This window comes from Salmo trutta, chromosome 20, assembly GCF_901001165.1.
Source record: "Salmo trutta chromosome 20, fSalTru1.1, whole genome shotgun sequence".
NCBI classification, from domain to species: Eukaryota; Metazoa; Chordata; class Actinopteri; order Salmoniformes; family Salmonidae; genus Salmo; species Salmo trutta.
The window spans coordinates 22,168,608-22,219,583 of record NC_042976.1 but is presented as its reverse complement, the minus strand read 5'-3'; the positions used below and the strand labels follow the sequence as shown (position 1 = coordinate 22,219,583).

Here is a 50,976-nt window from a genome sequence, read left to right as displayed (position 1 = left end):
GTGACTGGAATAACCAGTCGTGTCCACACCCCGACATGTGCATGTCTAATGGTGTCTAATGACCCAGAGCACATATAGAGTGCACTAGTTTTGCTGACTATCCTGAAATGTATAATGGCCACACATGTTCTGGAAAATTCTCAATAGAATCAAATCAGAGAAGGGAAGAATCAATTTTAGACACAGAATTCTGAGGGAGAACCCAGAAACTTTATTTGCCGACTGCTCACACAACAGGACTGTTGCAAACCTGTTATTTTACACAGACCACACTACTGCCTGGCATACAGCTGTAACCAGGCATTTCAGCTATGCGACAAAGAAAGGCATCTGCAAGAGAAGGCAAATCCACATTTTTGAGGACAGTGAGAAGGATCAGGAAAACAGGTTTCTGACGGTAAACGTACCAGAACGGCACTGTCATGGTCCAGGGCAGTGAGGCTGCACTCAGCTCTTTTGTGCAAGACTTCCCCACCCTAAGGAAGATAGCGGAAACAAGAAAAGACAAGGACAGCACCCCGACCTCTCCCCTCACCTCAGGCACCCCAACAGCAGGAGCCCAGGCCCACACCTACACCCACACAACAGGTCTATCCTCCCCCTGCCTGCCTACCACCACCAGAGCCAAGACCACACTACCATCAGCCTGCTGAGAGACAGGCTGGCTCTGTTAGAGGTATGGGTTACTGAGCTACACCACCTCGAGCCCAGACACAGAGCTACTACAGGACCAGATCAACCAGTGCAGGACACAGCTGAAGAACTCTGTCCAGGAGCTGAGAGAGAGCCTTACCACAGCTCTTGAGGAGGTAAAGGCCACCTTGAGGAGAGAGCTAGTGCAGGTAAAGGAGGAGATGGCAAAGGAGTTTTCAGTTATCAAGAGGGTGCTGCAGCACAGAGAGCAAACTGTAGAGACTCCTAGAGAGAAGCTGCAGCCCCTCACCACCCCTAACAACCCCACTGACCCACCTTCACCCACAACCCCCCCATACCAACAACCCTTTACCCACACCCCCAGTCAACAAGGAGGCTCACATGGGGACACCTACTACAGAGAGAAGCTCTCTGCCCCCCCTTGACACACCCCCACACACCCCTCCTCGTACACAGGCCCTGTGTACCCCAGCCCCAGACCGTAAAACCCACTGATGTGGCCATCCTCATTGACTCAAATGGGAAATTCATCCAAGAGGATAAACTCTTCCCCCACCACAAGGTGTCCAAAATATGGTGTCGAAAAACACAGGATGCACTCCAGATCCTGTCCCAGTCTGACTTTGGCACACCAGTCCACATTATTATTCACAGCAGCACCAACAACCTGCGAGAGGAGCAAGAGAGAGTAGGCAGCTCTGGTCAACAGAGTAGCAGGCCTTTGAGTGGTTCCCCAACTCCCACATCACCATCTCCACTCTGCTGCCCCGCAAAGACTTTCATCCCCATACCATTCAGAAAGTCAATGCTGACATCACCAGAGGGTGTGGCCTACTCCCATCTGTGGCCTACTGCGGCATATCAAGAAGATGATTAAACAACATGATCATTACAGAGATACACCTTGTGCTGGGGACAATAAAAGGCCACTCAAATGAGCAGTTGTCACACAACACAATGCCACAGATGTCTGAAGTTGAGGTAGCATGCAATTGGCATGCTGATTGTAGGAATGTCCACCAGAGCTATTGCCAGAGAATTGAATGTTAATTTCAGTATGTCTAACCGGCCTCAACACCGCAGACCACGTGTAACCACACCAGCCCAGGACCTCCACATCCACTTTCTGCACAAACTGTCTCAGGGAAGCTCACCTGCATGCTCGTCGTCCTCAACAGGGTCTTGACCTGACTGCAGTTTGGCCACCTTCGATGGCCACTGGCACGCTGGAGAAGTGTGCTCTTCACGGATGAATCACAGTTTCAACTGTACAGGGCAGATGGCAGACAGCATGTAGGGCATTGTGTCGGCGAGCGGTTTGCTGATGTGAACAGAGTGCCCCATTGTGGCGGTGGGGTTATGGTGTGGGCCAGCGTAAGCAACGGACAACAAACACAATTGCATTTTATCGATGGCAAGTTGAATGCACAGAGATACTGTGACGAGATCCTGAGGCCCATTGTCGTGCCATTCATCTGCCGCCATCACCTCATGTTTCAGCATGATAATGCAAGGTCCCATGTCGCAAAAATCTGTACACAATTTTTGGAAGTTGAAAATGTCCCAGTTCTGGGATGCTCTGGATCAACATTGTGTTCCAGTTCCTGCCAACATTCAGCAACTTCACACAGCTATTGAAGAGGAGTGGGACAACATTCCACAATCAATGCCCTGATCAACTCTATGCGAAGGAGATGTGTTGTGCTGCATGAGGCAAATGGTGGTCACACCAGATACTGACTGGTTTCCTGGTCCACCCCCTACCTTTTTTTAAATGTATCTGTGACCAACAGATGCATATCTGCATTCCCAGTCATGATAAATCCATAGATTAGGGCCTAATGAATTTATTTCAGTTGATTGATTTCTTTATGTAATTCAGTAAAATCTTTGAAATTGTTGAGTTTATATTTTTGTTCAGTGTATATTACGATTAAAGATAAGTCTTAGTTATAGTCTACAAATGTTTTTATTAAAGCCTCTAGATTTAAGCGCTATAGTAGTACAGTGATAATTTCACCAAAACCTGTAAATACATATTGTCACGTTGTTCGTGCAAGATACACAAATAAACTTAAGAACAAAAACAACAACCCGTGACGAAGAGGTGCAACATACACTAACTCAAAAACAATCTCCCACAAACCCAGGTGGGAAAAACAACTACTTAAGTATGATCTCCAATTAGAGACAACGATGACCAGCTGCCTCTAATCGGAGATCATCCAAAAAACAACAGAAATACAAAAACTAGAACATAACAACATAGAAAACCTAAACTAGAAAAACCGCCTGTCACACCCTGACCTACTCTACCATAGAAAATAACAGCTTTCTATGGTCAGGACGTGACACATATACTGTATAAGAAAAATAATAATATTTCCCTCTTGCATATAAAGCTTATACGGATTCTAAGCTTGGCTATTAACTTGACTTTTCGCTTTACATTGCTAGATAAAGCTAACAAATGTGTACATGCTCAAGTAATACACAATGTTTCTACTTCATAAAACCTCCCCTCATGAGCTTATATTGAAAGAAAGTGTTGGCAGGGTCCAATCCAAATCGAAGAACAGGCATGACTGTAGACTCAAGGAAACCACCTCCTTCCTTCTCAGGTTTGTTGCTCTTCTTGAACTCCTCTATCTCCTGTCTCATTAAGTCAGCCTTCTCCTTGTGGCCCTTCTCCAGCAGATCCTTCTGCTTCTGCATCTTGCACTCCAAGGCCCTGTGGAAGTCCCGTTCCTCTTGCTTCATCTCCTCCTTCATCTTCTCTTCCATCTGCTTCAACTTCTCGTCTTTGCTTCTGCAATCGTCCTCCATGGTGCGCTCCATCTCCAACCGTTTCTCTTCAGCAGCCTTCTTCTCGTGCTCCAGCACAGCTGATCTCTCCTTCTCCTCTGCATGGTCCAAAGGAAGAGTTGAGGAAGGAAAACACTCTAACTTCGAGACTACTCATGTTCTCTTTCATATGGAGGCAACAGACAGCCCCTGATCTTTTCCAAGTTCTGGAGTAGGCCATAACTTTTAGGTTAAACTTTAGCCCGTATACGTACTCTTTCAAACATCCCAGATCTATGTTGACTTCATGCAAGTGCAAGATTATCACATATTTATTGTGAGAAGTCACTCCAACCAGAAACTTGAATGGAGCCAGATAATAACATCTCAATGCTATATTTTGGACTTACCGTGGATCTTTTTCTAATTTTCTGTCAATTTTTTGTCAGCTTGTAGGATGGAATTTTTCTCTAGACTCTTCTCCTTCAGGAACTGCTCAAGAATCTCCTCAGCCTGCAGAAAATACCCCAAAAGGCTACATGTTTCATCATTCGTTGATGGCAATCTGTTTCTGGTATGATGCTGCAGATGGAAGCTAATGTGAATCATAACAGTAACAGAGGTTGATAGAAACAGCAATCCATCTACGGAATAGAAACTAAGTGGATCGGCCTGAAAGATGAGAACAGCTCCAGTGTTTAATATGGATTTTTTGCTGAATGTTTCAGCCCTAGAAAGGATTCTTACCCTAACTCCTTTATCAGGCTCGGCCCAGTATTGTGCCACCATGTTGTCATGGGGATTGCAGTAAAGCTCATATCCCCCAGGTGTGGCGGAGATCCTCTCTTTAATCTTCTGGGCCATCGGAGCAGACAGCTTCTCCAGAAGGGACGCACACTTCTTCTCTGAGGCATCCTCGTTCTGGATGAGAAGGTCAGCGTAGTGCTTCGCAATGGCCACCTGCAGGAGTCAAGACTGTTTTAGGGAAGAATTTGTAAAAAGTGGTCCTTGACAGAGTTAAGAACTAAGGCAGTGTTTGTACCAGGCACAGATCTCAAATGATGACCCTTACCGCCAACGCTTTCAAGAAACCCCATTTTCGTCTCTGAAGGATCGTTTCATGAAAGCCTGCATGGCCTGATGGTCTGAGCGGAGGTGATGAGCTGAAATCTGACCCATGGCCACAGGGAATAAGGCCTTCACCTCCTCCATGCCCCTCTGGTACACCGCCAGGCCCTCATCCACAGCAGCCTGGTTCTCAATTTGAGCCATGGCCAGCACCGCATTCTCCAGACAGGGCACAGAGCCTTTGGCTATGGTCTCCACATAGGTGTTAACCAAGTGGCCGAGCACTGCAATCAGATAGAGGCGGGAAGAAAAATACAAGTGTATACATTTGGTGGTACAATAACATAGGCTACATTTAAAAAAAAATGTATTACACCTTTATTTAACCAGGTAGGCTAGTTGAGAACAAGTTCTAATTTACAACTGCGACCTGGCAAAGATAAAGCAAAGCACTGCGACACAAACAACAACTCAGAGTTACACATGGAATAAACAAGCGTACAGTCAATAACACAATAGAAAAAAAATAAAGTCTATATACACAATGTGTGTAAATGGCATGAGGAGGTAAGGCAAAAAATAGTCCATAGTAGCGAAGTAATTACAATTTAGCAAATTAACACTGGAGTGATAGATTTGCAGATGATGACGTGCAAGTAGAAATACTGGTATGCAAAAGAGCAGAAAAGTAAATAAAAACAATATGGGAATGAGGTAGGTACATTGGATGGGCTATTTACAGATGTGCTATGTATAGCTGCAGCGATCGGTTAGCTGCTCAGATAGCTGATGTTTAAAGCTAGTGAGGGAAATATAAGTCTCCAGCTTCAGCGGTTTTTGCAATTTATTCCAGTCATTGGCAGCAGAGAACTGGAAGGCGGCCAAAGCAGGTGTTGGCTTTGGGGATGACCAGTGAGATATACCTGCTGGAGTGCGTGCTACGAGTAGGTGTTGTTATCGTGACCAGTGAGCTGAGATAAGGCGGAGCTTTACCTAGCAAAGACTTATAGATGACCTGAAGCCAGTGGGTCTGGCAACGAATATGTAGCGAGGGCCAGTGGACGAGAGCATACAGGTCGCGGTGGTGGGTGGTATATGGGGCTTTGGTGACAAAACAGATGGCACTGTGATAGACTGCATCCAGTTTGCAGAGTAGAGTGTTGGAGGCTATTTTTTAAATGACGTCGCCGAAGTCGAGGATCGGTAGGATAGTCAGTTTTACGAGGGTATGTTTGGTGGCGTGAGTGAAGGAGGCTTGGTTGCGAAATAGGAAGACAATTCTAGATTTAATTTTGGATTGGAGATGTTTAATATGAGTCTGGAAGGAGAGTTTACAGTCTAGCCAGACACCTAGGTATTTGTAGATGTCCACATATTCTAAGTCAGAACCGTCCAGAGTAGTGATGCTAGTCGGGCGGGCGGGTGCGGGCAGCGAATGGTTGAAAAGCATGCATTTAGTTTTACTAGCGTTTAAGAGCAGTTGGAGGCCACAAAAGGAGTGTTGTATGGCATTGAAGCTTGTTTGGAGTTTGGTAACACAAAATCCAAAGAAGGGCCAGATGTATACAGAATGGTGTCGTCTACGTAAAGGTGGATCAGGGAATCACCCGCAGCAAGAGTGACATCGTTGATATATACAGAGAAAAGAGTCGGCCCGAGAATTGAACCCTGTGGTACCCCCATAGAAACTGCCAGAGGTACGGATAACAGGCCCTCCGATTTGACACACTGAACTCTGTCTGAGAAGTAGGCCTGTCAGTCATTTGAGAAACCAAGGCTGTTGAGTCTGCCGATAAGAATACTGTGATAGACAGAGTCGAAAGCCTTGGCCAGGTCAATGAATACGGCTGCACAGTACTGGCTTTTATCGATGGCAGTTATGATATAGTTTAGTACCTTGAGCGTGGCTGAGGTGCATCTGTGACCAGCTCGGAAACCGGACTGCACAGCGGAGAAGGTACGGTGAGATTCGAAATGGTCATTGATCAGTTTATTAACTTGGCTTTCAAAGACTTTAGAAAGGCAGCGCAGGATGGATATCGGTCTAGAGTGTCACCCTCTTTGAAGAGGGGGATGACCGCAGCAGCTTTCCAATCTTTAGGGATCTCGGACAATACGAAAGAGAGGTTGAACAGACTGGTAATAGGGGTTGCAACAATGACGGCGGATAATTTTAGAAAGAGAGGTTCCAGATTGTCTAGCCCAGCTGATTTGTACGGGTCCAGGTTTTGCAGCTCTTTCAGAAAATCTGCTGTCTGGATTTGGGTGAAGGAGAAGCTTGGGAGGCTTGGGCAAGTAGCTGTGGGGGGTGCGGAGCTGTTGGCCGGGTTAGTCAGGAGGAAAGCATGGCCAGCCATAGAGAAATGCTTATTGAAACATTCAATACATCTGTGCAGAATCTGCAGATTTTTTACTTACTTCTCCCGGTAACTTTGTGGCCCCCTTTGACAGTTTTTGTACGGCTCTCCTGGAAAATGAAGCAGCAGAAAGTATCTGCAACCTTTCGGAAGCTTCCACAGAGGTCAGCTTCGTCCATGGAATCCAGATGGGGCATGTTGGCAGGAGTTGTAGGGGTGGGGAATACAAAGCACTTGCGCGAGGGGAAGTAGTTCCGGATGCACTCTCGTGGGAGGTTGTACATCAGGTTCTTTTTACCCCCACCTGAATGATAGTCAGCATTCACCATTACAGTTGACATTAGTCTATTTTTAGGACCAGTTTCCCAGACACAGACTAGGCCTTGTCCTGGACACAAAAGTGTGTTCAATGGAGAATCTCGTCTGGAGGCCTAATCTGTGTCTGGGAGACTGGCTCTTAGTTCACCATCCAAACACACAATCATTAACAGATAAGCATATACAGAGATATGCTTAAATTAACTTAAGGCAGAAGACTTTATGACCAATAAACAAACTGGATAAAAAAATTGTGTCACTTGATTTATGAGTCTGTTTGATTATGAGTGTAATCCTACAATACATTTCCATAGGAATGATTTTATAACGTGTAATTTAGCAAGTGTCAGAGCAAATATCAATCTTCTTGTTTTTCAACCTCTTTGTTCTTGTGACAATGATTGTTCCAACTGAATAATTGTTCATGGGGAGTACTATTCTAGTGACATTGTGCACAGTTGATCATTGGGGTGGTGGCTAGTGCTAATGTCACCTTTTCTGAGTTCCAGGGAATGCTCCAGATACTCATCTTCGGTGACGTTTCTACCGTCGATCTCGAGTAGTAGAGTGAAATCTCTGATGGCCCACAAAAAATTCGGAAAGAACAGCACAAACTGGGCGTCCCCTCCTTCCTCGTCATCATGAGAGGATGAAGCTGCACTGGAAGAATTCACCTTGATCCGCTCTGTCAGCTCACTCACATATCTATAGGGCCGGTTGAGGATTGACTGATAAAAGCTACCAAAGTTTTAAAAAATCATGTGCGTCTACATTGACATGTGCCTGCGACAGTTGTACAAGGACTTGCTATACAACAGTTATAGCATACGAGCAGTTTCAGTTTATTTTTGAATGGACTGTGTCCACATGCACTGAGTAACCCCTAAGGGAATTGATCCAACAAAGTACAGTGTGTTGAACATTCTGCAAACACATAATTAATGCTGTCAGTAACACAATATATTGCTCCAGGTCTATAAGGACATTTTGCTCAGCATCCAATAGATACACAAACATACAGCACTTTCACTTTCAATATAAGAGGGAGTTCTAAGAAATGGCCCGGTTGGGAGAAACATCCCCTACCCATGTGATATGTACACCTGTTAAGTCAATAGGAGAGAAAAGGGGGGAGGATTGCCATGGGGAAATTGATATTGGTTTAAAGGATACTGGAGATTCTCCACGGCTTGATTGTCGATGGTCCCTCGACTGTTGTAGACCAGAGTACTGCTTAACAGCAACATGCCTATTGGTGATCTGGCTAAATGAAATGAAATAATAAAAAATGCACTTTATATACACAAAAGCATGTGGACACCCCTTCAAATGACTGGGTTGAGCTATTTAAGTCACACCCGTTGCTGACAGATAAAATCGAGTACACAGCCATGCAATCTTCATAGACAAAGATTGGCAGGAAAATGGCCTTACTGAAGAGCTCAGTGACTTTCCAACAAGTCACATTGTCAAATTTCTGCCCTGCTAGAGCTGCTCCGGTGAACTGTAAGTGCTGTTATTGAGAAGTGGAAACATCTAGGAGCAACAACGCAAAGGCTCAGCCGTGAAGTGGTAGGCCACACAAGCTCACAGAACAGACCGCCGAGTACTGAAACGCATAGAGCTTAAAAATCGCCTGTCCTCGGTTGCAACACTCACTACCGAGTTCCAAACTGCCTTTGGAAGTAATGTCAGCACAAGAACTGTTCGCAGGACGATCATGAATGTGTTTCCATGGCCGAGCAGCCGCACACAAGCCTAAGATCACCATGCGCAATGCCACACGTCGGGTGGAGTGGTGTAAAGCTCACCGCCATTGGACTCTGGAGCAGTGGAAACGCATTCTCTGGAGTTATGAATCACGCTTAACCATCTGGCAGTCCGACGGACAAATCTGGGTTTGACGGATGCCAGGAGAATGCTACCTGCCCGAATGCATAATGCCAAATGTAAAGTTTGGAGGAGGAGGAATAATGGTCTGGGGCTGTTTTTCATGGTTTGGGCTAGGCGCCTTAATTCCAGTGAAGGGAAATCTTAATGCTACAGTATACAATGACATTCTAGGACAATTCTATGCTTCCAACTTTGTGGCAACAGTTTGGGAAATGCCCTTTCCTGTTTCAGCATGACAATGCCCCTGTGCACAAAGCGAGGTCCATATAGAAATGGATTGTCGAGATCAGTGTGGAAGAACTTGACTGGCCTGCACACAGACTTGACCTTAACCCTGTCGAACACCTTTGGGATGAAATGGACCGGCAACTGCGAGCCAGGCCTAATCGCCCAACATCAGTGCCCAACCTCACTATGCTCTTGTGGCTGCATGGAAGCAAGTCCCCGCAGCAATGTTCCAACATCTATTGGAACGCTTTCCCAGAAGAGTGGAGGCTGTTATAGCAGCGAAGGGAGGACCAACTCCATATTAATGCCTATGTGTCCACATACTTTTGGTCATGTAGTGTATGTGTGTTTAGATATTTGTTCACTGTGCTAGATTACTAATGTGAATTTTAACGAGACTGAACGTTGACCTCTCACCTTCTCCACGTCCCCCAGCCCCTCTGTATCTAGCAGCACCAGGGTGTGGTCTCTTTTTTCAGGGTGAGGCACACACCACATCCAGATTCCCTTACTCTTGGATTGAATGGTGGCTCCCAGGGCAAAACCTAAATCAATATTTCAAAGACCATTTTAAGATTTTTTTTTAATATATATATTTATTTTAAAATAATTGACTATTGAGGCACAGATGATGCCCAAACCAGTTTGTGAATTCAGATATGTCTCTCAGCATCAGTCAGTCTCTGTCTCACCTCTTATCTTTCCAGCCAGCTTGTTCATGAGGTAAGACTTGCCGGTGCGGTACAGCCCGACCACCGCCACCACTATGACTTGCTGGTTCAGGCTCATCAGGTACTTGATGGCACCAGGAAGTACATGAAGCTCACAGTCGGCGTTCTCGACAAGGCACATTGGGGAATCCATGGTCAAGTGACTTCACTGGATGATCAGCCTACAGCTCCAACAAATATTCAATCTATAATAAAATGATTAATTAAATATAGTTCAGGTGAATATGATATAGCCTAGGACTTCTGTATAGGCTATGTATTTTTTTTTAAAGATCTGCATAATTAAAATGGCTGAGCCATATGCATATACAATTAAAAGTGAAGTTAAAATATTGTCCAATGTTAGCTTCAATTTCATTATGAAATTCGTCTTCAAACATTAAATTGTTTTCTGGGTATGGAAAAGCAGTTGTCGATTCTAGCCTTCTCACATAATTGACTTCTCCAAAAGCCTGCTCCAAACCAGCTGTAAAATGGCAGGGGGTTGATACACTGTAGAATACCTACAGTGCATTCGGAAAGTAGTCAGACCCCTTTTACCCTCATCAATCTACACACAATACCCCTTAATGACAAAGCAAAAACAGGTTTTTATAAATGTTTGCAAATGTATTACAAATAAAAAAACTCATATCACATTTACATAAGTATTCAGACTTTTTACTCAGTACTTTGTTGAAGCTTCTTTGGCAGCAATTACAGCCTTGAGTCTTCTTGGGTATGACGCTACAAGCTTGGCACTCCTGTATTTGGGGAGTATCTCTCATTCTTCTCTGCAGATCCTCTCAAGCTGAGGTTGGATGAGGAGCGTTACTGAACAGCTATTTTCTCCAGAGATGTTCGATCGGGTTCAAGTCCGGGCTCTTGCTGGGCCACTCAAGGACATTCAGAAACTTGTCCAGAAGCCACCCCTGCGTTTTCTTGGCTGTGTTCTTAGGTTTGTTGTATTGTTGGAAGGTGACCCTTCACCCCAGTCTGAGGTCCTGAGCGCTCTGGAGCAGGTTTTCATCAAGGATCTCTCTGTACTTTGCTCCGTTCATCTTTCCCTCGATCCTGACTAGTCTCCCAGTCCCTGACTCTGAAAAACATCCTCACAGCATGATGCTGCCACCACCACCATGCTTCACCATAGGGATGGTGCCAGGTTTCCTCCAGATGTGACGATTGGCATTCAGGCCAAAGAGTTAAATCTTGGTTTCCTCAGACCAGGGAATCTTGTTTCTCATGCTCTGAGAGTCTTTAGGTGCCTTTTGGGAAATTCCTTGCGGGCTGTCATGTGCCTTTTACTGGGGAGTGGTTTCTTTCTGGCCACTCTACCATAAAGGCCTCATTGGTGGAGTGTTGCAGAGATGGTTGTCCTTCTGGAAGGTTCTCCCATCTCCACAGAGAAACGCTGGGTCTCTGTCAGAGTGACCATCGGTTTCTTCGTCACTTCTCTGACCAAGGCCCTTCTCCCCCGATTGCTCAGTTTGGCCAGGCGGCCAGCTCTAGGAAGAGTCTTGGTGGTTCCAAACTTCTTCCATTTAAGAATGATGGAGGCCACTGTGTTCTTGGGGGCATTCAATGGTGCACAATTTTTTTGGTACCCTTCATCAGATCTGTTCCTCGACACAATCCTGTCTCAGAGCTCCACGGACAATTCCTTGGCTTGGTTTTTGCTCTGACATCAACTGTGGGACCTTATATAGAGAAGTTTGTGTCTTTCCAAATCATGTCCAATCAATTGAAATTACCACAGGTGGACTCCAAACAAGTTGTAGCGACATCTCAAGGATGATCAATGGAAACAAGATGCACCTGAGCTCAATTTCCAGTCTCATAGCAAAGGTTCTGAATACTTCCGTTTTTATTTTTAATACATTTGCAAACATTTCTATAAAAAGCTGTTTTCACTGTCATTATGGGGTATTGTGTGTAGATTAATGAAGAAAACATTTAATTTAATCAATTTTAGAATAAGTATGTGATGTAACTAAATGTGGAAAAAGTCAAGGGGTCTGAATACTTTCCGAATGCACTGTATTCCAAGGGGGGTTTCCACTACTTACCACAAGTCAAAAATGTCTATAATCATAAAAATTCAAAACAATGTTGCTTTTTGGTCTTAATTTAAGGTTAGGCATAATGTTAACAGTGTGGTTAAGGTTAGGATTAGAATAACATTTTAAGTAGGGACATAACTAGTGACACCCATTTGGCTGCAGATACAGAAAGTGAAAGTTGCCTAGACTATTTTTCTTGGCTTATTTTCACCAGTCAAAAAAGAGATGGAATTTACGTATCCGACTTTTTAATGAATTAACAAAATGTTAAATTGTGTGAACGGCGATAATGAGCCAATTATCGGCTATTGTTCTCCGTAGGAATAGTGCTGCCTTCAAGTGCTATTTGGACTTGCTAATTGGTTGTAGTTATGTGTTGGTTATGCACAGGGGAAAGCACGACGTTTATTAAAAAAAAGTCCCTACTCAGCTTCAGTGATACATGACCTGATCTAAGCCGCGTTTAAGTCGTTAGTAAATCGTACATGTCAGAGTTCCTAGTATCTACCAGCACATGAACGCGGCACAAGTATGGAATGTTTTTGATACGTCGTGCTTTCCCAGAAACCTAATTTTAAACATTAGAAAAACTCTTTCAGTTTCAATATAATCACTGATCTCTTTTTTGCCGTCCAAACGCAGACAACAGACTGAACAACAACCGCACTGTACAACGTCGCCGAGGTAAGCCTAAACTCTCTTGCACTGCAAAATGTTAGCTTTTTTACTATATGATATAGGTATTGATTTGCAAGTTGACTGGTTGTAATGTAAGTTGGTGAAACACCAGCCATCACAAGTCAGACTGTTGAATTAACTTTATTTGAACGTACTTTACCTGTTGACTGCTGGTTTTGTCCTTATGTAAGTGGTCATCTGAGACAAAATCCACAGGGACGTTTTATTAGCCCGATTTAAGTATGCTGGTCTGTAGGCCTATGGTTGGTATTTCTGTTTTTATTTTCAACACTGATGTAATTAGTACAGTCATTGGTTCGAAAGTAATCACCCACCTTGGCATTTTTCCTATTTTGTTGCCTTACAACCTGGAATTAAAATAGATTTTTTGGGGGGGGTTTGTATCATTTGATTTACACAACATGCCTACCATTTTGAATTACAGCTGCAAGTCTCTTGGGGTATGTCTCTATAAACTTGGCACATCTAGCCACTGGGATTTTTGCACAGTCTCCAAAGCAAAACTGCTCCAGCTCTTTCAAGTTGGATGGGTTCTGCTGGTGTAGAGCAATATTTAAGTCATACCACAGATTCTCAATTGGATTGAGGTCTGGGCTTTGACAAGGCCATTCCAATAAATGTAAATGTTTCCCCATAAGCCACTCAAGTGTTGCTTTAGCAGTATGCTTAGGGTCATTGTCCTGCTGGAAGGTGAACCTCCATCCCAGTCTCAAATCTCTGGAAGACTGAAACAGGTTTCCCTCAAGTATTTCCATGTATTTAGCGCCATCCATCATTCCTTCAATTCTGACCAGCTTCCCAGTCCCTGCCGATGAAAAACATCCCCACAGCATGATTCTGCCACCACCATAATTCAATGTGGGGATGGTGTTCGGTGAGGAGAGGTTTTGGGTTTGCGCCAGACATAGCGTTTTCCTTGATGGCCAAAAAGCAACATTTTAGTCTCATGTGACCAGAGTACCTTCTTCCATATATTTGGGGAGTCTCCCACATGCATTTTGGTGAACACCAAACATGTCTGTTAATTTTTTTCTTTTAGCAATGGCTTTTTTTCTGGCCACTCTTCCGTAAAGCCCAGCTCTGTGGAATGTATGGCTTAAAGTGGTCCTATGCACACATACTCCAATCTCCGCTGTGGAGCTTTGCTGCTCCTTCAGGGTTATCTTTGGTCTCTTTGTTGCCTCTGATTAATGCCCTCCTTGCCTGGTCTGTGAGTTTTGGTGGGTGGCCCTCTCTTGGCAGGTTTGTTGTGGTGCCATATTATTTCCATTTTTTTTTTTAATGATTTAATGGTGCTCCGTGGGATGTTCAAAGATTCAGATATTTTTTTATAAGCCAACCCTGATCTGTACTTCTCCACAACTTTGTCCCTGACCTGTTTGGAGAGCTCCTTGGTCTTCATGGTACTGCTTGCTTGGTGGTGCCCCTTGCTTACTGGTGTTGCAGACTCTGGGGCCTTTCAGAATAGTTGTGTATATATACTGAGATCATGTGACACTTAGATTACACACGGTGGACTTTATTTAACTAATTATGTGACTTCTGAAGGTAATTGGTTGCACCAGATCTTATTTAGGGGCTTCATAGCAAAGGGGGTGAATACATATGCATGCATCACTTTTCCGTTTATTTTTTTTAAATATTTTTTTTGAAACAAGTTTTTTTTTAAATTTAACTTCACCAATTTGGACTATTTTGTCTATGTCCATTACATGAAATCCAAATAAATAAAAAAACATTTAAATTACAGGTTGTAATGGAACAAAATAGGAAAAATGCCAAGGGGGATTAATACTTTTGCAAGGCACTGTACATGACAAAAATGTGTACAATATGGCCGAGCCTAACCGAACCACAGATGACTGCGAGGAAACGTGCTTCGGTCGACTACTTTTGGTTATGTTCGGCTATTGTTGACATAGTGTGGGTCATGTACTAGTGGTGCGCGGGTCAGCTGTTCGTTCACCCTCACCCGCCGTAATTGCTAATAACCCATTCCCAACCGCCCGACTACATGTGATGAAGTGACAATCTGAAGCCCGCACCCAACCCTAATCTCCAAATATAGAAAATGTGCTATAGGCTACAGTCAAAGACTGCAGAACGATTTTTTTGTCAGAGGTTGCAGGATTTATTTTGCCTGATTTAGGTATGTTTCTGATGATAATTTCCGACATTTTGATAGGCTATTTGTTAGTCAACTTGTCTATAATCAGATACATGTAGCTTCTCTTTTGTCATTATATGTTGCCCTAGATGACTAAATAAACCCTTGCTCAACAGAATAATGTAATAGATCGATTGAATAATTCATTATATCTAGTTGACATCGGTAAAGTTCTCGGTCATCTTTCACGTAGCAAAGACGTTTAGGGACTGGGGAGAAAATACAATAACACAACAAAAAAACGTGAAAGATTTTTTGTTGCAAAATGTCCAAATGACATCTGTTTGACCGGTTGTAAGGAAAAAGAAAGCTCTGAAAACGACCCAACTTGTTTCTGATAAGATGCTTCGATGCGTATTTTATGTTGTTGAAGTACTAACAGATTTTATGATGTTTTTATGATAAAGCCAGCACCTCTACAGATGGTATCTAACTGAGAATTGCCTTCTCTCAAGATGCAGAAATTAATAAATCATATTTATCCAGTCCTGTTCCCAAGTCCAAATTTTGCCTACATTTGGTGTATCATTTTACTGCAAGAAATGCTTAATTCTGCAGGAGTTATTACTACAGCCCTATTCACACGGGACTAGTATTACTAGAAAATGATCTTTCTCTTTTTTTTCAATAATTTGACAGTTATGACGGAAGCCTGGCGTGAAGATATTTCAACAAATCCAGGCGATAACAGGCTACACTGATAACTCGAGTTTGGTTATTGTCATGATGGAGGCCAGGCAGTGAGTAATCCGGTTTAGTTATGTTTAATAATTCAGAAATTGTTTGTATTGAAACGGTCCACAGGGTGAATATTTGTATTCCGTAGAGAGGATGTTATAGATTTGATTTCTCTCAGAAAAGGGGAAATGTAGTGATGTCTGATAGATTTGTCCCTAATTGATTGGTGTCACGTCCTGACCATAGAAGCTGTTATTTTATATGGTAGAGTAGGTCAGGGCGTGACAGGTTTTTTTTCTAGTTTAGATTTTCTATGTTATGTTCTAGTTTTTGTATTTCTATGTTGGGTTTTTTGGGATGATCTCCAATTAGAGGCAGCTGGTCATCGTTGTCTCTAATTGGAGATCATACGTAAGTAGTTGTTTTTCCCACCTGGGTTTGTGGGAGATTGATTTTGTGTAAGTGTATGTTGTAACTCTTCGTCACGGTTTGTTGTTTTGTTTATTTCACTTTATTTGTACGTATTGCATAGTTTCACAGTTTAATAAAGAAAATGTGGAACGATACACACGCTGCGCTTTGGTCCGCTTCTTCATCCTACGACAACCGTGACAACTGGTTATGTGTGTCATCGTCATAACCGAATATGACTAACCAAGCAATGATGACTAGCAGATAATAGCTCTGTGGACTGCATGTTAATTGCCTGATTTTAAATGTCAGTAAAAAAAAATGGTAACATAAGTTTAGTTTTTCTTTAACATCGACAACACACGTAACTGTGTCATCTAGGACATCGGTGTAGACAGCCCTTTGTCCACAGCAACATTGGGATTATTCTGCCCCGAAACGGTTGCTGTATGTACCTCTTTCTTAATAAAAAAAAAAGGATTTTGTTGCTCTTTTCAGAACAGAAAAGTAAGCATGTTTCTTTCATGTCTCTGAACCTCAGTGGTAGTTTTACCTCTTGACTTCTCAAGCTTATTCTCACCAGTTGTGGTGAGGCTGGCTGAGGTGGTGATCAGAGTGAGTGGATGGGAGTTGGCTGGCTCACAGTTGGGACCTGTGTGCTGTCCTCACTGGTAGACTGGGTGACTCCTTTGTTGTTCTGCTGCTGTCTCTCTGGAGTAGGTAACTGAAGGTGTCGCCTGTTTCTCCGCGTGATGGTGTCGTGTGCAGTTTCCACAACGTAGGATCTTGGCTCTGGAGATTTGCTGATGACAACTGGAAGTGTTTTCCATCCTTTCTCTCCATCCAGCTTGACTCTTACTCTGTCCAGGGTGTAATTCTGGTAGGGGGCGTACTGAATGCCTCCTCTTATAGAAGAAATGGTAAGCTTGTTTGGCTTTCTGGTCCTTCTGTTTAACGCTGTCGTAGCTGATGCGTTTTGGTTGGAGTTTCCCATCCAGCACGGGGACCATCGTCCAGATCTGATGTCCTGTAATGAGTTGCGCTGGGCTTGCTCCTGTTGCGCTGATGGGCGTACAGCTTTCTCCGCAGCTCCGTTTGACTGCAAGTAATGGAGACTGGAGGTAGTATGAGTGAAACGTCATTCAGGGGTCGCCACTGCTCGTGTGCCAGTTTTGCATGTTATTTTGGCATTAATACGTGTCACATATCGGTTTGTAAAAAAATATATAATTGATTTATCAAAGCTGCATGCAAACATGTTCTATTTTTTTGCTTTCTTGAGTAATGCAGCTCCAAAATGCAGGTGTTTCAGCCTAGCTCTGCTTTCTGTGGTGGTGAGGCAGCCAGCGTAAAATATGGAGCGTAGGGGTTGGTAATGTTCTCTGGTTGCACCGTGATTGGCTCAGTGTTTTGTTACTTATGGGGACACTACGTCACCGCAAAATCTATGGGGAGAGCTCGAAAATTCAAGCCCCTTGGGTGCTGCCATAGAGTTACATTAGAAGTGCCCATCCAAGAAGGCTCAAGGTCATTGGCCACAGGTAAAATGACGTCAAATCACGTTATATCTACCGTAGCTTTGATAGGAGTGATCATGTCAACATCATACTTTCAAAATCTTAGCTAGCAAGCTAGCAGTCATCATCATGAATTAAGTTGACAATCTACTGGCAAATCCTTTTCATATGAAGAGAAATTATGGATAAAACGTATCGATGCTCATCGGCCAGTGGACATAAACATTACACAACAAGTTGAAAATCGCAAATTCAACAATGGAAGGATGGGCTAACTGCAGGAGTTGCAAAGTAATCTACTAGCCTGCTATTCAGTGGAGTAGGTGTGTGGTTGGTGATAATGGCGCCAATGGACATGGCTGCCGTTTTACGATCCCGTAACCAATTGTGCTAATGTGTATGTTTTTTCGCGTTATTTGTAACTTATTTTGTACATAATGTTTCTGCCACCGTGTCTTATGACCGGAAAGAGCTTCTTGATATCAGGGCAGCGATTACTCACCCCGTACTGGAGGAATTCTTCTTCTTCAACGAGTCTGACGGGAAGGATTTACTCCAGACACCCGACAAGGCCATGATCCCTGTCATTCGCAGGGGAAAAGATGGAGATATCATGGACGACGGTCCGGGTGCCTTGTAAGGATCGTCGCTGAGAGGGTAATCTACCTTTACCATCGGTCCTATTAGCCAATGTACAATCAATTGATAATAAAATAGACGCACTATGAGCACGTATATCCTACCAACGGGACATTAAAAACTGTAATATCCTATGTTTCACCGAGTCATGGCTGAACAACAACATGATTAACATACAGCTGGCAGGTTTTAAGCTTTTTCGGCAGGATAGAACAGCGGCCCCTGGTAAGACAAGGGGCGGCGGCCTGTGCATATTTGTAAACAACAGCTGGTGCACGAAATCTAAGGAATTCTCAAGGTTTTGCTAGCCTGAGGTAGAGTATCTCACGATAAGCTGTAGACCACACTATTTTTCAAGAGAGTTTACATCTATATTTTTTGTAGCTGTCTATATACCACCGTAGACCGATGCTGGCACTAAGACCACTCTCAATGAACTGTATACGGCCATAAGCAAACAGGAAAACCCTCATCCAGAGCAGGAAGCACCAGTGACTCGGTCAATAAGAAAGTGGTCAGATGAAGCAGATGCTTAGCTACAGGACTGTTTTGCTGAAATTTTTTCCCGGATTCTTCCGATGGCATTGAGGAGTACACCACATCAGTCACTGGCTTCATCAATTAGTGCATTGATGACGTCGTCCATCAAACAGGCAAACCGTCAATACAGGACTAAGATTGAATTGTACTACACCGGCTCTGACGCTCGTCGGATATGGCAGAGCTTGCAAACTATTACAGATAACAAAGGGAAGCACAGCCATGAGCTGCCCAGTGACACGAACCTACCAGACGAGCTAAATTACTTACTTGACTCGACGCGAGCATAGAACACTGAAACATGCATGAACACTGCCTGGTAGGTTAACTGCTCGGCCTCCGACCGCAAGGCACTACAGAGGGTAGTGCGTACGGCCCAGTACATCACTAGGGCCAAGCTTCCTGCCATCCAGGACCTCTATATCAGGCTGTGTCAGAGGAAGGCCCTAAAAATTGTCAAAGACTCCAGCCACCCTAGTCATAGACTCTTCTCTCTGCTACCGCACGGCAAGCAGTAGCGGAGCGCCATGTCGAGGCCTAAAAGGCTTCTTAACAGCATCTGCCCGCAAGCAAAAAGACTCCTGAACAGCTAATCAAAGAGCTACCCAGACCCCTCTTTTACGCTGCTGCTATTCTCTGTTTATAATCTATGCATAGTCACTTTAACTCTACCTACATGTACATAACCTCAATTACCTCGACTAACCGGTGCCCCCGCACATTGACTCTGTACCGGTACCCCCTGTATATAGCCTCGCTTGTTATTTTACTGCTGCTGTTTAATTATTTGTAACTTTTATTTTCTATTTTTTACTTACTTTTTTTCTTAACTTCTTAAAGCATTGTTGGTTAAGGACTTGTAAGTAAGCATTTCACTGTTGTATTCAGCGCATGTGACAAATAAAATTGGATTTAACTTGATTTGGTCTAAGTCTGGGTTTAATGGTCTATTTTCCAAGCTTAAAAGGATAAACATTCAACATTGGCCATGCTGTCAATCCAGCATGACTTCTGCTGCATTCAAACCAACTGGGAACTGGGAAATCTCAGACTTCAGTGAATTCAAGACAACTGGGAACTCAGGAAAAAACTAGCTCAGACTAGGAAAATACGGTCATCGAACTCGGAATTCCAAGTCGGGAAGTCGGGCCTCTTTCTAGAGCTCCTAGAACGATCACTGACGTCATGATTCAATCTTGATTTTTTTCAGAGTTCCCAGTTGTCTTGAAAGCCCATAAATCCAGAGAATGCCAGACAAAGTTGGATGACAAAATTTACCCATGAAGGACTGCCGCGCTACCTTCCTGTTCGAGTGAGCACAGCACAACAATGTTGTCGTCCCCTTATACCATAGTTTGTACATCGCAATTGTCAGTAGAAACTAGAGGTCAACCGATTAGTCGAAATGGCCGATTTAATTAGGGCCGATTTCAAGTTTTCATAACAATCGGTAATCAGCATTTTTTGACACCGATCATGGCCGATTACATTGCACTCCACGAGGAGACTGCGTGGCAGGCTGACTACCTGTTATGCGAGTGCAGGAAGGATCCAAGTTAAGGTGCTAGCTAGCATTTAATGAATCTTATAAAAAACAATCAATCTTAACATAATCACTATGTAACGGTTGTCGTCGGGAATGGAGGACCAAAACGCAGCAGGAATGTGGATGCTCATCTTGTATTTATTTTCAATAAAGGTGAACACCAAAATAACAAAAGAAGAACTCACGAACAACAAAACAGTCTTGTCACGCTCACACACGCAAAACAAGAAACAATCTCCCACCAACACTAAACCAAACACATACCCATATATAGGACTCCCAATCAGAGGCAACGAGAAAACACCTGCCTCCAATTGAGAGTCCAACCCCAATAAACCAGACATAGAAATACAAAAGACCAGAGACCACATAGAAATACAAACATAGAACATTACCCCAAAACCCAGAAATAATAAATCAAATGCCCTACTAAATAAACCACTACCCCGAACCACATAAAACAAATACCCTCTGCCACGTCCAAGGATTATTGCACTTTTACTTTCTTCTCCAACACTTTGTTTTTGCATTATTTAAACCAAATGACAATTACAACACTGCTGAATGAACACTTATTTTAACTTAATATAATACATCAATAAAATCTATTTAGCCTCAAATAAATAATGAAACATGTTCAATTTGGTTTAAATAATGCAAAAACAAAGTGTTGGAGAAGAAAGTAAAAGTGCAATAATCCTTGTTCAGAACATGAGAACATATGAAAGCTGGTGGTTCCTTTTAACATGAGTCTTCAATATTCCCAGGTAAGAAGTTTTAGGTGCCTGTGTCCACATAAATATAATTGTATTCAAATTCTGGCTTGTAGGAGACTATTGCGTCTTTTTTAGGGTGACTTTGGTCAGATTGATAATCCGTGGATTAGCGATCGTAACAGTCTGATATTTGACAATTCATGGAGCAATATTGTGTCCGTTTCTTGTAAACTTTAAAATGTGATATAGGCTAGTCTCCTGTGTTGAAAGAAACCAAGTAACAATTTAAAATATGTACCTTTTTTTAAGATGAAATAATTATTTTGTGTCACTGTAAACCCAATCTGTTATGATCAGCATTTATTCACTCCACATCACCAGCCCCTGTGGTGCCTTTATCACTTTACATTTAATTGCACAAAAAAAGTTAAGGGACGTTTATGACACACACACACACACACAATCAAAAGTTCTTATGTGTGTCCTTGCCAGTGTTTCTATAGGTCAGCATCATGTCAGGCCAGACAGTATCCATGAAGGAACCAGTATGTCTGATAGAGAACGACAGTGATGGGAAGCTGCGTGTGGTCCGCAGTGCACTGGACATCCTGGACCAGATTGACCAGCATGTGGTAGTGGTGTCGGTGGTCGGGCTGTACCGCACCGGCAAGTCCTACCTCATGAACAAGCTGGCTGGCGAGAAAAAAGGTGAGCACATCCACTAAAGTATTTTTTAATTCATGGTCCGACCAAAGTCCAAACTAAAATATAAACACAACATGTAAAGTGTTGGTCCCATATTTCATGAGCCTAAATAAAAGATCCCTGAAATTTTCCATATACACAAAAAGCTTAATTCTCTGAAATGCTGTGCACAAATTTGCTTACATCTCTGTTAGTGAGCATTCCTCCTTTGCTAAGATAATCCATCCACCTGACAGGTGTGGCATATCAAGAAGCTGATTAAACCATTCACTTTGTGCTGGGACAATAAAAGGCCACTCTAAAATGTACAGTTGTCTCACAACACAATGCCACAGATGTCTTGAGGGAGTGTGCAATTTGCATGCTGACTTCAGGAATGTCCACCGAGCTGTTTCCAGAGAATTGAATGTTCACTTCTCTACCATAAGCAGCCTCCAACGTCGTTTTGGCAGTACGTCCAACCGACCTCACAACGCAGACCACGCGTAACCATGCCAGGCCAGGACCTATATAACCGGCTTCTTCACCTGCGGGATCGTCTGAGACCAGCCACAGGGACAGCAGATGAAACTGATGAACAGATGAAATTTGCTCAACTGAAGAATTTCTACACAAACTGTCAGAAAATGTCTCAAGGAAGCTCACCTGCGTGCTCGTCGTCCTCACCATGGTCTTGACCTGACTGCAGTTCGGCGTCTTAACAGATTTCAGTGGGCAAATGCTCACCTTCGATGGGGTTATGATATGGGCAGGCATAAGCTACTGACAACGAACACAATTGCATTTTATCTATGGCAATTTTAATGCACAGAGATACTGTGACGAGATCGTAAGGTCCATTGTTGTGCCGTTCATCCGCCGCCATCAGCTCATGTTTCAGCATGATAATGCACGGCCCCATGTCGCAAGGATCTGCACACGATTCCTGGAAGCTGAAAATGTCCCAGTTCTTTCATGGCCTGCATAGTCACCAGACTTGTCACTCATTGAGCATGTTTGGGATGCTCTGGATAAATGTGTACGACAGTGTGTTCCAGTTCCCGCCAATATCCAGCGACTTCGCACAGCCATTGAAGAGGAGTGGGACAACATTTCACAGGCCACAATCAACAGCCTGATCAACTCTGTGTGAAGGAGATGTGTTGCGCTGCATGATGCAAATGATGGTCACATCAGATACTGACTGGTTTTCTGATCCACCCCCCTACTTTTTTTTTAAAGGTATCTGTGACCAACATATGCATATGAAATCCATAGATTAAGGCGTAATGAATTTATTTCAATATTCTGATTTCCTTATTTGAACTGTACTCAGTAAAATCTTTGAAATTGTTTCATGTATTTTTGTTCAGTGTACATAACAATATGCAAGGCCTCAACACTTATATGGTTAAGGAATGATTATGTATAAGATAATGATTTCTCATAAAGATAGGGTAATAGAAATGTGAAACAGAAAGTGTTAACTTATGTACTGCATTTGTCATTCAGAGTTAGACAGATATGCTGCACCAAAGTACAGATTTGTTCTGCTCTGACCACATTAGGATTTGATGTTTTTTTCTCTGCAAAATTGGAAATTCGACACATCCTGTTATTGCGTTGTGGAAACTACAGTTTCTCTTTTACACCATAATGTACAACCAGACAGCAGAGCAAATATCAAAAAATAATTTTGTTCGAACCACATAGATGGGTTGTGTAGATCAGGGTGCCGTTTTGCACTGGCTGCTAGTTTCACTTTCAGTCTGTCAGTATGATATACAGTATAATTAGACAAAATGGTTCATCTGAAAACCAGCAGCCTTGAGTAAACACTCTACATCCTGCTGGCTCTTTACTGATTCCATCCTCAGAACCGTTTTTATCCTCTGTCCTCAAGGTTTTGCCCTGGGAGCCACCATCCAGTCCAAAACTAAGGGCATCTGGATGTGGTGTGTGCCTCACCCTGAAAAAAGAGACCACACCCTGGTGCTGCTGGATACAGAGGGGCTGGGGGATGTGGAGAAGGTGGGAGGTCAAAGTTCACTCTCTGTCAAAAACCTTTTATGGCTCAGATTGTTTAGATAACAGAATATAACATTGCTATGGGTAAAATCCCAAAACTGTGTCTAGTACTGATAGCTGATGTCATCATCTGTATATAATGTCTGACTTGTAAATGTATGATATATACACATTGATTCTAAAGAGTATAACAAATAAATAATAATCCATGAGCTTAGTTCAACTGTCATACCCCATCAGAACCCAAAATATAAGCTTGTTTTACTCGAATGTTTGTAAATGTAAATAAACTCTGTATAACATCATGGTTAACTACAATGATGATGTCACGGATGGTGAGTCATTGCACCCTTAGCTCAGTCTATGAATTTGAGTGGTTACATCTCTCCAGGCCCATCCCTCAGATTTGTTTGTCCAAAACTGAGGCAGGGTGGGGCTTGGTTAATGTTTCAATTAAGGATTCCAGCTTTGACCTTTATTTAGGTAGGGAGTCCATAAAACGGCGTATGGAGTAGACATTTAGTTACTGACTTGATTTCACTCTAGTATGAACAGAGTACCAATGTGTTCCTTCTGTTGTGTCTGCAGGGTGATGAGAAGAATGACAACTGGATCTTTTCCCTGGCTGTCCTGCTCAGCAGTACTCTGGTGTACAACAGCATGGGAACCATCGACAACAACGCCCTGGAGAAACTACAGTATCCTTCAGCAGGCCTATAAAGAAATATAGTGTAGTGTTGTATGTCTGGGTTCATTTCATCTCCAACAACCGAACCGACCTCAAAAAGCACTAATCGCTCAGCACTATACTGCATGTTAGTAAATCTGGGTTCATTTTGTCCTCAACACCGCCTTCTACAGCTATGTGACAGAACTGACAGAGCACATCAAGGTGAAGTCCAACCAGCGAGACGGGGAGGAATCTTCAGAGTACCTGCGTTACTTTCCTTCCTTTGTGTGGACAGTCAGAGATTTCACCCTGACCCTGGAGGTTGATGGGAGACCCATCACAGCAAATGAGTACCTGGAGAACGCTCTTAAACTGAGAACAGGTGAAGGGAACACCAGCTAGCACAGCTAACTTAATCTCTTATTCTAAACCATGGTTAGATTGAATTTACCAAAGTTAACAATACTTTTACAAAAGACATGTTGGATATAAAAATATTAAATGCATTTATTTTACAAAAAATGTCAAGGTTAAACATTTAATTTGTTGATTAATGATTGATGTACTTTTCCTTTCATTTACAAAGGTCATAGTAAGAAAGATCAGGCATACAATCTGCCTCGTAGCTGTCTGCGGAACTATTTCTCTCCTCGCTGGTGCTTTGTGTTTGAGAGGCCAGCCAGCGGAGACAAAATGAGACGTATGGAGGAGCTGACCGATGCTGACCTGGAGCCTGCCTTTGTGGAGCAAGCCAAGGAGTTCTGTGACCACGTCTTCAATGAGGCCAAGACCAAGACCCTGAAACAGGGCCTGAAAGTTACCGGCAGACGTGAGTATTACAACACTGATATTGAGGATGGAAAGCACTTATGAAAGTAGGTCATGATGTTTGATAATACAACTAAAGTACTGCTGCTACTATAACCACTTCCTCTATTATTATAATTATGATTACTACAAGTACCATGACCAGTACAACTAACAACACCATTAGTACTTAAATTACTACTAATTCTACTACTTACTTTACTTCTATACAAGCACCACTGACCACCACAGTATCACACCATCACTACCACAACTACCAGATGTGCTGATTTCCTGCCCTCTCCTGCAGTGCTGGGAAACCTGGCAGAGACGTATGTGTCTGCCATCCGGAGCGGGCAGATCCCCTGCCTGGACAATGCTGTGTTGGCGCTGGCCCAAATTGAGAACTCCAGTGCCATCGAGAGGGCCAGGGCCCACTACCAGAAGGGTATGGCTGACTGGGTGGCCTTCCCCACAGAGACCCAAGAGGAGCTGTCTGAAGTGCATGCTGTCATGGAGAAGGAGGCTGTGGCCATATTCATCAACAACTCCTTCAAAGACGAGGACCAGAAGTACCAGTTGGAGCTCATGGTATGGGAATGTAGATTCTATATTCAATGAGTCAATATTAAATTCAATGATGCATGTATTTAACAAGATGAGGATAATTTGTCATTTGGGTGAGCTACCCCTTTATGCTACACTTACATGTACATTTTAGTCATTTAGCAGACACACTTATCCAGAGCGACTTACAGCAGTAATTAGGGTTAAATGCCTTACACAAGGGCACATTGACAGATTATTCACCATTTATTACCTCAACTGAACCAAGACGTTCTGGTACATTCTGAACCAACCTCTTTCTATAGAAAGTGCTTCAAGAGGAGTACGATAAGATCTGTGAGAGGAACTACAAGGAGTCCCAGAAGGCATGTGAGTCCAAAATCGAATGCATCTTTGCCCCCTTGGAGGAGAAAATAAGGGATGTCTCCTACCTGACCTCTGGAGGATACAAAGAGTACTGCAACGACCTGAAACTGGCCACCAGCGAATACAGATCTGAGGGAGGCAGGGGAGTGAAGGTATGTTGGGGAGGTGGTGCTATTTTAGGATATTATGTAATTATCATGTTTTGTGGATGCTGGTCAAAGGAGTTATGAATGCACTGATGTGATGTTGAAAGTTAAATATTATGTGTGATTGTTCCAGGCTGAAGAGGTACTGAAGGAGTACTTGGAAAGGAAAGCTAGCATTGGTCAGACCATCCTGTCAGCAGACCAGTCCCTCACTGAAGCTGAGCAGAGAGCAGAAGGTGATATAATAAATATAAAACTAACATCTGCCAAATCAGTGTGCTAAAATGACAACACACAACCTGATGACAACATTCCAATGACAACCACATGAAGGCTTATCTCTCACTCTCTTTGATATTTATCACACACACTCACTCATTCACTCACTCACACACATTGTCTATCTTTCTCTGCAGCGGAGCAAGCGAAAAGGGAGGCATCTGAGCGGGAGAATCGAGCCATGGAGGAGCAGCTGGTTGTCCAGGAGAGGTTGAGAGCGGACCAGCAGAGGACGTATGAGGAGAATGTGAACCAGCTGATGGAGAGGATGGAGAGAGACAGTAGAAATGCCATAGCAGAGCATGACAGAGTTCTGCAGGCCAGACTAAAGGTAGGAACCTAAAACACAAACATTGAGAAGTACACTTTAAAACTACAGTAACTGTAGTAATACGATGTGTGTCTGTGTACACTGCATTTGTCAGTTAGTTATACACTGTATGTGATGTACTGTATGTGGCAAACTTTATTTGTCATTTCAGGAGCAGAGTGATCTCCTCCAGCAAGGATTTGATGACAAAGCAAGCCAAATGCAAAGAGAGATAGATGCCCTTAAGGATGCGAAGGCACAAGAGGTAGAGAATAGGCCATCATTCCTTAGCAAGGCTCTGGATACTGTTGGGACTGCAGCTACAATGTTCCTACCAGGAATATTCCCCAAAATTGGAGGAATGGCTTTGAAATTCTTTTCAAAGTTGTTCTGATGAAAGTTCTCGAGGAGAATGACTAATAATAATTTGATAGTTTTTCCCATACACCAGTTTAATAATTTATTGATTCAATCAGTATTTATTGAAGTTAATGACTGACTTACTTTAGATTAAGCACTCAATTAAGGTTGTATTTGTTTGGTTTAATGCTAGTTTAGACTACAATACAAAAAACAAAGGAAAGCTTTTAAGACGTTTTTGCAGTTCTTTTTTTACTAATACCTCTAACATTAAAAGATTGATCAGTGCCTAAATGATCTACTTGAAGTTTAGTTTGATGTGGTGCATTTGTTATTGAACCAGACATGCTTCCCTAGTTATAGTTATGCATCCATAGTTATAAATGATGTGGTTAACTCTATGGATAATAGGCAACATTGACCTGTCAAAAGCTTTCGATACTGTTGATCACTCACTGCTAATTTAGAGGCTTTCCTCAATTGGCCTGCATGTAAGTGGTTTAAAAATGACTTGACAGATAGAACTCAATGTGTATCTACGGATGGTGTTAAATCAGGTTTCCTGGATATTACGAAAGGTGTCTCGCAGGGGTCGATTCTGGGTCCTGTACTTTTCACATGGACAATATAAAGTTGTCTGTTAAATTGTAACCTGCACTTGTATGCCGATGATACTGTTGTGTATGCCATTACCCCAGTTGACCAGGTTCTATCTGAACTGCTCTGAGTTACAGTTCACAGCAGGTGAAGTATGGTCTCAATATGTTAACATGACACAGCCAGGTTTTTCTCCTACGCTCCGGTGTGGCAATGATGTAATCCAGATTACCATTTTTTTTCACTATGGGTTAAGGGCCTGAAAAGCGAGCCTGCAACGGGCAACAAAACTTTGAAAGTCAACCACATTGAAAGTGCGGTTTCGGGTCTTTCGATCAAACCTTCATTTCCAAACTTTCATTTCCTTTGCACCTTCTCCAGATCCTCACTGGCAAACTCACAGGCGCAGTGTAATCTGTATCGAAAAGCGCTAACGTGCGCCCATAAACGTCTCAGACAGATCGACCATGGTGGGATGGCACACGCTGGGAACACTCTTGGGTACTTTTCTGATAACCCACCAGGTTCCTCTACTCTGGGCATTTGGCACAACATTCCCTCCAGCCAAATTGTTTCCCAGAATGAATCCTTCACCGGAAGGCTAGGCCTCACTCCAACGACAACGGAACCAGAAATAAGATCAGACAGGTGTTCCACATTATACAAAGTAACTTCCATGCAACCGATCTCCACACCTTGTACTAACACACTGTAACCAGTTGCTGTAGTGTCAGACAAAGGCAAATCACCCTTAAAAATGAATGACTGGGCTTCCCCAGTGGATCGCAGTATCTTCACCGGCTGCTAAACAGCATCGCCACTCTGCAGAGACACAAACTAGTCAAACAAAGGGTTCATACATCTGATCCAAAATCTTGTTCAGGAGATGCACCAATCCCAACCAGAGACTTAATTGGCTGGAGTGGTCCCACAAGAAGAAACAGCTTTTTATCTCTCTCATTTTTCTGTTTCAACTTAGGACACTGAGAGACAATGTGTCCTTTCTCACTGCAGTAATGACAAACTGACTGTTTTCTGCCGATCTTTATCTTTGGGCACTGTAGAAATGGACTGAAACCATGGGGCGGCAGATAGCCTAGTGGTTAGAGCGTTGGGCCAGTAACTGAAAGGTGTTGGTGGATCGAGTCCCTGAGCTGACGAGGTAAAAATCTGTTGTTCTGCCCCTGAACAAGGCAGTTAACCCACTGTTCCTAGGCTGTCACTGTAAATAAGAATTTGTTCTTAACTGACTTGCCTAGTTAAATAAAAACTAGGAGTTGGCTTCTCTGGGTTGCTTTTTGCGTAGGGATAACTACTGTGTGCTTTGTTTGTGAAGGTTGTTACAGTTGAAGTCGGAAGTTTACATACACTTAGGTTGGAGTCATTAAAACTCGTTTTCAACCACTCCACAAATTTCTTGTTAACAAACTATAGTTTTGGCAATCGGTTAGGACATCTACTTTGTGCATGACACGAGACGCGTTCTGTCTCCTAGAGATGAACGTACTTTGGTGCGAAAAGTGCAAATCAATCCCAGAACAGCAAAGGACCTTGTGAAGATGCTGGAGGAAACAGGTACAAAAGTATCCATATCCACAGTAAAAAGAGTCCTATATCGACATAACCTGAAAGGCCGCTCAGCAAGGAAGAAGCCACTGCTCCAAAACCTCCATAAAAAAGCCAGACTACAGTTTGCAACTGCACATGGGGACAAAGATCGTACTTTTTTGGAGAAATGTGGTCTGGTCTGATGAAACAAAAATAGAACTGTTTGGCCATAATGACCATCGTTATATTTGGAGGAAAAAGGGGGAGACTTGCAAGCCGAAAAACACCATCCCAACCGTGAAGCACGGGGGTGGCAGCATCATGTTGTGGGGGTGCTTTTCTGCAGGAGGGAGTGGTGCACTTCACAAAAAAGATGGCATCATTAGGTAGGAAAATTATGTGGATATATTGAAGCTCAGACATCAGTCAGGAAGTTAAAGCTTGGTCGCAAATGGGTCTTCCAAATGGACAATGACACCAAGCATACTTCCAAGTTGTGGCAAAATGGCTTAATGACAACAAAGTCAAGGTATTGGAGTGGCCATCACAAAGCCCTGACCTCAATCCTATAGAAAGGTTGTGGGCAGAACTGAAAGTGTGTGCTAGCAAGGAGGCCTACAAACCTGACTCCGTTACACCAGCTCTGTCAGGAGGAATGGGCCAAAGTTCACCCAACTTATTGTGAGATCTTGTGGAAGGCTACCCAAAACGTTTGACCCAAGTCAAACAATTTAAAGGCAATGCTACCATATACTAATTGAGTGTATGTAAACTTCTGACCCACTGGGAATGTGATGAAAGAAATAAAGGCTGATATAAATCATTCTCTCTACTATTATTCTGACATTTCATTTTAAAAATAAAGTGGTGATCCTAACTGACCTAAGACAAGGAATTTTTACTTGGATTAAATGTCAGGAATTGTGAAAAACTGAGTTTAAATGTATTTGGCTAAGGTTTATGTAAACTTCCGACTTCAACTGTATGTGTCAACACAAAGTCATCTGCAAGAACTGCAGCTTTCTCAAGTTTGTATTGACACAACATAGCTTTGTGCTTCTGTCTTCTGAGCCTTTCCTACAAGAACACTTTGGAGGAGCAGAGACCAAATATCTTGCGGCCATTTCAGGGATGTGGAAATCCGCTCAAACAGAGTAAAATATACATCCACCTCCTTTTCATTGAAAGGCGGAACAAGCCAGCTGTTCCGACCAAGATCACACTCTATTGAGGGTGCAGGATGGCCTGACTGGATTCGGAGTGTTTCCAGATCTCTCTCTCTTAGTCAAATGGCATGCTCAAGTTCCTGTTCTTGTCTTTCCCTGCGCTCTAACTCTTAATTTCTGTTGCTCCAGTCTCTCATGTTCTCTTTAAATTGTATTTTTGCTCGAGCTCTAATTTCTGTTGTTCCAACTTTACCTTTAGTCCTAACTCCCTTAGTTGCACATCTACGGGATGTACTCTACCACCCATAGGACCCATTTTATCAACCTACCTCTCCGGAAGGATTTCCTCCTGCACCAAAGCAGTACCTTTCAACTCTTTGACTATTGATTTTGGATCGCCAGATGCCATCTTGATGTCATAATGCTTTGAAATGACCATCAAATTCACCTTTGTACATTTATCTAGCATCTCCCATGTAGTGTTTTTCACAAATACTTCCAACTTAAAATCCATGGCTTTATTTTTATAAGCCTGTGTGTTTATGCAACTTTCAAAAATGAATCCACCAATCTTATAACCCCTTTGGGTGGATGTCAGTGACAGAAACTCTACTACCAAACAGAATTTTGAACACTCAAATATCTGGGCAGAGCAGAGTTTAAAAGTAGGTGATTAGAGCGACTATCATAATCATGATAAACAAGATCCCGGACGAGCCCGCATTTTGTTACGTTCCCCAGCAAGAAAAGAAAAAGTCGCTCAACAGAAGGGGGAACTAACAAAGAGTCACGGACAACAACCAAAACGAAACAGGTGGGATTTTAGGAGGGGTTCTTAAAGACACTCGCGGAGGCATCCACTGAAAGATGCATAGCAACAACAACTGGGATCTGAAAGACACCCACCATGAGCAGCAACTAAATGTGCCCACTAAGAGGCAAACAAAAGAACAACCCACTCAAAACTTAAAGACAGGAAACAAACCAAAACAGTGGCACAAAACAAAATAAAATAAAGGATTATTGATCTAGAAAACAAAAAAGGGCATGCAGTGGCAGTTCTAGCTTGTATGACTCCCTGGGCGACTCCCCCCCCCCAAAAGCACCATTCTGCACTCATTTTTATTCAGACATTTGGAACAACACAAATAAATAATCATAACATTTAAAAATATAAAAATATGTACAAAAATAAGATTCATTAATATCAAAAAGTAGTAACAAAGACAAATAGAAGCAAATAGTATATAAATATAAACTAAAAAAATAATCAAATTATTACACTATTACCCTATTGCTAACAAAAAAACAATTAAAACTAAATTGCACAAATCCTATATCACACAAATACAAAAATAGCAAATATCACACAAATACAAAAAACACTTATAATGAAAATAACCTGATTAATACACTAGTGCACAACTGCCATCTAAACCCTGACCTTTCTTGCCTTCCTTGATGCAAAGTCATCAATTACATCATCAGAAATCTGCCCAGCAATTGCATGGTTAATACTGATGACAGCAAGGCCACTAAGGCGTTCCTGTGCCATGATGGACCTCAGGTATGATTTGATGAAAAAAGCTCCTCTCTGCTTCAGCTACGGTCACTGGAAGAGTAAGACAAATTCTGAGAGTAGTCCACAAATTTGGATACATGTCTGAGAACTCCCTTTCATGTATAAATATCAGCAGTTCAAGCAGGGTCATGGTCTTCGATGGCAAGTCAGGCAATTTCTTCAGTTCCTGTGCAAGCTCTCTGCAATCCAAATCTGAGAGTTCATTATAGTGCAGTGTCATACTAAGGGCCTCACATTGTTCTGTCAGCTCCTCATATGAGAGACACTGGAAGGTTGACAGCACTCCAAACTTCTCTCCCACATTTTCCAATGTTGAAAATCTTTCCTGAAAGGCTGAGTTTGCAGCATCAACAACGACATTGGAAAATGTCACCTCCAGCTTCTTCAGGGCATCACTCAAAGGCTCATCAAATTATTCATATGAAAAGTGCTGCTTTGTGGACCTCAGACTTTTTTATTGTAGAACGACCTACATTCATACCCTCTCAAATATCCTTGGATGACATTTGTGCAGTCATAAAGCCTGTTTCCCTGTAGTTGCTGAGACCTCTCTCTGTCTTTCTGAGAAGACTGACTGCAACATCCACATGCATACTGGGAGATTGCATCAGCTTGCTCACATGTTGGATCTGGCTCAAGATGTCATGTCATACCACACCACTGTACAGATGCTGAAGCGGTAATATTTCTTAAGTTTAACTAGGCAAGTCAGTTAAGAACAAATTCTTATTTACAATGACAGCCTACCCCGGCTGTGACGTAGAAGTCCATCACTGGCCGCGGGCAGCATTTGGTACTTTAACGCACGCACACATTCATCACTCCTCCCTGCTCTGTTATCAGATAAGTTAACAATGTGGGTCGACACACAAGTTAACTTCTCTATCTTAGTACATACATTTCACACTTACGTCAGTAACCGGTTAGGGTATAAAGAAATAAACAGACAGTGTTCATATTTAATATAAGCAATATTTATTATACTTAGATGTTATGGATGAGCGCGTTGTTTGTTCTGTTCCTCTCTCCATCTCTGTAGCTTCTGGGTATGCTGGATAAGGACCCGAGCTAAGGGAATTGGGCTGACTTTGTAGTGCCTGTCCGGAATGGCTCATTAATGTAAATGGACATGTTGGTTGACACTGTCAGTAGTGATGTAATTTTGTAAATGTTATATTGTGATGTTGTTTCATAAACGTGTTGCAATGTATATATTTTGGTATGTGTAGATAAATGGAAACTGTAGGTTGAATAGGTAATTGCTTAATTAATTAGTGTTAATTGTTCTGAGGGGAGGGGCTACCCCTACAAAAGGAGCCTCTTTCAGTTCATTGAGAGGCATTTTGGATTGAGCTGTGGGTGGGGCAGCATTGTTTTTAGCTGACCCATAAGGTTTGATGGCAGTACTGTTGTTTTTGTTCCGGAATCACTATGTAAATAAACACCTTTGCACAGAAGAACTTTTGCGGCTCCGCCATCTTTTTCAATTTATGGAGGTTAGGTTTTCCAGTTTAGCCTTCTGGCCTACTCTACGTGACACCGGCCAAACCTGGACGACGCTGGGCCAATTGTGCACCGCCCTATGGGACTCCCAATCACGGCCGGATGTGATGCAGTCTTGATTTGAACCAGGTACTGCAGTGTCTTAGACCACTGCGCCACTCGGGAGCCCCAAGTGAGCCCACCTCCTCTGACAAGGACTGGGCCTCAATCTTTATCACAGGGTCTTTGATCCCTCACCTTAATCAGTGCTTCTCTCACCGCTGCTGCCTGATACCTCAGTGGCTCAACACTTAACTTTACTTTTAGCGGCAACTTTTAGCAGCATCAGCCACAACCAGGTTCAATGTGTGAGCCCCACATGGCACAAATAGAGCTCTTGGATTAATTTTCAGAAGTCTGGCTTGGACACCTTTGTTTTTGCCTCTCATGTTGGCTCCATTACCATAGGACTGTCCTCTGCAGTCATCAATTCAAAAGGAATTCTTAGCTCCTCTAATCTTTTGAGAATCAGGGATGCCAAATGTTGGCACGTGGACTCCTCTGACTCCAAAAACCCCATAAAATGTTCCTTTATGTGGGGCTCCTCCTTCAGTGACACAATTCTAATCACAACTGACAACTGTTCAGTGTGGCTGACATGAGGTGCAATCTAGAATGATAGAGAATAATTTTGCCAGCTGATGTCACTCACCATTATTGAAATTACCTTGCTGCTCAACAAACCAATGAGTTCATTCTATATTTTGTGGCCAAGTTAGCTGGTGGTGTGACTCGGTCTCTTTTTGGACACGGTTAAGGTGCTCTTTTGTGACTGGATCAAAATGTGCCATCAGTTCAACCTCTGAGGAAATGTCCATTTGATGGAGAGTACAGTATTTCTGTGTGACCCCTTTGCCAGATTTCTAATTGCCAGAGACTGCACAATAGCAGTCAGACATGTCAACACCTCTCTCCATCTTATCCTCTCAGCCTCCATAAGTGCTATCTCATGCTTATCAATTGTTTCCCTTTTTTTGATCCTCATTGCCAGTTCTTTCCATGTTTTCATGCAGTTTCGGTGTTCTGGACTGCTGTCGTGTGAATTCAGCAAAGAACTTGCATGTTTCCAGTCTGTCAGTCCTGAGTTTACTAAATACATTTTCTTCTTAGAAAATAGTTTGCAGCAGAAGCAGAAGAGGCTGTTGTTTCTTTCAGAATACACTGTCATGATGTTGGCCTGTGGGTAAGGTTTATGACCCCCCCATAAATACCTTTCTCCCTTCCCTCTCTCTCTTGACTCTACAGAAGGACTCTTGAAGAGCCTTTGTTAAACATATAGAGTCTGGGAACATCAAAAGGTGGGGGGAAAGGAACCATATTTCGGTAATCCAACCAGTTGAGAATATGCGTTGGTACTTAATGAATATGATGTCATTTCGGTTGTCATCTGAGACATTCTTATTAATGATAGGATGACAAACTGTATCTTGGAAAGTCTACACATTATAGTTATCAGATTCACATGGAATTGTTGTGCAATTTAAATGTTTAAATATGAAACTAGTTGTGAAAAGATTAAATGTAATTTTAGCTTCCAAATGAGAGAATTGGGTTTTCATAAGGTTAAAGCTTTGCTCACTCAGTGGTCCGTCCATGTGAAGAGACAGCATTGGTCAGGCCATCCTGTCAGCAGACCAGTCCCTCACTGAAGTTGAGCAGAAGGTGATATAATAAATATAAAACTAACATCTGCCAAATCAGTGTGCTAAAATGACAACACACAACCTGATGACAACATTTTAATGACCACCACATGAAGGCTTACCTATAACTCTCTCTTTCCCTTGGTCTCTCTCTGTCACTCATACTCTCTCCCTCTTTAGCCGAGCAAGCAAGAAGGGAGGCATCTGAGCGGGAGAATCGAGCCATGGAGGAGCAGCTGGTTGTCCAGGAGAGGTTGAGAGCGGACCAGCAGAGGACGTATGAGGAGAATGTGAACCAGCTGATGGAGAGGATGGAGAGAGACAGTAGAAATGCCATAGCAGAGCATGACAGAGTTCTGCAGGCCAGACTAAAGGTAGGAACCTAAAACACAAACATTGAGAAGTACACTTTAAAACTACAGGATCTGTAGGGGTAAGATTAACTGTGTGTATGTGTTTTGTTTTAATGACAGTCCGTGATGTGTAAAAACAAACCTTGTAATTTCAGGAGCAGAATGACCTTCTCCAGCAAGGGTTTGATGACAGAGCACACCAAATGCAAAGAGAGAGAGATGCCCTTAAGGGTGCGAAGGCACAAGAGGAAGAGAAAAAACCCTCATTTATGAGCACAGCTCTGGATACTGTAGGGACTGCAGCTACCTTGTTCCTTCCAGGAATACTTCCCAAAGTAGGAGGAATGGCTGTGAAATGGCTGTCTAAGTTGTTTTGATGTAGGATCCCGAGGAGGATGACGAGCTATTATTCTTATAGACGTGGATTGATTGAATCTGTATTTATTGGTAGTTGATTCATGGATTTAGGTTAATCACTCAGTTAAGGTTTTAGTTTGTTTTATAATAAATATTTTGAATGCCTAATTATGATAAACTAAAGCTTTTAGAAAACACACTTAAAATGGTTTTGGTTTTTAACACTGACATTTTACATGCACACCAATATCCCGTTATTATTCGGGATACTCAAGTATTCTGTTCTTGAGTTGACTCATAAACATCATATCCCATTTACAATAACCCGAAAAATCTTGACGTATTGTAACGCCCTGGCCATAGAGAGGGGTTTTTGTTCTTTATTTTGGTTAGGCCAGGGTGTTGCATTGGCTGGGCATTCTATGTGCATTTTTCTATGTTGGTTTGTTTCATTGATTTTGGCCATGTGGCTTCCAATCAGGCACAGCTGTAGAGCGTTGTTGCTGATTGGGAGTCACACATAAGTGCCAGTTTTTCCGTTGTGGTTTTGTGGGTAATTGTTTCTGTTTAGTGTTTTGCACCTGACAGGACTGTTTGGCTGTCGGTTTTCTTGTTTTGTTTTCTATAGTGTTCTTTCTGTTATTAAATTCAATGATGAACACTAACTCCGCTGCGCCTTGGTCTACTCTCTCTCCCGACAGCTGTAACACGTATGCTGTGGCATGTATACAGTGGCGGTTCTAGCTTGTGTGGCTCCCTGGGCGAACCCCCCCTTCAGCCCCCTCTACTTGGAACAACACAAATAAATAATCATAACATTTAAAACTGTATAAAAATAAAAATATATACCAAAATAAGACTCAAATATCAAAAAGAAGTAACAAAGACAAATAGAAACAAATTTGTGTTGATTTGGCACTCGAGTATCAATACATTACCCATTCCTCAACACTGTTAACCAAGAGTCAAGACTAAACCAATTCACCTTGGTGGTGTGCAGACTGGTTTTATATTATTCTTAACGATTTCACACAAACCAGAAAAAAATGCAACAATATGTCTGTGGAAGTATATATTCACAGTATTATGAATGAATTGTGGTTTATTTGGTATCATTTCTTAGTGTGACTGATTTTACTAATTGCATTAGTATTGTACAAAGTTAGAGGTGCGATATTTGATAGGGGGAGCGGGGAATCTATGTCAGGCTTCCAGTGGGGAGACCTGAGGTCAACCTACCCCCACCCCCTCTCCATCTCGTACTTCTGAATGGGAGACCTTCCCAGGCAGTGGCCTGCCTGGCTCACAAACTAGAATCAGGGTGGCCACTCCGACAAGGTTAATTGACCCACAGTCCCACACGGTGACATGATATCATTGACGTGACGTGCAAATGAGCGATATAAAACAGATTGTGCAAATGTCACCATTCCAAAACAATTGTGTGGGCGTCCCGTGCCGCCCTGGGCCGCTGCCCATGTCGCCTATACCTAAATCTGCCACTGCATGTATACATCCTATTCCGTTTACTGTTTTCCACGGTCTGCACAGGCTCAGTTTCGCATTTATTTGGTGTTGTGTGATTTCATCTTGTCAAACAAATCACTTCAAAAAGTTTGCTGATACTCCATACTGGACCGTATAGCCTACTAGCTGCTTTCACCCTTAATTTGACAAGTTGCTACTTATAATTTTCGACATTTAGTAGGCCATATTATAATTTCTGAGGTTTGAAAGGCCATTTGCTTGTCAACTATAGTTAGGTACATGCAGCTTCTTGTCTGTCATAAATTGTTGCCCCAGAAGACTAAATAAAGTAGTGCTCACCAAAATAATGTCTTACATCGATAGAATGAATGCATTATTATAGAATGAATGCATAATTAATGTATGCGGGACGGACATCCAGCGAAAAATCCTATTGCCATTAGCATAACAAAATGTAATATATATTTTTTTGAAATATAGGACTATGTTATATCGTTTTATAGGTACACCTCCTGAATCGAACCACGTTGTCCGATTTCAAAAAGGCTTTACAGCAAAAGCAAAACATTAGATTATGTTAGAGGAGTATATCGTAAAAGTAGCCACAGCCATTTTCCGACCAACCACATGCATCACAAATAACCCCAAAACAGCTAAATGCAGCACTAACCTTTGACAATCTTCATCAGATGACACTCCTAGGACATCATGTTACACAATACATGCATTCTTTTGTTTGATAAAGTTCATATTTATATATAAAAACAGCATTTTACATCGGCGCGTAACGTTGACTAACTATTTTCCCTCAAATGTGTCCGGTGAAACAGCGCTACAATTTACTAAATTACTATTCGAAAACATTTTTAAAATGTAATATTGTCATTCTAAAATTTATAGATTAGCATCTCTTGAAAGCACCTGCAATGCCAGATTTAAAAATAACTTTACTGGGTAATCACACTTTGCGATAAAAGGGGATGCGATACTCAGAAAAATAGGCTAGCAATACAGGTCAGCGCCATCTTGGAACAATCGCATATCAAATCTAGTCTTGTATACTATTGTCAATAATCCCTTACCTTTGATTATCTTCATCAGAAGGCACTTCCAGGAATCCCAGGTCCACAAGAAAAGTATTTTTGTCCGAAAAAGTTAATCCTTTATGTCCCAATAGCTTGTTCTTGTTAGCGCGTTCTGAAGGCTGCTCCAAAAGTGCCGTCGGCCGCGGGACTTCTCTCTCAACAAAATACATTTTTTTTAAATTTAAGTTCGTTCAAACATGTCAAACGTTGTATAACATAAATCTTTAGGGCCTTTTTCAACCAGAGCTCCAATAACATTCAAGGGGGACGATTGCATTGTCTTTCAAAACGTTTCGAAAGGGGAGGGTAGCCAGGGGCGCCGGCGTCATAATGGTGATGGCCCTCCTCATGTGACCACGTTCCACAGACTCTCATTCTGTCAGTTTTCACAGTAGAAGGCTCAAATCACTTTGTAAAGATTGGGGACATCTAGTGGAAGCAATAGGAAGTGCTCAATGAACCATTGCTCACGGTGTGATTTATAGGCAAAGTGATGAAGTTGAGTCCGCAATTCAGAATTCCACTTCCTGTTACGATCTGTCTCGGGGTTTTGACTGCCATATGAGTTCTGTTATACACAGACACCATTCAAACAGTTTTAGAAACTTTAGGGTGTTTTCTATCCACAAGTATTAATTATATGCATATCCTAGCTTCTGAGTTTGAGTAGGAGGCCGTTTAAAATGGCCACAAATTTTTTTCAAAAATCGCTGTAGCGCCCCCTATCCTAGGCGACCGTCAAGAGGTTAACACCGTATAGTTGTCTGTTTTGTTTATGGACCGGGTAGAAAATTCAATAACTCCAAAACAGTGGAATGATTGGTCCATTTGAACATCCATCAACCTAAACCAGGTGCCTAGAGCACATTCTGAAACGGAAGGTCCAGTGTCAAATAAAAGTTCTAAGGTAAACGCTTGCTCAACATTACGCTGTGGTCTCAGTGCCAGTATGTGCTCTATTGGTACGTAGTATGCAACATACAAGCTAACGGAATATCCTTTCTAGCAGAATTTGAGAAAGAAGTAGTATATTGGTAAAAGTAATGGAGCATCAGATGACCCCGAACATTACCATTTGGAATGTTCTATGTGGCTACACTTTGATCTTAGCAATAGCAATCAATCAATCAATCATACATAAAAAATACTGTATGTATTGTGGTGTCCCGGGAGGTCTACCCCAGGGGTTGGTGATAGAGGGGATGACAGAGATTTGACCAGTGGTGAGAGAGCACATGGCCCAGGCGCAACGCGCCCAGGAGCGCGTATACATCCGGGGGGCCCAATCAGGAGTTCCACCCGGGTGAGAAGGTCTTGTTGCTGATCCCCACAACGGAGATCAAATTCCTGGCAACGTGGCATAGGGCCCTACGACATCGTCGAGCGGGTAGGCAACGTCAATTATAAGGTCTGCCAACCGGAGCGGAGAAAACCCCTCCAGCTTTACCATGTGAACCTACTGAAGAAGTGGCACGCACGAGAGGCGCTGTGCACAACGTGGCCCCGGCCACAGCAGAACCCGCCCTTTGTCGAAGTTGCCATGGAGGAAGACCTCAGCCCGACCCAACGACAAGCGCTCTGAGATTTGGTCCAGCGGAATATGGCCGTGTTCTCCGAGGTGCCGGGGCGCACGGATCTCGTGGAACATCATATCCACACACATCCGGGAGAAAAAGTACGTAAATGGCCAATGGCATACCGGATTCCAGAAGCCCAGAGGGCGGCGGTCCAGCGGGAAGTGACGACAATGCTAGAGATGGGGGTACTGGAGGAGTCCCACAGTGAGTGGTCTAGCCCTATTGTGCTGGTACTGAAACCGGAAGGAACCGTCCACTTCTGCAACGATTTCTGGGGCCTGAACGAGGTCAGAAAATTCTACGCCTACCCCATGCCCCGTGTGGACGAAGTGATTGACCGCTTGGGGAAGGCAAGATAAGTCAGCACCCTGGACCTGACGAAGGGGTACTGGCAGGTGCCGCTGGCAGCGGCCTCCTGGGAGAAGTCATTCCTGGGGTTAGCAAGCTACTACCATCGATTTGTACCTAACTTTGCTGCAATAGCTTCTCCCCTCACAGACATAAAGAAGACACACCTACCCCAGACAGTGCGATAGACGGAGGACACAGAGGCGGTGTTACAGGTCCTGAATGACGCTCTATGTTGGTAAACCCAGGAGGTTGGTGATAGAGGGGAGGTATGTGCCGCAATGTTGGCTCCCTCTGATGGGGGTACACTGGCTGGGAACCCCGACGCTGATGGCCCAAGTTGAGGTAATTAGGTGAGAGTGCCAACCAGTCGCACAGGCCACATAAAGGGAGCCTGCATGGCTGAGAGACAGACACAGAGCAGAATCTGAGAAGAAGGACTAAGCCAAACCTAAGTTACTTTGTGTTGTTTATTTTGCTGCCTAGTAAAGTCCTGTTTTCTGACTAGAACCTCCCTGTCTCTGTGTTAATCTCTGCACGCTCAACCCAACACCCCACAGTTTACCACATTATTTACAGATCATAAGGCTTAAATAAACATTTATTTTTTAAATATTAATGCTATGTCCGCTTTATACAGTGCATGTCCTTAATGAGGTGTATTTGTCAACGGACACATTGGCTGGATGTTCTGTCTGTGCTTAACCTTTTGACCCCTGTAGGAAAGGTCAAGCTGTGCCAGCTGCTCCAGTGTCGTCTGCAACTTCTCATCGGCCGGAGAAGACCTGGATGAAGCCAGGGGCAGGTGTGTGGGCACCGCCTTCTGGTCTGGGGCATTATGGGAAAGAAAAAAGGGGATCAGATGTAAGAGATGTCAGGAAGGTATTTGAATATAGTCAGGATGTGTCTATCGAGGCAATTCCAAGAAGAAGAAAAACCCCTCCCCTTCCTGTTCCAACCCCTACCCTCTCCATCCTGGAGTTTTCTTGTTTATTCAAAAGTCTGTCCTCAGTCCCGGAAACCGATAAGTGGTCGAGGAGTATGTCAATTCTTTAGTAGGCAAATTGAAGGTGGTCCTCCCCTCCTCGATAGCCTACTTTTGGAGAGGAAGCACAAGTGTATTCTACCCAAGTCCCTTCGCGGAAGAGTTTTGAAATCTGCCACACCCCTTTGAATCAGCTATTGTTTTCTCAAAGGAGAAAAGCATGCTAACATTTAAAAACAATATGTTATTTATCCTTTTGTCTATAAGATGTCTTGCACAACTAACAAAATGTGTTTTTGTCACTTTATACATTTATTTTGATATTCCACCCTGTAAACGTAATTTGCCTGATGACTTGCAATTGGAGAAGGATATTCTCATTTCATACAAGCGCATTTTCATCCACTTTCCCTCTCCTTGATTACCTTTGACCTTTTTCAAAAGGAGGCCAGAGGACTTAGGAGCAAATCTAATTAAGAAAAGGCCCCTGTGTCTCACCCTGGAAGAAGAGTCCCTTGGGCTGCTTGAAGCTCACAGCTGAGACAGACAGACAGCCACACCCCCATGTCAGCCCTGATGGCCTTGGTACGCAGCTTGTCCTTCATCTAAGCATGGAAGTCAGGCATGGACAACTGCACGGCTACATGGAACACACAAACACACACACTGTCAATAAAGATGTAGGGCAGCGGTGTCAAACTCATTTAGCCCAGCGACCGTAATTGGTCTTCAACGAGGTCCGGAGAGCCACACTGAAAATTGGTTATATTTCCTTGCTGTGAAAATTTGCAACAAAAAATTGTCCTCTATCCATCAATTTTTGAATTTTGATGCTCCCTGACTGTGTAGTGATTTATTAACTATTTATTACTGTATGAATATAGGTCCATTATCATTTCTACACTGTTCCGATTTGGTTTTAGTCATTTTAAAGTATATTGAGTTTGTTATATATATTTTTTAAACAAACCACCCACGGGCTGTATTTTCAACACCCCTGATGTAAGGTGTTTTCCTTAACAGAATCGTTCAAGAAATGCATGAACGATTATAATTGTCACGACTCCCGCCGAAGTCGACCCCTCTCCTTGTTCGGGCGGCGTTCGGCGGTCGACGTCACCGGCTTACTAGTTACCACCGATCGATGTTTCACTGTTCGTTTGGTTTTGTCTTTATTGTGTACACCTGTTTTTGATTTCCCTAATTATGTTCATTATTTAACCCTCTGCCTTTCCTGTTTGTCTTGTCCATGATTGTTTCCTGTTTTGTGGTTGTTGGTGTTTTTTTTTAAACCATGTTATTTTCTGTGAGAAGTTTATTGATAAATTTGAGTAAACACGTTTTGGTTTACACTTATTCCTGTGTCCTGCGCCTGACTCCTCTACTTCTCAATAGAAACCATTACAATAATGATCATACTCGTGGATTTCTGTCTACACAGTGTAAAAAATGGCCTGTAATTTTTACAGTAAATTACTGACAGTAAAGTAGTCAGTAGGTTACTGTAAATGTACAGTAAATTACTGGCAGCACAGAAGCAGGTAAATTACTGTAGATTTACAGGATCTTTACTGTAACAGAAATGTACAGCATATTACTGGAACACCTGACTCTACAGTAACATGCTAGAATGTACTGTGCATTACTGGAAGCACAGTGGTTAGTAAACTGTTGCAGATTTACAGTGCATGTAGCTAGTGCCAATGACGGGCAGTATTTCTTATTCAATTTCTTATTTTCTTTTTACCTATTTTGTAACAGTTTAATTCAACTACATGTATTTTGTATTTTCTGATACAATTATATACTTGCAAATAGCCCACTTAACCAGAACATTCTCTGTAACGCTAACATAATCTCTTTACTTGCTATGACTGTGGTATATTTAAGCAACAAGGCACGAGAAGGTGTGGTATATGGAAAATATACCACAGCTAAGGGCTGTTCTTAGGCACGACGCAACGGGGAGGTGCCTTAATGCTATTATAAACTGGTTACCAACGTAACTAGAGCAGTAAAGATAAATGTTTTGTCATACCTGTTGTATATGGTCTGATACACCACGGCTGTCCGCCAATCAGCATTCAGGGCTCGAACCACCCAGTTTATAATCTTGTTTACCTTTGTTTTAATACACTGTATTACGTTTCAGGTAAGACCCAGATGCAGACAGCATCGAAGCAACAACAGTTTATTAATCGGACAGGGGGAGGCAGAGGTCAGTAATCCAGATAGGTGGGGCAAAGGTACAGGATGGCAGACAGGCTCAGGGTCAGGGCAGGCAAATGTCAGTAATCCAGAAAGGTGGGACAGGACGGCAAGCAGGCACAGGGTCAGGGCAGACAGAATGGTCAACACCGGGAAATCTAGGAAACAGGAACAATCGAGAGACAGAAGCAGAGGGAAAAACGCTGGTATGCATGACGAAACAAAACAAACTGGCAACAGACAAACAGAGAACACAGGTATAAATACACAGGGGATAATGGAAAAGATGGGTGACACCTGGAGGGTGGTGGAGACAATCGCAAAGACAGGTGAAACAGATCAGGGTGTGACACACTGACTGTAAGTTGTTCTGGATAAGAGCATCTGCTAAATGACAAATGTAAATGTAAAAATGAACACTTGCAAAGCACATTGCTTGGTGTTATTTTAATCAACTCCGTGTATTACAATAATAACGAGCAGTGTGCTTTGCAAATGTTCATTTTTAACATTTTCATTTTGGTCATTTAGCAGATGCTCTTGTCCAGAGTGACTTAAAGTCAGTGCATTTGTCGTGGAAAATAGTCTTAAAATATAACACTTTCACAAGAACTTGTAAATTCAATGTAGACTTTAATACAAAGTAGCAAAGTCGAGTTGGTCCGCGGAAAACAACTCACTTCCCCAAGCCCGGCTCTGCTTTTTATACATACATTTCATATGGTACATTCTTTATGTAAATGAAGTCATTTCTCTTAGGTTTTCTGCCACCATTATCTTTCAACCCCATGCATAACGCCCAATTTTTAGGATAACGCCCACATCTGCTTTTTTTAGGATAACGCCCACATCTGCTTTCCATTTATATTATAATGGTGGCTGAAACCTCCTTATGTTGATACAAAAATAATGCATGCCTTGTATGCTCATCCTTTTCTCTGTGTCACTTTGTCTGGCTATCTTGAGTATTTGGGGCCCTTCCTGCATAACTCAAGTACAGTTGTCAGGTCGCTATGCCTCCCACCGTGGCCTGTTGCTCTAATCAGAACCAGAAGTCTTCTTCTCCTCCTATAGCCAAAATATTTATGTTCTTTCCCCTTCCACACACCTGCTTATCTCCCACACGTTCCTCTAAAGTTGATAAAATATCACAATCAATATTAATCAATCAGAATCATATCCGATCATAGCAAGTCATATCACATTCATAGCAAGTAAAATGTTTCTGTAACCATTACTGGGAATGTTGTTGTAGTTAAGGAAACATTGGTCCTCAAAATATCCTCTATTTGAACCACATAACTTTTGGATGTATCTTTGCTCATCTCTGTCTAGTGCAAAGTGTGTTACTGTAATTTTCACAGTAACTTGCCACTACCTTCCTGTAATTTAAAGGAAAGTCCAGAGCAATGACACAGTACAATACTGTACAATTAGCATACTATACTGTAAGAAAGGAAATGCTACTGTAATCTTGTTGGTATTTTACAGTATTTTACATGGGATTAGTGCAAGCATGTTGGCTGCTAGGTATTTGTATGTTACAGAATATTACAGAATATTTTGTTTTATATCACTGCACTTCTGGAGGCCTAAACAAAGGCTTCCAAACTGGCTGTGATTACAGGATGCTGCAATAAATATACAATACTTTGTTGTTAGATTGTATGGTAGTAATAATACAGCAATTGCTAACAGTGAATATATAATTTTATATTACAGCATACCAATTAATATTTGGTGTTTTATGTCACGTGCGTTTGGCAGTGACTACAGGGTGAAACAGATCAAAAGGACATGGCTAAACACTCAACCATTAAAGGTTTGAGACTTGCTGCCACACTGATCTGTCCTCTATATACACTGAACAAAAATAAAAGCAACATAAAACAATTTCAAATATTTTACAGAATTACAGTTCATATAAGGAAATCAGTCAATTGTAATACATTCATTAGGCCCTAGTGTCACGTCCTGACCAGTAAAAGAGGTTATTTGTTATTGTAGTTTGGTCAGGACGTGGCAGGGGTGTGTTTGTGTTGTCAGGGTTTTTGGGTTGTGTTCTATGTGTTGTATTTCTATGTTCTAGTTTCTAGTTTTTCTATTTCTATGTCTAGTTTATTGTTTTGGCCTTCAATTGGAGGCAGCTGTTCCTCGTTGCCTCTAATTGAAGGTCCTATTTAGTAGGGGTGTTTTTTCTATGGGATTTGTGGGTAGTTGTTTCCTGTTTAGTGTTTGTTGCACCTGACAAGACTATTTTCGTTGTTTTTTGTGTTCATTTTTGTTTAATAAAGAAGATAATGAGCATTCACGTACCTGCTGTATTTGGTCCAATTCATACGACGCCTGTGACACCTAGTCTATGGATTTCACAGGACTGGGAACACAGATATGCATCTGTTGGTCACAGATACCTTAAAAAAAGGTAGGGGGCGTGGATCAGAAAACCAGTCAGTCTCTGGTGTGACCACAATTTGCCTCATGCAGCACGACATATCTCCTTTGCATAGAGTTGATCCTACTGTTGATTGTGGCCTGTGGAATGCTTTCCCACTACTCTTCAATGGCTGTGTTAAGTTGCTGGATATTGGCGGGAACTGGAACACATTGTCATACACATCAATCCAGAGCATCCCAAACATGCTCAATGGGTGACATGTCTGAGTATGCAAGCCATGGAGCTTACAGGAATTGTGTACAGATCCTTGCGACATGGGGTTGTGCATTATTATGCTGAACATGACGTGATGGAGGTGAATGAATGGCACGACAATGGACCTCAGGATCTTGTCACGGTATCTGTGCATTGAAATTGTCATCGATAAAATGAAATTGTGTTCATTGTCCATAGTTTGTCTGCCCATACCATAACCCCACCATGGGGCACTCTGTTCACAATGTTGGCTTTGGCAAACTGTTTGCCCACACAACTACATACACACTGTCTGCCATCTGCCCGGTACAGTTGTAACCAGGATTAATCCGTGAAAAGTGCACGTCTCCAGCGTACAAGTGGCCATCAAAGGTTAGCATTTGCACACTGAAGTCGGTTACAACACCGAACTGCAGTCAGGTCAAGACCCTGGTGAGGACGACAAGCACGCAGATTAGCTTCCCCGAGACGATTTCTGACAGTTTGTGCAGAAATTCTTTGGTTGTGCAAACCCACCACAGTTTCATCAGCTGTCCGGTTGGCTGGTCTCATAAAATCCTGCAAGTGAAGAAGCTGGACGTGGAGGTCCTAGGCTGGCGTGGTTGTACGTGGTCTGCGGTTGTGAGGCCGGTTGGACCTACTGCCAAATTCTCAAAAATGACGTTGGAGGCAGCTTATGGTAGAGAAATGAACATTAAATTATCTGAACATTCATGCAGTCAGCAAACAAATTGCACACTCCCTCAAAACTTGAGACTTCTGTGGCATTGTGTTGTGTGACAAAACTACACGTTTTAGAGTGGCCTTTTATTGTCCCCAGCACAAGGTGCATGTGGTTTATTCAGTTTATTGATATGCCACACCTGTCAGGTGGAGGGATTATCTTGGCAAAGGAGAAATGCTCACTAACAGGATGTAAACAAATTTGTGAACAAAATTTGAGAATTTGAAAGAAATAAGCTTTTTTGCATATGAAACATTTCCGGGATCTTTTATTTCAGGTAATGAATTTACATGTTCTGTTCATATTTTTGTTCAGTTTACATTTAATTGTTAGGGTACGTCTTCTTTGGTATTATAATGCCGGTTGCAAACAAAGGTTATAGGTGCATGCCGCCACCTACTGTATTGGTTGTGCAAATCAAATTGTATTGGTCACATACACATGGTTAGCAGATGTTAATGTGAGTGTAGCAAAATGCTTATGCTTCTAGTTCTGACAGTGCAGTAATACCTAGCAAGTAATCCATCAATTCCACAACAACTACCTTATTAATACACACAAATCTAGAGGGATGGAATAAGAATATGTACATATAAATATATAGATGACCGATGGCCGAGCGACATAGGCAAGATGCAATAGATGGTATAAGATACAGTATATACATATGAGATGAGTAATGTAAGATATGTAAACATTAAAGAGGCATTGTTTAAAGTGACTAGTGAGTCTCTGTAGGCAGCAGCCTCTCTGAGTTAGTGACTGCTGTTTAGCAGTCTGATGGCCTTGAGATAGAAGCTGTTTTTCAGTCTCTCGGTCCCAGCTTGGATGCACCTGTACTAACCTCGCCTTCTGGATGGTAACGGGGTGAACAGGCAGTGGCTCGGGTGGTTGTTGTCCTTGATGATCTTTTTGGCCTTCCTGTGACATCGGGCGCTGTAGGTGTCCTGGAGGGCAGGTAGTTTGCCCCCGGTGATGCATTGTGCAGATCGAACCACCATCTAGAGAGCCTTGCGGTTGAGGGCTGTGCAGTTGCCGTACCAGGCGGGGATACAGGATGCTCTCAATTGTGCATCTGTAAAAGTTTGTGTTTTCGGTGACAAGCCAAATTTCTTCTTGCTGTTGCGCCTTCTTCACCACACTGTCTGTGTCGGTGTACCATTTCAGTTTGTCTGTGATGTGTACGCTGAGGAACTTAAAAACTTTCCACCTTCTCCACTACTGTCCCTTCGATGTGGTTAGTGCTCCCTCTGCTGTTTCCTGAAGTCCACGATCATCTCTTTTGTTTTGTTGACATTGAGTGAGAGGTTGTTTTCCTAACACCACACTCCGAGTGCCCTCACCTCCTCCCTGTGGGTTGTCTCGTCGTTGTTGGTAATCAAGCCCACTGCTGTTGTGTCATCTGAAAACTTGATGACTGAGTTGGAGGCATGCATGACGACGCAGTCATCAGTGAACAGGGAGTACAGGAGGAGACTGAGCACACACCCTTGTGGGGCCCCAGTGTTGAGGGTCAGCGAAGTGTAGATGTTGTTTCCTACCTTCACCATATGGGGGCGGGCCGCCAGAAAGTCCAGGACCCAATTGCACAGGGCGGGGTTGAGACCCAGGGCCTCCAGCTTAATGATGAGCTTGGAGGGTATTATGGTGTTGAAGGCTAAGCTGTAGTCAATGAACAGCATTCTTACATGCGTATTCATCTTGTCCAGATGGGATAGGGCAGTGTACAGTGTGATGGCGATTGCATCGTCTGTGGATCTATTGGGGCGTTAAGAAAATTGAAGTGGGTCTAGGGTGGCAGGTAAGGTGGAGGTGATATGATCCTTGACTAGTCTCTCAAAGCACTTCATGATGTCAGAGGTGAGTGCTACGGGACGACCGTCATTAAGTTCAATTACCTTTGCCTTCTAGGGTACAGGAACAATTGTGGCCATCTTGAAGCATGTGGGGACAGCAGACTGGGATAGGGAGCGATTGAATATGTCCGTATGCTCTGAGGACGCGGCTAGGGATACCGTCTGGGCTAGCAGCCTTGTGAGGGTTAACACTGTCTTTTAAATGTCTTACTCACGTCAGCCACGGAGAAGGAAAGGGGGGCCCGCAGTCCTTGTTAGCGGGCCACGTCGGTGGCACTGTATTATCCTCAAAGCAGGCAAAGAAGGTGTTTAGTTTGTCTGGAAGCAGAACGTTGGTGTCCGTGACGTGGCTGGTTTTCTTTTTGCAGTCCGTAATTGCCTGTAGACCCTGCCACATATGTCTTGTGTCTGAGCCATTGAATTGCGACTCCACTTTGTCCCTATACACATTTCCCAGTCCGCGTGAACAAAACAATCTTGAAGCATGGATTCCGATTGGTCAGACCAGCGTTGAATGGTTCGAGTCACGGGTACATCCTGTTTGAGTTTCTGCCTATAGGACGGTAGAAGCAAGATGGAGTCGTGGTCGGATTTGCCGAAGGGAGGGCAAGGGAGGGCCTTGTATGCGTCGCGGAAGCTAGAGTAGCAGTGGTCCAGTGTATTGCCCGCGTGAGGGCTGCAATCAATATGCTGATAGAATTTAGGTAGCCTTGTTCTCAAATTTCTCTTGTTAAAATCCCCAGCTACAATAAATGCAGCCTCAGGATATATGGTTTCCAGTTTACGTAGAGTCCAGTGAAGTTCCTTGAGGGCTGTCGTAGTATCTTCTTGAGGGGGTATATACACAGCTGTGACGATAACTGACAATAATTCTCTTGGGAGATAATATGGTCAGCATTTGATTGTAAGGAATTCTAGGTCAGGTGAACAGAAGGATTTGAGTTCCTGTATGTTGTTATGATTACACCATGAGTCGTTAATCATGAAGCATACACACCGCCATTCTTCTTCCCAGAGAGATGTAATCATGACGCATGAAGAAACCCGGTGGCTGTACCGACTCCGACAACATATCCAGAGAGAGCCATGTTTCCGTGAAACAGAGAATGTTACAATCTCTGATGTCTCCCTGGAAGGCAACCCTTGCCCTAATTGTATTAGCCTTCTATCCTCTGTGATTTATGTTCCTGTGGTACAACTGACAACCATGGCCATGAACGCAAAAAAAAACCAATCTTACGTTATTCCTATCACTCTCTATTGACCTCGGCCTACTCTTAGGATCCCTCACCCTAGACCCATCTTCCTCTACTACTTTCTTCACTGCCTCAGCAAACAACATCTTCTGCACTACTCTGATATTGGGCGACCTCAACCTGCCTTTCTCTCACCCCTACAGTTAATACACACAACTTTTTCCACCGATACTATACGTTCCTTTCTCTCGTGTCCACCTGCACATTTCTCACATCTAGGAATCTCTATCCACACTGCTGCCACATGACCATACACCGGAATGGGTTCGGGACAAAATCTCTCACGTGATATCTGCCACATCCTAACTTGACTTTATCTGGTTAAGACTCTGCATCAAAACTCAGTAGTGCAGACAGTGTCTTATGTTTCACCACTCTCTCCACCAGGTCTGCATCTTACCAAACGGTGGGCGTTACAGACACCGGCAACCTTCAACTTCAGTTGATTCTCCTTAACCCCACTCCAGTTATCACTCATTTCTTGTTAGGGACCTACTACCACATATCATTTAAATTGGTAGAGCAACAAGTATAGGCTCTTACAAGTCATGTCTCAAAATGTGTTAATGAGCCACAACAATACCATGCACCCACAAAAAATATATATTTTTTGGTACTGTTTTATGTTGGGTTGGTACTGAATTACAGTAAATTACAGACAGCACAGTAGCCAGTAAATGACTGTCAACTTACAGGAAAACGTTTTTAGATTCCATAAATACTGTATGGTACTGAATTATAGCAAATTACTTGTGTTAGTAGTTGATGTTATTCTTTAATAACACAGACCCCAAAGCAAATCA

The 50,976-nt window shown here is 42.8% G+C and overlaps 1 protein-coding gene and 1 pseudogene across 5 annotated transcripts; one reads left to right on the top strand and one right to left on the bottom strand.

The window, feature by feature from the left end:
• Nucleotides 1-3,141: 3,141 nt before the first annotated feature.
• LOC115155701 (guanylate-binding protein 1-like) lies at nucleotides 3,142-10,166 on the bottom strand (annotated as a pseudogene).
• A 2,420-nt stretch (nucleotides 10,167-12,586) lies between these two features.
• LOC115155699 (guanylate-binding protein 1-like) lies at nucleotides 12,587-36,192 on the top strand. 5 transcript variants are annotated; one of them, XM_029702596.1, is made up of 13 exons: nucleotides 12,588-12,604; nucleotides 12,718-12,759; nucleotides 15,581-15,681; nucleotides 21,481-21,696; nucleotides 23,576-23,703; nucleotides 24,289-24,398; nucleotides 24,562-24,752; nucleotides 24,957-25,199; nucleotides 25,488-25,768; nucleotides 26,050-26,262; nucleotides 26,390-26,492; nucleotides 26,673-26,866; nucleotides 27,018-27,513. In XM_029702596.1, the coding sequence occupies exons 4-13, from the start codon at nucleotides 21,501-21,503 to the stop codon at nucleotides 27,237-27,239; spliced, it is 1,881 nt and encodes a 626-aa protein (XP_029558456.1). In that variant the 5' UTR covers nucleotides 12,588-12,604; nucleotides 12,718-12,759; nucleotides 15,581-15,681; nucleotides 21,481-21,500; the 3' UTR covers nucleotides 27,240-27,513. The 5 variants fall into 5 exon arrangements, with proteins under 5 accessions (XP_029558455.1, XP_029558456.1, XP_029558457.1 ...); XM_029702595.1 differs by lacking the exon at nucleotides 15,581-15,681 and having other exon boundaries at nucleotides 12,587-12,604; XM_029702594.1 differs by lacking the exon at nucleotides 12,588-12,604 and having other exon boundaries at nucleotides 12,632-12,759.
• The last annotated feature ends 14,784 nt before the right edge of the window (nucleotides 36,193-50,976 follow it).

Excerpts from the sequence above, each read along its gene's own strand:
- LOC115155699 (XM_029702597.1), top strand. The coding sequence starts at position 21,501 with ATGTCAGGCCAGACAGTATCCATGAAGGAACCAGTATGTCTGATAGAG. Across the intron at positions 23,704-24,288 it reads GGCTGGGGGATGTGGAGAAG|GGTGATGAGAAGAATGACAA; the intron begins GTGGGAGGTCAA and ends TTGTGTCTGCAG. Across the intron at positions 25,200-25,487 it reads CCTGAAAGTTACCGGCAGAC|TGCTGGGAAACCTGGCAGAG; the intron begins GTGAGTATTACA and ends CCTCTCCTGCAG.